General features: G+C 39.1%; 3 protein-coding genes, 2 non-coding genes and 2 pseudogenes across 5 annotated transcripts in view; 3 read left to right on the top strand and 4 right to left on the bottom strand.

Moving 5' to 3' along the window:
- LOC142445636 (olfactory receptor 5A1-like) overlaps positions 1 to 9 on the bottom strand; it is a 954-nt gene extending 945 nt beyond the window's left edge. The window contains exon 1 of the mRNA XM_075547585.1: positions 1 to 9. This exon is cut by the window's left edge and continues 945 nt beyond it. Coding sequence (XP_075403700.1) covers positions 1 to 9 — 9 coding nt within the window.
- Positions 10 to 11537: 11528 nt separating this feature from the next.
- On the bottom strand, positions 11538 to 11682 carry LOC142447610 (small nucleolar RNA SNORA67). The gene has a single exon (XR_012784280.1). It is a non-coding gene; the product is annotated as a small nucleolar RNA SNORA67 (small nucleolar RNA).
- Positions 11683 to 13714: 2032 nt separating this feature from the next.
- On the top strand, positions 13715 to 13951 carry LOC142445635 (small integral membrane protein 10-like protein 1; annotated as a pseudogene).
- Positions 13952 to 27635: 13684 nt separating this feature from the next.
- Positions 27636 to 28598, bottom strand: LOC142445634 (olfactory receptor 5A1-like). The gene has a single exon (XM_075547584.1). It carries the CDS (start codon positions 28596 to 28598, stop codon positions 27636 to 27638), a length of 963 nt encoding a protein of 320 aa, XP_075403699.1.
- Positions 28599 to 41580: 12982 nt separating this feature from the next.
- Positions 41581 to 41711, top strand: LOC142447725 (small nucleolar RNA SNORA38). Its single transcript, XR_012784383.1, has one exon. It is a non-coding gene; the product is annotated as a small nucleolar RNA SNORA38 (small nucleolar RNA).
- Positions 41712 to 46119: 4408 nt separating this feature from the next.
- Positions 46120 to 49115, top strand: LOC142445633 (histone deacetylase 1 pseudogene; annotated as a pseudogene).
- A 2260-nt stretch (positions 49116 to 51375) lies between these two features.
- On the bottom strand, positions 51376 to 52344 carry LOC142446288 (olfactory receptor 5A1-like). Its single transcript, XM_075548055.1, has one exon. The coding sequence runs from the start codon at positions 52342 to 52344 to the stop codon at positions 51376 to 51378; it is 969 nt and encodes a 322-aa protein (XP_075404170.1).
- Between the last annotated feature and the right edge of the window lie 19745 nt (positions 52345 to 72089).

Raw genomic sequence — 72089 nt, 5'->3', positions numbered from 1 at the left:
TTTTAGCATCTGCTGAAGAAAGGTGGACAAAAAGAAATAGCTTTATTCCCAAAAATGATACAAAAGAATTCATCTTTTATTATAGTCATGAATCTGACTACTTTTTCAACATTAAATTATCAAAATTGAGTTAATATGATCATATTTCAGATGGTCATCAACCTTTACTAAAAATTTTATTTATTTATTTTGATATCTTTATGTACATTGCTCTTGATTCAATCCCACAACTTGTCTAGTTTTTTATATTACGGTTTAGAGTGTCAAATATTTTCTTAAGATAGTGTCTAAATTCTGTAAAGATATACTCAGGAATATACTTTGTCTTTCACGACTTTTGAATTTTTTTCAGCTTCCTTACATAGTGGCAATTGATGACCTGTTCCACATTCGGTCCTTGGTTTCGTTTTGACTGAAGATACTGAGCCTCCCGACCTTTTCCAAAAATATTATCTGCTTGATTCTTGTGTATTACGGTTGGTAGGATCCATTTGGATAGTTGCTATTTATGTTGTTGAAAAGGAGTAATTGCAATGACTAATTCATTGATTGACCTTACAAATTCACTCATGGGACCCTCAGCATTATTTCTATCACCTAGACCATATTTATCAGCTTCTAATCCTTCTGTTCCAAACTTTCACATTCCAGTTTTCAGTAATTCACAGCAGTAATATGGTTTCTCTCCTCAGTTTGTCACACTGTGATAGCTTGAACATTGCTATGTTACTGGAAGTTTATCACCAATATTTCAAATGTAAGCTGGGTCAATGGAGGGAAACAGGGATCCGCAGAACTTCCAAACTAAGAACATAATAGGGAAAAAAAGGAATCAGCTTCGCATTTCTGAGGGATTAGCTGCTGAAAACTATTTAAATAGTAGTGGAACATTGTCAGATATAGTGCCAGAAGATGAGCCCTTCAAGTTGGAAGGCACTCAAAATACAGCTGGGGAGGACCTTCCTTAACAGAATAGAGGTAACCATAAAGATATAGGTAGAATTAAACTTTGGGGAACTTCATTTGCTGATGGCCATAACTCAAAATGAGTAGAAATAGCTTCTAACATATGAATAATGGGAACATGGAATTTATGATGCATGAATCTTAAATTTGTCCAAAATAAAATGGAACTCATAAAGATGAATATCATAGTCAATGATGATCTGAAATGAGTTGGTACAAGACATTTTTGTGAAACAATCATATCATTTACTATACTGAGAATGGTAATTTCAAGAACTATGGTGTCACATTCATTGTCATTTTTTCCCAAGGTTTATCTTGAAATGCAATGCTACAATATGATAATATCTATACATATACATGGAAGTCTAGCTAATGCAGCTCTTAGAAAAATCTACCCAGCAACAACTAAGCTAGTAATGAAGAATTATAGAATTCTACCAACACCTTCAGACTTAAGTTAATAAAATATAAAATGAATATGCATTGATAATTATTGTCCATCAGAATGTGATAGTTGGAAACAAAGAAAAAACAATGGTTGGAAAATATAGCATTAGTGAGACCAACAAAGTTGGATATTGCAAGACAAAATTTTGTAAGACCAATGATTTCATTGAAAATACCTTTTTTATCTCACCGGATGAAATACACAGAAATCAAACTGACTACATCTTTGGCAAGAGACAATAGAGATGCTCCGTATCTTTCACCAAAGCAAAACAAGGGGTGGCTGTGGGACACACCATCAGTTGTTCAATGGAAAAGAAAGGTTGAAGTTGAAGAAAATTAAAACAGGTCCACGAGAGACAAATTATGACCTTAAAATATATACCAAATGAATTTTTCAAACACCTGAAGACTTGATTTGCCTCATTGAACTCTATCAACAGAAAACCTGTTGAGCTAAGGGACTGACTGTGTCAAGAACGTCAAGAAAATAAGAAAGTGAAAGACAATTTACAAATAAGAAAGAAAGAAGAGTCTAAAGTGGATGTCAGAAAAGGTTCTGAAATGTGCTTTGAAATGTGAAAGTAGCCAAAGCAAATGGAAGAAGTGACGAAGTGAGAGAGCTGACAAGAAAAGTTCAAAGCACATCTCAGGAAGACCATATACAGTATTCCAATGAAATGTGCAAAGACCTGAAGTAAGAAAATGTCAAAAGGAAGAACACAGGTCGCTATCTCAAGTTGAAAAAACTGATGAAAAATGCAAGTCTTGAGTTGAAATATTGAAAAAAAAATCTGTGGGTAAAATATTGAATGATATAGAATCAAAGGAGAACGGAAGACATACATTATTCTATGGAAAAATAACTGGTCACCAAGCCATTTTAAAAGGTAGCATAAGGTCAAAAACAGATGGTCCTGAAGGAAGAAGCTCAACTTACACTGAAGACATTCATGAAAAACAAAGCACCGGGAACTCACGGAATATAAATTTGAATATTTCAAAAAGCTGATGAAACACTGGACTCTCTCACCACTTATGCCAACAAACTTAGAAGACCTCAACTTGGCCAATAAACTGGGAGAAATCCACACTTGTACCCATTCCAAAGAAAAGTGACCCAACACTATTGAACAACATCACTAACATCACATGCAAGCAACATTTGATGAGGACAATTCAACAATGGTTTCAGCAGGATGGGGATAGGATTCTGTTGGAAATCCTAGCTGGATTCACAAGAGGACAGGGCATGTTACTGACACCAGTAGCAAATACCAGAAAGATGTTTGTTTCCTTATGTTTAATTTATTCTGCACAGGTACGCCCCTGTGTGAACAATAACACACCATTGGCATTAAGAAAAAAATGTGAATTCCATAAAAATTTAATTGTGCCGTTTCAAAATCTGAACATGAATCAAGAGGCAGCCATTCAAATAAAACAAAGGAATACCACGTGGTTTAAAATCAGGATGGACTTGCTTTAGGGTTATATCTTTTGACTAGACTTGTTTAATCTGTATACTGGACAAATAGTCAGAGAAACTGAATCATGCGAAGAACAAGCATCAGGATTGGAAGAAGGCTTATTATCATCGTGCAATATACAGGTGACACACCTTGATTGCTGAAAGTGAGGAGGACTTGAAGTACTGGTTGATGCAAATGAAGGGCTGTTGTCGTCAGTATGAATTAGAACTCAGTGTAAAGCAAACAAAACCCCTCATACCTGCACCAATAGGAAACATAATGAAAAATATAGAAAAGATTGAAATTTTCAAAGATGTAATCTTGTTTGAATCCACAACTGACACCCACGGAAGGAGCAATCAAGAAATAAGGTGACATATTACATTGGGTAATTTGGCTGCAAAAGACCTTTTAAAAGTGTTAAAGAGCCAGGATGCCACTTGAGGACTGAGGTGCACTTTATTCAAGCGACGGTGCTGGTGAAGAAAGTGCCAGGGACTTCCAGAAGCACACGAGTCTGTCTCAGAAGAAACACAGACTGAATGCACTTGAGAAAGGACGAGGGCGAGACTTAGTCTCATATACTTTGCACAGAGTGTGTTTGAAAATTGCCTTGAGCATATTAATCAGTCCACCTCACCTGCACTAAATATAAATAGAAAAGAAATGGTTTTTGCTCCTTGTGGATATGTGTTAATATGTGAACGGTCAAAATATCCCTACACAGTTACATCATACCCAAAGGTGACCATGATGTTTAAGCATGGCTGTTCCATGTCCTTTGGGACATTCCAGTGTTTTCTAGAAGATGCATTTCTATAATAAGAGTAAGCAGTGGAGGAATAAATTGAGCATTCTTTTCAAAAAGAGATACAGGTCATGTGAAATGGGTTAAATATATGAAATAGGAAAAGCCCCTGACTTAGAAATCAGAGTGTTAGACAAGCACCTTACTCAGCCCCTAATTAATATATAGAACCAAGGATGGCCATATTATCAGGAGACACCAGTCCCTAGAAAAGGATGTCATTCTTAGTAAAGCAGAGAACCAGGGAATAGGAGGAAGACCCTCCTATTAAGAAGGGTTATTCTCCAAGCTTGGAGAATGGTGTCATTGTCATTGGCTTGAAAAGTCTACCTACAATTTCTCTGCCACTAAGACTCAATTTGTTGATGACATTGCATTTGACGTGGCAGCTCAACAAAAATCTTTAGATCTCTTGCTAGGGTTGCATTAAATATTAGAATGAGTCTTGATTTCAGTTTAGCTCAACATGAGTGAGTCATTCCCATTGAAAATACCGCTTGCTGCTTCTGCGTAAATATCTCAGGAGAAATAGAAGACGATACCAAGATGATAAACCAAAAGTATGCCTTATATCCAATATTGGGTGTTTGGATATGTTTAGTTATTTGCCCAATCGTATTGGCTCTTAGCTAAATTCTATATTACAAACTAGCTTAATATCTCTAGTTTCCTTATTGATTCTTTCATACTTCGCCACCCCCAAAAAACAGACAAAGAAACAAACAAAACTCTCATCAAGTCGATTCTAACTGATAGCAACCATCCCAGACAAAGTAACTGAACCTTTGGGATTCCATGACCGTCAAGCTTTACTGTACCACAAAGCCTCATCTGTCCCCCACAAATGGCCTCAAACTTTCAAATGTGCAGCTAGCAGTCCAGTGTGTAACCCAGTACACTACCAAGAATCCTAACTTTCAGGATGTTGTTGTTGTTGTTGTTCCCACTCATACTGAGTCCTTCCCACTCATACTAACCCTATGTAAAAAGGAAGCATTGCCCATCCTGCACTATCCTCCAATTATTGAGCCCATTGTTGCAGCCACTCTGTCAGTCTATCAGGTTCAGGGTCTTCCTCCTATTCGCTGGTTCTCTGCTTTACTGAGAATGGCATCCTTTTCCAGGGACTGGTCTCTCCTGATAATATGGCCATCCTTGGGTCTAAGGAGCAATCTGGTGGTACTTTTTCCTGGAAAGATTTGTTAGTTCATCTGGCAGTTCAAAATACTTGCACATTCTTTGCCAAAACAAGAATTCAAATGCACAAATTCTTCTTCAGTCTTCCTCTTTAATTGTCTATTTTAACATGCATATTATGCATATGACATGACTGAAAATGCCATGGCATGGGTTAGGAGTACCTTATCCCTCAAAGCAAATCCCTTGCTCTTCAATACTTAGAGATCTGGTAGGGGAGCAGCCTTACCCAGTGAAATAAGCCACCTGAATTCTTAACTACTTCTATACTAATTATTTCAAAAAAAATCCCTGCAATCAAGTTCATTCCAATCACAGTAACCCTTTAGAACAGAGGAGAACTGCCTCATTGGAGTTTACCAGGTTGTAATTCTTTACATGGCAGAAAGTCTCGTGTTACCTTCCTCTGCCCCCTCCAGCGCAGCTGGTTTCAGGATGTTGACTTTGAAGTTAGCAACCTGACACATAACATGCTCCACAACAGGAGCTTCTTACAATAAACATGGGACTAATTAGGGGCTGAGTAAGGTGCTTGTCTAACACTTGCAACCAAACTGAAACGCTTTTAGTTAGGCATAGAATCGTGTATTTTAAGGAAACTGAATGAGTGCGCTCTGCGAATGCTCAGCAAACTAAAAAGAACCCATCCTTGTTTGCTTGAATATTTCGCAATGATATTGTTATTCAAGCACATTCTGAAATGTTCCTCCAATTTCATTTTGTATGCTGTAATAAAACCCGCAAGGATATATTCGCCCCGAAGATGAGACTCAAACATGGGAAGGTGAAGGAACTTGAAATTAAGCCTTTATACCACAACCACCCAATCAAACCGAATCACAAACAGATAGATGCACACCAATGTGCACAGCAGCACAATTCACAGTAGCAAGAAGACAGAAACCACCCCCAACGTCCATCAGTTGAAGAATTGCAAGTAAACTTTGACATGTACACATAAAGGAATAATTGAATAATAACTACACAGAGGATAATGTATAATGATGAAACTGTGAAACACCTCATTGCATTGGACAGATTTGGAAAACACCAGGCTGAGTGAAGCTCATCACCAAGGAACAAATATTGTATGAGACCACTATTGCTTCCAAAGAAAAAAATCAAAACAAAATTTTTCATTCCAGAAGAACTCGACTTTTATAGTCATGGGGTAGATGCAGGGGGTGATGGGAAGCAATAGGCTGGCACATGGGAAGACAAATGTTACCTGGGATGAAGAGACAAAATAGCACTTTATAAGAGGGAGAAGACTTTAACAAGGTGGGGCGAGCAACCTACTGGTATGTTTGATAAGTCATTTAAGTTGCTGAATAATGCAATGATGATCTGAGATCCAAAACCCCCACCTCATTCACAATAAAAATTCATTTGTTTTTAATAAGCAAGAGATGAAAAAAAGGACCAGGTAATGTTTTAAAGAGTACCAGTAGAATCTTTAAAAGTGAAAAAAATGTAGTTAAAAACTCACTCAAGAATTCAGTATTATATTAGACAAAACTGAAGAGAATGTGTGAAGTAGACTGAAGCACAGAGTAAAGGGCGGGGGGAATTAGGTAGACTAAGAGACTGTAATATCTATGTGTAATTAAAGGCCTAATAAACAGTAAATATTCAATTATTGGTGCTGAAAATTTAATAAAATTGAATAAAGACATAATCCAACTATAGTAAGCACACCCTAATGAAGGCCAAACATGGTAGTGCTTTGGAAGGAAAGTAAAAGGGAATAGAGGAAAGAACTGGGAGGCACAGGACACTTGTAGAGGTCTATTCATGTAAATACGTTTCTATACAATGACAGGGGATAGAGCTAGGTAGGTAGGTATATATATATATATATATGTGTGTGTGTGTGTGTTATATGTGTGTGTGTGTGTGTGTGTATAAGGTATCATGGTAGCAAATGGACTTTGGGCCTCCACTCAAGTAATCCTTCAATTCGAGAACAGATTGTTCTACTAACATGGCACTCTGTGATGTTCACCTTCCCTGATAAGATTGCTGAAGAAAAAAATGGGTGCATAAGAAAATGCAGTGAAGAAAGCTGATGGTGCCCGGCTATCAAAAGATATAACATCTGGGGTCTTAAATGCTTGAATATAAACAAGCGGCCAGCTAGCTCAGAAGCAACAAAATCCACACGGATGAAACACAACAGCCTGTGTGATCATGAAGTGTCAATGGGATCAGGTATCATGCGTCAAAGACTCAAAACAAAAGAAACAAAAAGCTTATCAATGGGAATGAGGGAGAGGGCAGAGTGAAGAACCAAAGCCCATCGGTAGTCAATTGGACACCCCTTTATCAGAACAGCCACAAGGAAGAGAAAAACCAGTCATGGTGCAGTAAAAAACTGATGAAACACACAACCTTCCTCTAGTTCTTTAATACTTCCTCCCCTCCACTACCATGAGCCCAATTCTATCTTACCAATGGTACAGATAAGAGCTCAAAACAGGGAATCCAGAACAAATAAACCCCTCAGGACCAATAAGGGGAGCAGCAATACTAGGAGAGTAAGGGGGTGGGGGTTAATGGAGGGGAACTGATCACAATGATCAATGTGTGGCCCCCATCCCTGGGGGATGGACAGCAGAAGGGTGGGTAAAATGGGACAGCAGTCAGTGTAAAACATGAAAGAAAAAAAAGAGGAGGAATGTATAGATTGTTAGGGAGGGGGACAAAAGAGGAGCTGATGCCAGGGGTTCAAGTAGAAAGAAAATGTTTTGGAAAGATGATGACAACAAATGTAAAGAAGTGTTTGACAAAATGGGTATATGTATGGATTGTGATAAGAACTATAAGAGGCCCCAATAAAATAAAATAAAATATTTTTAAACAGATTAGGCATGGAAGTAACAAGCACAAATTGAAAAAGATTGATGCTACATGGCTATCAACAAATAATCAAGAATATTTTCCCCCATAGGCATAAAGAAACCCATTCGAGCTCATGCAGTGAAATTAGATTTTTAATCTCCTAAACTGTGAAGAAATAGACTTCTGTTTTTTAAAAAAACAAATAATAATTCAGAATTACTATTATGGGCTTGGGTTTTTCCCTTTGTTTAAAACACTAATGAAAGAAGTCAGAGGTTGTCCAGGCCCCAATTCATACTGATGAGTATTGATACAACCTACATTTTGTATTATATTGCTTCTTGCTTTTTAAGCCAAAAGATTCATCATGGCCTCTTGTGGAGTTTAGATTCAAAACAACAACGATACTGAGTTATTTGTACATCTGTGAATTGTGCCTGTATACTAAGTCCTTATCATTTCTTAAAGAAGACTCCCTACATGACTTACCTAAGAGTTCCACCAAAGGGTTCCAACTCCTTCTACTTTCTGATGTGCCCAGGTATTCAGAATGCCGAAGGGAATTTTCAGCTTACAACTTCTGAGAACTTCCTAGGTCATAAATAAAGTCAGATGAGCACGAAGCCTATAGGTAGCAATGTTTGATCTAGCGTCCTTCAGAAATGAACCAGTTATGGGGGAAAGGGGAGACTTTAAATGCTCACAAACCTTTCTGGTGTATTATAGAAAGTATACTGTGTGAAATGTGCAATCAATAAGAACAAATAAGACCAAGCAAACTGCATATCCTATTCTCATGGGTGACAGGGGCGAGGGAAATCATTTTAATTGGTGCCCTGCTTAGTCTGCAAGGGTATTAATCCTGTGAGATATTTTTATAATGAGGAAGGCATAATCCTGAAGGAAATTCTAGAGAGAATTTCCAGCCCTATTATTTATGAAGCAAAATATTTCCCACAGCAAATGAACACTCTCTGGGGTACTCTGGGAAAGGCTCACTGACTGCCATCGGGTTGATGCCAGCTCATAGCAACCCTACAGGACAGAGCAGAACTTCTCCTGTTTGTTTCAAGACTGCAGCTCTTTCCAGGAGTAGAAGCCCCACCTTTCTCTTGGAGAACTGTTGGTGATTTCAAACCATGGACCTTGACGTTGGCATGCTGGTGTGTCACCACTACACCATCAGGGCTCTTTCAGGGAAGATGCCAGGAAAAGCAAATACACAGAAATTGTGAATCAGGTACTCCTCAGACTTTCTACTTTCATTTTAGAACAAGTTGATATTTTGATGTTATTTTGATGAAGTAGTTCACTTTCAGAAGAACTTACTAAAATAGAAATATAAAGATGTTGTTTTGTTGTATATTGTTGTTTGGTTTTGTTCTGTCTTGTTTTTGTGCATGCTATTATCTCCGCAGGTCTGTCTAAATAAGATAGGCTGGATGAACTATCTGGAGGAAAAACAACGGGACTGACAGTTCCAGGGTGACATGGGATAGGGGGAGGTGGGGGGAAAGGGAATGGTGTTAACAAGCCCAGGGACAAGGGAACAACAAGTGATCCAAATTGGTGGTGAAGTGGGTGTGGCAGGCATGGTAGAGCTTGATCAAGGGTAATGTAACTAAGAGGTATAGCTGAATCCCAGGGGGAGATGGAGCATGATAGTGGGACAGGAGAAAAGTCAAGGGAAATAGAGGAAAGAGCTGGGGGGCAAAGAGCATTTATAGAGGTATAGACAAAGGCATGTACATATGCAAATGTATATATGAGTTTGGGTAAATAGTTCTATGTGCCCATATTTATAGGTTTAGTATTAAGGTGGCAGAAGAACATTGTCACTCCACTCAAGTACTCCCTCAAAGCAAGAATACTTTCTTCTATTAAATTGGCATTCTATGATGCTCACCGTCCCAACACAAGCACTGAAGACAAAGCAGGTGAACAAGCAAATGTAGTGAATAAAACTGATGGTGCCCGGCTATCAAAAGATATAGAATCAGGGGTCTTAAAAGCTTGAAGATAAACAAGTGGCCATCTAGCTCAGAAGCAACAAAGCCCACATTGAAGAACACACCAGCCTGTATGATCACGTGGTTCTGAAGGAATCAGTTATCAGGCATCAAAGAACAAAAAAATCATATCATTGGGTACACACCTCCAGGATACGATCACTAAAGACAAATATGTGCATTAGCAAATGTGGCGAAGAAAGCTGATGGTGCCCAGCTATCAAAAGAGATAGCATCTGGGGTCTTATAGGTTTGAAGGTAAACAAGCGGCCATCTAGCTCAGAAGCAGCAAAGCCCATATGGAAGAAGCACACCAGCCTGTGTGATCACAAGGTGTCGAAGGGATCCGGTATCAGGCATCATCAGACCAAAAATAAATCTTACCAGAGTGAATGAAGGGGGTAGTGCAGAGTGGAGACCCAAAGCCCATTTGTCAGCCACTGGAGATCCCCTTGCAGAGGGGTCTAGGGGAGGAGTTGAGTCAGTCAGGGTGCAATGTAACACCGATGGAACTTTCCTCCAGTTCCTAAATGCTTCCTCCCCCCACCCCTATCATAATCCGAATTCTACCTCGCAAGTCTGGATAGAGCAGAGGATGTACACTGGTGCAGATAGGAGCTGGAGGCACAGGGAATCCAGGGTGGATGATACCTTCAGGACCAGGGGTGTGAGTGGAGATACTGGCAGGGTAGAGGGAGAGGGGGTTGGAAAGAGGGAACCAATTACAAGGATCTATGAGTGACCACCTGCCTGGGTGACAGACAACAGAAAAGGGGGTGAAGGGAGACATCAGACAGGGCAAGATATGACAATATAATGATTTATAAATTATCAAGGGCTCATGAGGGAAGGAGGAATGGGGATGGGGGTTGGGGGGAAGAGAACCTGATGCAAAGGGCTTAAGTGGAGAGCAAAGGTTTTGAAAATGATGAGGGCAAAGAATGTACAGATGTGCTTTACACAATTGATGTATGTATGTATTGTGATAAGAGTTGTATGAGCCCCTAATAAAATGTTTTTTAAAAAATTGTTTTTAAATATAAAGATGTAACATATGGCTCCTCTTTTTTGTCTCTCAAGTACCTGTGTCCTTACGGTTAATTTTTTTTTTAAGATAGGGCAGAGAGAATGTAACAATTTTAAAAAGCAAGGAGATGAAAGGAAAATTGGGTATATAACGTCTAAAGAATAAAAACATGCAATCATGCCAAAGCACGATGTGAAATTACACTGCCACCCTCTACATCCCACATCACCACCTAAGAGCATTCTTCTTTTCTGCCTTGGATTTCCTAAAGGTTATAAGTACTTGTCATTTTTTCTTTGAAATATATATATATTTTTATTTCAGAAAATTCTGTGCTGCAAAAGTAGAGCTTTTAGGGTGGTTAAAAGACACCTGGCTGTGGAGAAAACAGTTTCTTGATGTTAAGTGTCATTGAGTCAGTACTGACCCATAGAGACATTATGCACAGTCTGTGCCAACTTCACAATTCCTATGATTGAGCCCATTGTTGCAACCACTGTGTCAATCCTTATCTGTGGAAGTCTTCTTTTGCCCTCCCGCTCCACTTTACCAAACATGACATCATCTCCAGGCACTAGTTTCTGTTTACAACATGTCCAGAGCATGTAAGACTAAGTCTTTGTATCCTTGCTTCTAAGGAGCACTCTAGCTGTATTTCTTCCAAGATGGATTGATTTACGTTCTTAGTGATCCATGGTACTATCAGCATTTTTCTCCAACATTCCAATCCACACATCAATTCTTATATATATATTTATTTCTTTAATATATGCAGCCTGCCAAAGGAGGTCAAAAGGAGAAGAGCATTCCTTTCACCAAAGGCCATCATGGGCAAGCCATATTCTATGCCAAGCTGCTACTTTCCTGAGAGGGGCACTAGTGGGTCCTTTGGAAGAGGAAATCATCATTGACACATCAATTCTTCTTCTGCAGTCTTCCTTATTCAATTTCCAAACATATGAGGCAAATGAAATATGAATTCAGTCAGAAGCACCTTAGTCGTCAGTAATTTCCTTGCTTTTCATTCTCTAAAGAGGTCTTGTGCAGCAGATTTACCTAATGAAACCCATCTTTTGATTTCTTGTTTGCTGTTCTATGAGAAATGATTGGACATCCAAGCAAGACAAATCCTTGACAACTTCAACCCTTTCTCCATTTATCATGATGGTATCTATTGCTTCAGCTGTGAGGATCTTGGTGTTCTTTGCATTGAGGTGTAATCCATACTGAAGGCTGCAATCCTTGATCTGCATCAGCAAGTCCTTCATGTCTGCTTTTCAGAAAGCAAAATTGTTTCATCGGCAAGTTGAATGCCTTATCATAGGAAATGAACCACAAGTAAATATCTTCCTGATATTCTCACCTTTAAATTAAGATATACCATCAGCAATGACATCCCTCATTCCACATCCTCTTCTCAAGCTGGCCGGCACCCCTGTGAAAGCTCACTGCTAATGTACTGCTGTAACCATTGGTTGATGATCTTCAACATTTACTTGCATGGGATAGCTTTGATATTGTTCTATAATTTGAGCATTCTGGTGGGTCACCTTTCTTTACAATTGATACAAATATGGATCTGTTCTAGTCAGTTGGCCAAATAGCTATATTCCAAATTTCCTGGCATAGTCGAGTAAATGCTTCCAGTACTTTATCAGCTTATTGAGACATTTTATTTGGTATTCCACCAATTCCTGGAGCATTAGTTTTGGCTATTGCTTGCAATGCAGCTTGAACCTCTACAACTGTGTGACTCAAAGCAAACTATGATGACCTAAAGAGGATGGGAAGTCCAGAAGACTTCATTGTGCTCCATGGGAGCTTGTACATAAATCAAGAGGCAGTGTGTGAAAGGAACAAAGGGATACTGCATGGCTTACAACCATGAAACGTGTACATCAGGGCTGTATCCTCTCCTCACGCATATTCAATCTGTATGTTCAGCAAGTAATCAGAGAAGTTGGATTATATGAAGAAGAATGTGTTATCAGGGTTGGAGGAAGGCTTGTTTACAACCTGTGATATGCAAATAACACCATCTTGCTTGCTGAAAGTGAGGAGGACTTGAAGCACTTGCTGATAAAGATCAAGGTAGGATTGTAGCCTTCAGGATGGATTACAGCTCAATGTGCTAAAGACCAAAATCCTCATCACTGAACCAATAGATAACATCTAGATAAAATAGAGAAAAGGTTGAAGTTGTTGCTCCTATCCATAATCAGTGACCATGGAAGCAGTAGCCAAGAGGTCAATAGATACATTGCATTGGGTAAGTCTGCTGCAAAGGACCTTTTAGCGTGTTCAAAAAGCAAGGATGTTACTTTGGGAATTAAGATGTTCTTGACCCAAGCCATAATATTTTCAACTGCTTCATATGCATGAGAAAGTTGGACATTGACTAAGGAAGATGTTAAATGCCTTTCGTGTAGGTTGCACTTCTTCCCTCAGTGAGATCAGTTCTTGATCATGTTTCCTTCTGAAATGATTGAGTGTTGACCAGTTCTGTTCACTACAGTGATTCTGTATATTCCTTCCATCTTCTTTTGATGCTGGCCTTCACTATTCAATATTTTACCCACTCAGGCTTGAGCACTTTGGGACTAACAGTTTTTTGATCCATAATTCAAAAAATCCTTTGGGTGGCAAAGGGTAGAAAGAAGTGTTTGGAATTTTTATCTTAGAAATCACTGGGATCCAAAAAATCATAATTTTTATTCAATTCTCAAATATTGACTTTTAATAAGCATCATACTTTATAGGCATTGTTTTGCTCAATATTTCTGTTATTACCACTAAAAGATGGAGAAGAGCTGGTAGCAGCTCAAAGGGATATCATTAAGAAATGTTCTAGGCAGCTCTGAGTCCAGCTGCTGCAGTGTCCTGACATCTCGTCATTCCAGATTTGGGCGTGGGGTCTGCCAGGGCCTTCAGCAATGCCAGGTCCATGGCTATAGAGGCCGCTTCTTCCACATTAGCAGTCAGGGCCTTGGAGCTGGCCATCGCTGCCTCATACTAGGTCTTCTGCAAGGGGTTCTTTAGCACCCTGCTTACCTTTTTCCATCTGGATCTGGCCTGGCAACTACGCATGAATTTTCCATACTTCTATATGGCAGGCTCCATAATACTCAACATCCACTTGCAGGTACACACATGGAGCTACAATTGCAGGGCAGGCGTTTGAGCCAGGCCTGTAGGCAGACTCCATGGGGACCAGAAGGGAAAGCAGAGCTAACTGCGGTCAGGTTTGCTCAAGATCCCACATGATGAGAAACCAAAAAGGCGCAACACAGGATATATGTGGTTCTGAAAACAGAGGAACACTTAAATTAAGACCCACAGAAATATTTAAAGAAGACATCCATCCTTAAATAAAAATAGTACAAACTCAAGAATGTGAACAAGGGTGTAATTTTAAAGGCTACTAAAATTTTTTCAGGAAAATAAACGATGGTAAACTGATGGTAAAAATTATAATAGGAGATCGGTGAACTTCAGGAAATTGGATTAGATTGTATATAATACATTGACTGATTAAGAAGCTGAAGATCATAAAAATGTATCATGGAACGGACACAGTTCCTCCCACAAAAGAAAACAGTAACAATCAGAGACTGAAGAAAGCATTTTAAATCTACTGAAAAGGCATTCTCCAAATAATAAGCATAAATGTTGCAGGATTGTGACGGGACTGGGAATGTAAACAAATGGATTCTATTTCAGTCTCCCTTTGAGTCGTAGTAATTGGATCAAGACCTTGAAGCCAAAGATGAAAATCCAATCAAAGACAAAGCTTAGTATTCATTTAACATTTAAATACTGGAAATTATGAGATTTCATTTTTTAGCAGGACACATTGAATGTGTTCAAAAATAAAATGAAAGGGGGAAATACCGTGAACCGATAGGTCTCACCCGTCCAGAGCTGTTGCCAGGCCAGAAAATTGAGAGGTAAGCTGAAGGAAATGGGGAGGTAGAGTCCTGAAATTAGAACTAGGGTACCAGGGTCTCTCCTCAACCCCCTTTTTGCGTGTGATTTCCACTCACAAAACAAACCAAGAACACTTTAAAGCACTCTAGGTTTGGCAAGTCCGGGGGCAATAGCTGTGCCCTTGCCAGGAGCAGCGATTTCTGCAGGCTGATGCCCTAAAGGGGACAGAATCCCAGACAGGAGGGGAACACCACGCTGGAGCGAATCCCAGACAGGAGGGGAACACCACGCTGGAGCTCTCCACTCTGTTGGCTGCCTTGAGCTCACAGCGTGAGGAGTGGCCGTGGCAGTGGCAGGTAGCCACCATAATTTAGAGTAGAAGAAAAAGCAGATTTTTACCTCAGGTAAATCGCGGTGTGGGAGAAAATAGACAGAGTTGAGAATCCAGGGAATGAATTTAGTTCTAATTGGTCGAGAAGGAAACAAGCCCCCTAATAAGCTGGATCTTCCGATCTGGGGGTCAGCCTGACAGCCCCCAAATCAGAGCCCATCACAAGCATAATTTTTAAAAGGGTTAAATATATATTATTGGTTTAAAACTCAAACCTCTGTCTGGTTGGTCAGCTCCAAGAAGCACATAGGCAGGGCAGGAGAGGGGGGCTCCTTTAACATAAATTAGCATAAGAATACCAGCTGTAGCAAGTGTCAGCTTCAAACAGCAGGGAGCTACATCCCAGAGAGTGTGGGAGAAAATTTAATTTGATTTTATTCTATCTGGCCAGGGGGATAAGAAAAATAAAAAATAACATCCTCTAATCTAGTAGGCACCAGCAGACTAGACAAGACACTAAGGCCGGATTCACTTTCAGTGATTCTACACATAGCTGGGTAGGCCCTGCCTGTCCTGGGGCCCTAGACTTCCCACCGCAATCAGTCTCAACAAGCTCAGGTTTGTGTTGGGTTTTTCTTTTCTCTTTCTTCTTTTTCCCTTTTTTTTTTCTTTTTGCCCCTTTCTCCTCTTCTCTCCCACTCTTTCCTATCATATGCCTCTACTGGCTTCCAGGTCACTAGCCTCCACTTAGGGCAAATCAACCCAAATAGCAGGAGGAATGCCAGCCTGCCCTCTGTGGGAATGCTGTACACCACACAAGGTAGCTAGTACAAGCATCTACACCACGCTGTGCTGCTGAGGAAACCTCCGTCAGACCTCTAAGGCAATCTTGTCAACTAGGGCAACTCTGCCCAGCACCACTGGGTCCCTGCATTAAAAGGGCACACCAACCTTCCATTGTGGGGCAGGGTCTAAACACCTCTGGCCCCACATTCAAGCAATCAGGGATCCGCTATATCTTTATTTTTATGTTTTCTGTCTCTCTCTCCTCCCTCTTTGCCATCACAGCCAATATTAGTGAACACAGTTGGGTTTTTTTCCCCTTCTTTCTCTTTATTCTCTTTTTCTTTCTTTCTTCTTTCTGTCTTTGTTCTCTTTGCTTCTCTCTCTGCTTGTATGATTCTCTCTTCTCCCTCTCATTCCTTTCACATGCCATTGCTGGTTCCCAGAATCCTATTCTCTGCCTAGGGCAAACCTGTCCACCCAGTGAGCAGCCTGACCCCTAACACAGTGCTGTACACAGGACGAATCAGTACTACACACAGCACAGCAGGGGGTCAGCTATTTCTTTACCTATTTTTAAAATTTTCTCTCCTTCTCATTCCTTTTCTCCTTTTTCTCTTTCTTTGTGTTCTTCTTTCACATTTTCTTCTTTTCTCCTCTTCTTCTAGCTCTTCTCTATTTTATACCACAGCCTCAGCAGATTCAGTTCACCTTTTTTGGTTGTTTTCTTTTCTTGCTTTCTTTATTTTTACTGTTTTCACTTTTGCTTGTGGATTTTAGTTGTGTGGGTGTCAGTTTGTGTGTCATTGTTACTCCAGTCTGTATCTTCCTCTTTATCTCTTTTTCATCTCACTTTACTCTCTTTCCTGTCACATTGCACTAGCAGCCTCCAGGCCATTCCACTCTGCCTAGGGCAACTCTGAAGGACCAACTGGGGGAGCTCCTACCCACATTTATTGGCTTATCAACAGTTGGAGAATTCACGCCAGTCCTCTTCCACACATCAAGCAACAGGGGGTTCTCCCCTACAAAAAGTGGAGGCATCCTCAGCCTAAATCCTGAGAGCCTACAAGTGACTGGGGGAAACACCTGACCACCACTGGTAGGTCTCCATGCTACTGCAGGAACATCCACACAACCTCCAAGGTGAGTTCTCTGTCTACGGTAATTACCCTGCCAGCTACAAAACTCTACACCAAGAAGGGTATTCCCAAACACCCTCCTCAGCACTACAGTTGCAGAGGAAAACAACACAGGCAAGCCAAGGTGCTCCAAGAACCATGAAGCCTACTTAGAGATAGGCCAGGGAAACAACGCCCACGTGGGGCCACAACAAACCAACCAGTGTCACTTTAGAGGAAAATCCAACACACATTCAAAGTAATGGAATACTGGACGGCTATGATAAGAGTGAAATCACAGGAAGATATAGCGATAGCCTGATCCCTCAGTATAGCTATCTGCAAGTAGTGCATAGACATATTCATATGAATCCCCCAAGAGAGACCCCAGGACTCTTCAACTCAGGAAGATGACGCCAGACTCCTCTAAAACAACATGTAAACAGAAACCAGTTCTAACAGCTTCAATGAAAAAATCAGGATAGGTAGAAGACAGTGCTGGAAGAAGTCATGAACTTAACAATGGGCATAGAAGAAGCAGATATTGAACTGCCACAAAAAGAAATTTTCAAAATGCTGCTTGAAGTCATAAAGGATATGAGGGAAGCATGAAGAAAAAAGATGAAATGATAGAGGAGAGAAAGGCAATGCACAAAAGGGAAATACAAGAGTTTAGTGATGAAATAACAAAATTCAGTGACAAATTGACAGACCTTGCCAATAGGCTTGAGCAGGCAGAGAATCACACCAGTGAACTAGAGTATAACCACGCAGATCCCAGCAAACGGGAAAAGCAGTCAAATACGACAATCAAAGAAGCTGAAGAAAACTTGAGAGCCATGTCTGATGCTATGAATAGAAACAGTAATAGAATAATTGGACTACAGGAACAAGACACAACAAAGAAGTCAACAGTGAAAATAGCAAGGGAATTCTTAGAGGACCCAGCTTATTAAATGAAAATCAGGCAACCATTAAAGAGGCTGAAAGAAAACCAGGCAAACTGAATCCCAAGAAGTCACCAAGAAAAATAATTATCAACTTATCCATCTATGAGGAAAAGGAGATCATAAAAGCAGCTAGGGGAAAGCAAACAGTCGCGTATAAAGGTACCCAATAAGAGTATGTTCAGATCTATCAGCAGAAACAATGAAGAAGAGGAAGGAATGGAGTAACATATTCCAAAAATTGAAGGAAAACAACGCAAACAAAAGAATACTTTACTCACCCAAATTATCTATTAAAATAGATGGAGAAACATGGCACATATTCGAAAATAGACGACATGCTGGGACTCGAGTCGAACTTGAGTAAATTCAAGCACATAGAGGTTATACAGACCTCTCTCTCTGATCATTGCACCATAATACTAGAAATTAACAGAAACAGTGAAGAAAACAAGGGCAAACAATTGGAGGGTGAACAATTTCCTATTGAAAATGGAGGGGTATTGACCCTGATCAGAGATGAAATCAGGAAGTTCCTAGAAACCAATGAGAATGAAAATTATGATGTACCAAAACCTGTAGAATACAGCAAAGGCATTTGTCGGAGGAAGGCTGATAGCAATAAATGTACACATTAAAAAAGAAGAGAGACTCGTGGATGATAAGCTGACACAAAACTTCCACCAATTAGAGCAGAGTCAACAGAGCAACCCTACTAATAGCAAGAGGAAAGATATAATAAAAATCAGAGTGGAGATACCAGAGAGAGAAAACTATAGGAAAAATGAATGCTGCTAAAAGTTGGTTCTTTGAAATATTTAAGAGAATTGATAGACCTCTGGCAAATCTAACCAAGAAAGGAAGAAGCAAATGACATTTGCCAGGATGAGGGATGAAACAGGGTACATTGCAACAGACCCTGATTAAATCAAAAGGATACTTACACAATACTATGAAGATCTATATACTAATGAATTCAACAATTTGGAAGACATGGACAACTATTTTGAAACACAATCCCTCCCTAGACTATCCCAGAAGGATGTCAACAACCTCAACAGACCCATCACAAAGGAAGATAGACAAGGTAATCAAAGGATTACCAACAAAAATCTCCCGGGCCAGATGGCTTCACAGGAGAATTCTACCAAGCATTCAGGGAAGAATTGACACCAATCCTATACAAAATCTTCCAGAACATATAACTTTGATACCTAAAGTGGGAAAAGATGCCACAAGAATTGAGACCTGTAGTCCAATATCCCTAATGAACATTGATGCAAAAATCCTTAACAAAATACTTGCCAATATAATACAAAAGCATATTAAAAAATAATTCACCATAGCCAAGTGGGATTCATACCAGGGATGCAGGGATGGTTCAACATATGAAAGACTATCTGCATTATTTGCCACATTGGCAGAAATAATGATAGGAACTACATGATAATATTAATAGATGTGGGGAAAGCATTAAAAAACGTCCAACACATATTCCTGTTTAAGACACTCAAGAAGATCAGAACAGAAGGAAAATTCCTCACCATTATACAAGCCATATATGAAAAACCAACAGCTAATGTAGTTAACGGAGAAAAGACAAAAACAATACCACTGAAAAAGGGGACAAGACAAGGATGCCCCTTATCCCCACTCCTATTTAACATCGTACTGGAGGTCCTAGCTAACAACATAAGAGAAAAGAAAAGATATTAAAGGTATTCAACTGGGAAAGAAGAGGCAAAATTATCATTATTCACAAACGATATGATTCCATATATCGAAGATCCCTTAAACACTACAAGGGGAGTGTTGGAAGCAATAGAGGAATATGGCAGAGTGGTAGGATACAAAATCAACAAACAGAAGTCTATTGGACTGCTCTACACATCAGACAAGATCACAGAAGAGATGATTAAAAAGGTAGCACCCTTTACAATAGCCAACACAAATTAAAATACCTAGGGATATACCTGACTAAAAAATTGAAAGATTTGTATGAGGAAAATTATAAAACACTACTTCAAGAAATCAAGAGTGACCTCAACAAATGGAAGAATATCCATTTGGCAGACTGAATATAGTAAAGATGTCAGTTCTGCCCAAGGAAGTATAAGTTCAATTCTATCCCAATATGGATACAACCATCCTTCCTCAAAGAATTGGAAAACCAGATTACCAACTTCATATGGAGGAGGAAGAAGCCCAGAATTAGCAGAGAATGCCTCAAGAAGAAGAACGTGCTCTACCTGATTTTGGCACGTACTATATGGCCACAGTAGTCAAAACAGTGTGGTACTGGCATAATGACAGATATTCAGACCAATGGGAAAGAGCTGAAGACCCAGAAATAAAAACATCAGCATACAGGCAACTGATCTTTGATAAGGGCCCAGACAATATTAAATGGGAAGCAGAAGTCATCTTCAATAAATGGTGCTGGAAAAATGGATATCTACCTTTAGAAAAATGAAGCAAGACCCTTACCTCACTCCATGCACAAGAATAAACTCAAGGTAGATCACAGACCTTGAGATAAAACCTCAAACAATTTGGGCCATTAATGAGGGAATTGGGACAAACCTGAGAACCTTGGCACAGGGAATACATAGGCTATCAGAAATAGATAAAGATACAAATACAGAGGAGTTACAAATAGACAAGTGGGATACACTGAATATAAGACACCTACGTACATCTAAAGAATCCACTAAGAGAGTAATAAGAGAGTCCACTGACTGGGAAAACATCTTTAGCAATGCCACATCAGACAAAGGCCTTATTACTAAATTCTACAATACTTTGCATGCTTACAATAAGAATAAAACTAATTGCTCACTGAGGAGGTGGGCAAAGGACCTGAACAAAAGTTTCACGGAGTCTGAAATCCAAATGGCCCATAAACATATGAGAAAATGTTCCCAGTCATTAGCCATAAGAGAAATGCAAATCAAATCAACTATGAGATACCACCTAACACCCTCAAAGATAGCCCAAGGCAAAAAATCAGAAAGCAACAAGTGTTGGAGGGACTGTGGTGAGATAGGAACTCTCATCCACTGCTGGTGGGCCTGTAGGTATGTACAGCCACTATGGAAATCGATTTGGCGATCTGTCAAACAGATGGAAATTGAGTTACCATACGACCCAGCAATCCCCCTACTGGGTATATACCCAGAAGAGGCAAGAAACAAACCACGGACAGACATCTGTGCACCAGTGTTCATTGCGACACAGTTCACAATTGCAAGGAGTTGGAAACAACTCAAATTTCCATCAACAGACGAATAGATTGAAAAACTGTGGTGCATACATGCAATGGAGTATTACTGCTGAAAAGCAGTGATGAGCGCATAAGCATATTGCCACATGGAAAGAACTGGAGGAAATTATGCTAAGTGAAGTAAGCCAAGCACAAATAGACAAGTACAACATGAGTCCACTCAGGTAAGTTTATATATATGTAAAAAAGAGAGAGAGAACAGAAAGGTAAGTGCAAAAGGAGCACAGGGAAAAAGCTACTGTATACAAACACTCCAGGGGTGGGGTCCAGGTAGTATGGCAGGGGCCAGACCAAATCCAGGGGTACATATGGTAACCAACTAAAAAGGGGATGGAGGGAGGAAAGGGTAAAGAAAAAAAAGATGTTTGATGGGGGAATAGGTCACTGACCCACCCAAGGGGATGGTATTGTGTGTGCCTCCACAAGGAAAGAGGGACCAGATATAAAGTCAGTGCCAGATGAATGCAGTGTGCCGGCAAGGAGTGGGGAGCCAGTGGAGGGGCCTAAGGGCTGGGCCCCCATACCAGCTACATGGACAACTGTCCCTCCCCCCAGAAGAATTTACTTGAGACGATGGCACTGAAGCTGCAGCTAGGGGAGAGGGGCATTTTTGATCAGAGCAAATGGGAGCAAGTGAGGGGGGAGAAAGAGAGAGTGGAAGAAATCTTGGCCCATCATGCCTGGAGAATGAGATATCCCCACTCTGAACAGTCAATGGACAGAGTGGAAAATATGGCTGATCCCACTATGAGACACGCTGTCCCTTGATGGCCCAGGACCCTAAAGGGGACAACACTGGAGACTCAGTTTCGGGACTGGTCCACCTTCCTGATACAATCACTGAAGACAAATGTGTGCATAAGCAAATGTGGTGAAGAAAGCTAATGGTGCCCATCTATCAAAAGATATAGCATCTGGGGCCTTAAAGGCTTGAAGATAAATAAATGGCCATCTAGCTGAGAAGCATCAAAGCTCACCTGGAAGAAGCACACCAACCTATCTGACCATGAGATGTAGAAGGGACCAGTTATCACACATCAAAGAACTAAAAATCATATCAGTGGTGTCCACCTTCCTGATACAATCAATGAAGACAAACGTGTGCGTAAGTAAATGTGAAGAAAGCTGATGGTGCCCAACTATCAAAAGATATAGTGTGTGGGGTCTTATAGGCTTGAAGATAAACAAGTGGCCATCTAGTTCAGAAGAAACAACACCCACATGGAAGAAACACCAGCCTGTGTGACCACGAGCTGTCAAAGGGATAAGGAAAAAAAAAATCATATCATTGTAAATGTGGGTGAGTGTAGAGTGGAGACTCAAAACCCATTGGTAGCCAACCGGACTTCCCCTTACTGAAGGGTTGTGGGAGGAGATGAGCCAGTCAAGGTGCAGGGTAGCAACGATGAAACATATAACTTTCCTCTAGTTTGTAAATGCTTCCTCCACTCTCCCCCCCACCCTCACCCCACTATCATGATTGAAATTTTACCTTACAAATCTGGCTAGACCAGAGGATGTACATTGATACAGATAGCAACTGGAAACACAGGAAATCCAGGACAGATAACTTCTTCAGGACCAGTGGTGAGAGTGGCTATGCCTCGAGGGTGGAGGGAATGTGGAGTAGAAAGGGGGAACCGATTACAAGAATCTACGTATAGCCTCCTTCCTAGGGGATGGACAGCAGAGAAGAGGCGGGCGGGAGACATACGACAGTGTAATGTATGACAAAATAATAATAATTTATGAATTATGAAGGGTTCATGAGGTAGGGGGCAGTGGGGAGTGAGAAGGAATATGAGCGGCCGATATTAAGGGCTCAAGTAGAAGGCAAATGTTTTGAGAATGATGATGGCAACAAATGTACATGTGTTCTTGACACAATGGATATATGTATGGATTGTGATAAGAATTGTACGAGCCCCCAATAAAATGATAAAAGAAATAGAATGAAAATGTTGTTGGCATTTGATCATGCAATTGTATGGAAGAAAATTGCCCATGTTCTGTTTTTGGAGGGGGTGTAATTGTGTCCTTATAAAGTAATCATTGAAGTGACCCTGCATGTTGAGAAGAAAGAGGCATGTTGCTGTTTAAAGGAGTCAAAGTAAAATGCCGATGTAACTATTGAGGAAGAAGGGGAGACTGGCCTGAAGTCCGCCAGAAATGCCTGGAGAAGGAACGCTGAAGGGGGCGAACTGAAATAGAATGCCCGAGATATTTGAGTTGGAAGAGATTTTTAGTTGTTCAAAGAGTGTAGATGAATTAGTGATCGGTCCATTTAAAAACTGAGGCCATTAGGGTCCCTAAGAAAAATCAAATGTTATAAAAAAAAAGTGTACTCCATGCCTGAACTGTGAAAACTACTAGTCATATTGCTATATGCCAGTAAATCAGTTCTAACTCAGCCACACAGTGTACAGCAGAAGAAACATCGCCAGCTCTTGCTCCCTCCTCAAAAGCCTGGCTGTTTGAGCCCGTTGTTGTACCGTGTCGATCCTCATTTCGAAGGAAGTCAACAAGGAGCCCTGGTGGGGCAGTGGTTAAGTGTGAGGTTGACTGGTCTTTGGTTTGAACTGACTGTCCCCTTGGTGTAGAAGAAAGAAGTGGCAGGTGACTTCCGTAAAGATACAGCTAGGGAGACACTCTGGGGCCGTTGACTCTGTCCTGCAGAGTCACTATGCATGGGAATATGCTCAACCACACCTGGTTTATTTCTTTAACCACTGAGGGACGTGTAATGGAGAGGCAAATAAGATATACTACAGAAAAGTCAATAAAGCAATGTCAACAAGTTATTCATGAGAACAGAGGGAACTGATAAGCGGGTAAGAATTCAAAAATGGTTGTCTGGAGAAAAGAAATCAGAAATAGGGTAGAGAAGAGGCAGGTGACTGCTGCTGTTTTTTGTTTTTCAAAAATTTTGTATGTATATTTATTCACTTAAAGATTAAATACGTCTCCTGGTTAGATTCCCTCTAGATAGTTTAAATGTAGAACACTAGTTATGAGCCCCACGAGTAGAATGGTATTGAGTGTTTAAATCAAACAGACCTCTGTAGTTTTTTAGCTTTATGTAAGCTTCTGAATTTACCTAAACAATTTCCTCAACTGTTAGATATCAGTGTGAAAATTATAAGTACCCCAGCCTTAGTGCGTGTGTTACTACAGAATATTATGTTTAACTATGAATAAAATTAAGAATCAGAAAAATTTAAAAAAGAAAGTGTAGAGCCAGAATTCAAGCACACATCCCTACCTGAGTAATACACAAAATTGTATATTCAAGTCTGTCTATTCTTTTCACTAAAGGTTAGAATGCTAACAAAGAGTCTTAAACGATCTGAGTAATGTAAAGAGAACATGAAGAAAAGCCCTTCAAGTAAAGGGGTCAAATTATGGTCAAGACAGAGTGGAAGAAGAAGACCTATTAAAGTCCATAAACTTTTCCCCAGCGAGATTCCACTGGAAGAATTCCATGGTACATGGATATTGAAAAGAATGAAGAATCCACTGATCTCTCTGGCCCCTGCCATCTAACCTAGGTCTCCTTGTTCTCTCTCTCTCTCTTAACCTGTACTACCCTCACTCCCTTCTCCCTCTCTCTTATCTCTAGTCTCCTCTCCCTCTCTCTTGTGTCCCATACTTATTCCTCTATCTCTCTTTGCCATTGAGTTGACTCTGTCTAAAAATGACCCTATAGGACAAAGTAGACCTACTCATGTGAGTTTTCGAGACTATAGAGGAAAAGAAAGCTTCAATTTTATCCCACTGAATGGCTAAAGAATTTGAACTACTGACCTTGCAGTTAAAAGCCCATCACATAACCAGGGTTCCTTGTGACCTGTTCTTAGATCCCACAAGAACAGAGTTATTGTTGAAGGTCAAAATGTTTATGATTGTTGGAAATAGATTTTTGAAATGGGCACAATTGCACCCAATATCTCTGTTGGTCCATGAAGCTGGTTGTCCACTTTTACACAGGAAGAGAGATGTCCACACTGGGTATCCTTGGCAATATGTTAGTAAAATGAAAGGAGATGAGTCAGAGGGAAAACATTCTCCAGGAAATACTCTATGCCATAGGTGGGGAACCCTTTTTCCTTCCAAGGGCCATTGGGAAATTTATAACATCATTCAGGGGCCACATAAAATGATCAACTTAAAGATTAGTCTGCTATACTTGGTCAAATGTTTCATTAACTCACCCCTAATGGGGTGGTTGATGGTTTGTTGAGCTATGAGTTGGGCTGTTAACTGCAAGCTCAGTAATTCACAACCACCAGACACTCCTAGGGAGAGAACAAGACATTCTACTCCCGTCCTACCATGAGGATTCCGTCTCCAAAACAACCAGGGATGGTTCTACTCGGTCATACTGGGCCGCCATGAGTCAGAGTTGACTCAAGGCAGGGGGTTGAGTTTGGAATGAGTGTGATGGCTAGAGCTGCCTCTTGTTGGAGAAGCACGTGATGTGTGTTAGTCTGGGTACTTTAGAGAAACAAATCCATAGAAACTCATGTATAAGAGAGAGTTTTATATAAAGGTTAAGTCAACATCAAGAAAACATCCCAACCCAGTGCTGCCCAACCCCACAAGTCCAACATTAACCCATTAACCCATATGTCCAACAACAATCCACAAAGTCCGCCACAATCTCACAAAACACACACTGTGATGCCAACTGCAGAAGGAAAGCCGAGTCAGTGAATGTGTAAGCATCTCAGTGCTAGCAGGGGTCTCCACACCAGTGCTCCAGCACCCACGGCTGCATCGTGGTAAGTCCATGTGACTTTTCCTCAGGGATGTCTTGCAGGAAGTGAGCCTTGCCAGCTAAAGTAGGGAACTGGCTAAGGCAGCTGCACCCTGGTTCAACCGTCAAAAAGCAAGAGACTCAAGAACAAGAAAGACAAGGCTCACCAAGCCATTTATCCCTCTGCCCTTCAATTAACCCGTCATGTGCTTATCGGCCAGTTTGACAAAATAAAACCTCATGATGTTGCCTGGTATTGATGATGTTGCGGGCCTTATACAGCCCCCCCCCCCCCCAACGATCCCTAGTGTTGTAGGGGTTACAAGTCTGGCTGCTAACCGCAAGCTCAACAGTTTGAAGCCATCAGCTTCTACGTGAGGGAGAAAGACAAGGCTTTCTACTCCCATAAAGAGTCAACAGTCTCAGAAACCCAGACGGCAGGCACTTCAACCTGTCCTACATATATATGGTCTCTATGATATGAATCAACTTGAGGGCAGTGAGTTTGTAGTTTTGAGATCCAGCCTATAGGACAGACGTTCCCTGCCTCTGCTCAATGTGATAGCCCTCACGGTGCGTTTCTTCATTCTGATTTTCTGTCCCGTTGTGCCCTGTTGCTGATTTCTTTCCACTTCCTTTGCCCTGTCACATCTCATTATTTTAAGGTTTTATTAATAATTTATGGGATATTTGAACTGGAAAAGACCATTGAAAGTTAAAATTTTGCAATGAAATTATAAAAAGTGTGATTTTTTATTGATGATAACACAATATATATATATAAAGCTGGCACTGTGAATTCCTGTCTGAAAAAAAATATGTCCTTCTGTAAAATTTCTTTAAATCCTTCCCATGGGATTCTTCCCAGGGTCTCTGTGACATCCCGGATTTAGCTGACTCTGTTGTTTCCTTGGCAAACCTAAGACTGTAGAGGGCTCAAGGGGAGTCCCAGATTCCTGAGCGTCTCAGCCTGCCTCAAGAAAGCCATCATTTGAAATGATTGTGCACAGCTTCCAGGGTGCTACCATAGAGAATATTCCAGGCCCATCTCTGCCCAGATATTACCGACCTTGACCTTCTTTTTAGAATCCAAGGATCTTCCTAACTCTTGATTTGGAAACTGCACCAGCCTTTCTACTCTTTCTGTCTCTCGTATCATTTTCACAATTGACTGTCCTTCATTTGTTTGAGAGGCAAAATGGAAGTAACAAGGCTCCAAGGTAATAAAACTATCTGAATCTCAATCTCACCTTTTTCCTCTTTCTCTCTTGATTTCAAACCAAAGTTATAAAATGTTACTATTGCAATTATTTTTTTAATTTTTAACGTGTTCGCTATTACTTATTATTTAATATCATTTTTGGAACATAAATAATAACTGAAAAATAATACATAAAAGAAATGAAAATCTATGAATGAGGGAAATGCTATTTACTGTCCTGGAATGCTGCCATGTCTATACTTAAAATATCTATCAGCACCATTCTAAAAACACAATCACTATTGAGACTTTTATCTACCTCTGTTCTAAGTAGGGAAACTGACATTTTTTAAAACTATAGTCAAAATCAATGCATGAGATTACTGAGTGATGGAAGCTAAGCATGATAACACCAAAAAACAACGAAGCTAAGTTTTTACTTCTCACCATCTACATTTCTTACACATTTCCACTTCTTGTTTTGAATGGGATAAAAATAACTATCCAAGTGTTAGTCTAACCGAGGCACATCTGTGGTTCCTTTCTAAGCCTCTTGAGAGCTGCTTTGATCTCCTTGTTCCTCAGACTATAGATCAGAGGATTCAACAGGGGAATGAGGATGGAATAGAACACTGATAGCACCTTATTCTGCTTCATGGATTGATCAGACTTGGGAAACAAATACACAGACAAGGCTGTACCATAAGAGAGCATTACGGCTGCCAGGTGGGAACCACAGGTATTAAAAGCCTTGGCACTACCTTTCCCTGAGGATATTTTCAAGATAGAAGCCACAATGAAACCATAAGAAAGGAGGATAATAAGGAAAGAACCAACCCCAACAAATGTAGCTACCAAAAGGAGAGTCATTCGGCTGATGAAGGGATTGGAGCAAGACAAGGAAATTATCTGAGGCACGTCACAGAAGAAATGCTGAATGATATTTGGTCCACAGTAGGAAAGATGAAAACAAGGGAATGTTTGAGTGAAACTACTAATCAAACCACTCACATAGGCCCCAGCTACCATCTTCCAACAGAGGCCAGGGGCCATGATGGTTGAGTACTGCAGAGGATGACCAATAGCTACATATCGGTCATAGGCCATGGCGGCCAACAGACAGCACTCAGTCAGAGCCATCCAGGCCCCAACAAAATACTGAGTGGCACAGGCAATGAAGGAAATTGTTTTTTCCTTTTTCAGGAAGTCTGAAAGCATTCTTGGGCTGATGGAAGTAGCAAAGCAGATGTCAATAAATGAGAGAAAGCTGAGGAAAAAGTACATGGGGGTGTGCAGGTGGGTGTCCATCCTGATTAGGAGAATGAGGCTCAGGTTCCAGATAAGGGTCACAAGGTAGGTTGCTAGGAAGACTGGAAAGAGAAGGAGCTGTAGCTGCTTTTCATCTGAGAGACCCAGGAGAATAAATGTGGTCACCGAAGAGTAGTTTCCATACCAGTCCATGGACTTGCTTACAGCCATCTGCAGAAGGAAAGATGAGAGAAGGAAATGGGTTTATTCCCTCCAAGAGGAAAAAGGATTTTATTTATTCACTTATCTTTTGTAGTTAGGCGTCTGGCTAATTTCTTATTATTGAATTAATAATGATCACATTCCATAGACAATCACCAACATGCATTGAAAAATTCTCTGCAATATATAAGAATTTTTTTTTCTTTCTTGGAGGGCAAATATATCCAAAGGGCATTTTAAATCCATTTTCCCCCAAACTGTCTTTATGTCACATTTTCACCCAATGGCAGAATTTTCAAATATCTGAGACTTTGGAGAGAGGTTACAGTAATAGTGCCATTTCTTTTTGTGGCGAAACATAAAAATTCTAATTGAACATTGCTCTGCTATTAACTCCATGATTAGAGAATCTACTGAATATGCACAGTAAGGAGCTGAACCAGTTGACCTATAAATACAAATTTAATAAATCTATAATGAATAAATCTGCACAATTCTGCAAATCCCTTTCTCTTTTTTTATTTTGATACCTGGAACAAAGTCGCAGGGTGGTGGGAATCGTCGCTCAGAGCAGCAGCGGTTTAAAAATGAATGTGACAAGCCGAATACTGACTTTCAGAAGCCTCTTGAAAAATGAAGAAACACAAAATGAGAGCACCATGGAGCTTTCCCTCTTGCTGGTGCAGAGTTTCCTTTCCTCAAATATAAAACCATAAGAGCTTGATTGTCTAGGATGGTACTTATTGATCTTCGTTGTGTCCAGTAGAAAACATGTGGAAATTTAGGTACCTAATAGCCAGCAAAATACAAGTACTTACCATCTTTATGTAGAGTGTTTTAGGAAGTTCAGTCACCTTGAAATCTATTTGTGGAGCTTAGGTTATTGACTTCTCCTACAGGGGATGGGCTGGAGATTTGTGTAAGATTCATTCTTAGGCAATAGGCACAGTGCTTGGGAAATTTAGGCAGAATGTTGCCCTTTCCCTTCCTCCACGTAGGAATCAGCCTAGAAAAGTTAAGGAATAACACCTCAAATTCATGGTAACTTACCAAAAAATAATTTTTAAAAAAGATTTGTATCACAACCCATATATTCTTTTCAATCTTTATAGCTATCATTTTATTTTTATCACCTGGATCATATTTTCCAGCTTCTAATCCTTCCGTTCCCAACTTTCACATTCCAGTTTTCAGTAATTCACAGCAGTAATATGGTTTCTCTCCTCAGTTTGTCACACTGTGATAGCTTGAACATTGCTGTGATACTGGAAGTTTATCACCAATATTTCAAATGTAAGCTGGGTCAATGGAGGGAAACAGGGTTCTGCAGAACTTCCAAACTAAGAATATAATAGGGAAAAAAAGGAATCTGAGGAATTAGCTGCTGGAAACTATTTAAATAGTAGTGGAACATTGTCAGACATGGTGCCAGAAGATGAGCCCTTCAAGTTGGAAGGCACTCAAAATACAGCTGGGAAGGACCTTCCTTAACAAAATAGAGTTAACCATAAAGAGATAGGTAGAATTAAACTTTGGGGAACTTCATTTGCTGATGGCCATAACTCAGTCAGTAGAAATATCTTCTAACATATTAATAATGGCAACAAGGAATTTACAAGTTAAGAATCTTAAATTTGTCCAAAATAAAATGGAACTCATAAACATGAATATCGTAGGCATTGATGAGCTGAAATGGGCTGGAACTGCACATTTTGATCAAACAATTATGTAGGTTACTATACTGAAAATGGTAATGTCAAGAAATATGGTGTTACATTCACTGCATTTTCCCCCAAGATTTATCGTGAAATACAATGCTATGATACAATGACATATATACATATACATGAAAATCTAGTTAATGCAGCTATTATAGAAATTTACCCAGCAACAACTATGGTAGTAATGAAGAAATTATAGAATTCTACCAACATCTTAAGACTTAAATTGATAAAATATAGAATGAATATGCAGTGATATTTATTGTCAATCAGAATGTGATAGTTAGACACAAAGAAGGAACAATGGTTGGAAAACATAGCATAAGTGAGACAAACAAAGTTGGATATTGCAAGATAAAATTTTGTAAGGCCAATAACTTCACCGAAAATACCTTTTTTATCTCACCAGGTGAAATACACAGGAATCAAACTGACTACATCTTTGGCAAGAGACAATAGAGAAGCTCCGTATCTTTCACCAAAGCAAAAAAGGGTGGCTGCGGGACACACCATCAGTTGTTCAATGGAAAAGAAAGGTTGAAGTTGAAGAAAATTAAAACAGTTCCATAAGAGGCAAATTATGACCTTGAAATATGTTCTACCTGAATTTTTTGAACACCTAAATGTCAGGGGAAGCCAGTCCCTAACACATCATTACGGGTCTGGTAGGTGCAATTGTACAGTGATAATAAGTAAAGATCATAGTAAAGTTATAGAGAGCATGAGCGATAGAAGAGAAATATTGAAGTAAATGGAGTCAGACACAATTCATGGTAGCATGCTCACCTTAGGTCCGCTTGGTGGTCCACGTGGAGGGAGATAGTCTATAATGCTAGCCCAGGCTTTTATAGTCTCTGGGGACATGCAAGCCCCCCAATTACAGGTGAAGACATATGTCACAGGAAGGGGTTGTGCAATATGTTATAGAGCAATGAGAGGTAGTGGTCTGGGGAAATACACGCAATAGGAAGAGGAGGGATTGGGAGTATACTTATGACAAGTTGGGCAGATCCTGGATTTAGGATGGCAGCTTAACTTTGACCAGTTCGCTGGGTCTCCATAGTAACCATTATCAGTAGGGTGTAACACCCACCTACAGGAACCAAGTTAATGGTTGCAAGCTTCAGGGGGGATCCATTGTCATCAGCAGCAGGGAGCAGGCCCATTCCTGTGGTGAAGCTAGACAGCAGTCTGGCAGCTGACTTGCCTTCAGAGAGGATGTCTAAGCATCTGACCTCCCCCCAAACCTAAAGAATTGATTTACCTCCTTGAACACTAATGACAGAAAACCCGATGAGTTATGGGATTGCATAAAGAACACCAAGAAATCAAGAAATTAAAAGGCCATTTATAACTAAGAAAGAAAGCAAAGTCTAAAGTGGATGTCACAAGAGACTCTGAAATGTTCTTTTCTTTTATTTTTTAAAATCATTTTACTGGGGCTCATACAATTCTTATCACAATCCATACATACAACATCCATTGTGTCAAGCACACATGTACATTTGTTGCCATCATCATTCTCAAAATATTTGCCTTCTACTTGAGTCCTTAGTATCCCCCTCCCTCCCAAAGATCAGAAGCCTCATCATTCAGCAGTGGAGCAGTTGGTGGCTTTGAACGAAATGTGCTTTGAAATGTGGGGTAGCCAAAGCAAATGGAGGAAGTGATGAAGTGAGAGAGCTGACAAGAAAAGTTCAAAGCACATCTCAGGAAGACCAAATACAGTATTCCAATGAAATGTGCAAAGACCTGAAGTAAAAAAGCGTAAACAGGAAGAACAGGCATGGCTTATCTCAAGCTGAAAGAACTGATGAAAAATTCAAGTCTTGAGTTGAAATATTGAGAAATTCTATGGGTAAAATATTGAATGATAAAGAATCAAAAGAAAATGGAAGGCATAAATTATTCTATGGAAAAATAACTGGTCACCAAACCATTTTAAAAGGTAGCATAGATCAAGAACAGATGGTCAGGAAGGAAGAAGTTCAAATTGCACTGAAGACATTAGTGAAAAACAAAGCACCGGGAACTCACGGAATGCAAATTTGAATATTTCAAAAAGCTGATGAAACACTGGAATCTCTCACTGCTTATGCCAAGAAACTTAGAAGACCTCAACTTGGCCAATCAACTGGGAGAAATCCACACTTGTACCCATTCCAAAGAAAAGTGACCCAACAAAATGGGGAACTATTGGACAACATCACTAATACCACATGCAAGCAATATTTGATGAGGATAATACAGCAATGGTTTCAGCAGGATGTGGACAGGATGCTGTTGGAAATCCTAGCTGGATTCACAAGAGGACAGGGCATGTTACTGACACCAGACGGATCTTGGCTAAAAATAGAATACCAGAAAGATGTTTGTTTCCTTATGTTTCATTTATTCTGCACAGGCATGCCCCTGTGTGAATCATAACACAGTGTGTGAATCATAACATACTGTTAGCATTAAGAAAAATGGGAATTCCATTAAAACTTAATTGTGCCTTTTCAAAATCTGAACATGAATCAAGAGTCAGCCATTCAAATAAAACAAAGGAATACCACGTGATTTAAAATCAGAATAGATGTGCTTTAGGGTTATAGCCTTTGACTAGACTTGTTTAATCTGTATACTGGACAAATAGTCAGAGAAACTGAATCATGCGAAGAACAAGCATCAGGATTGGAAGAAGGCTTATTATCATCGTGCAATACACAGATGACACACCTTGATTGCTGAAAGTGAGGAGGACTTGAAGTACTGCCTGATGCAAATGAAGGGCTGTTGTCTTCAGTATGAATTAGAACTCAGTGTAAAGCAAACAAAACCCCTCATACCTGCACCAATAGGAAACATAATGAAAAATATAGAAAAGATTGAAATTTTCAAGGATGTAATCTTGTTTGGATCCACAACTGACACCCACGGAAGCAGCAATCAAGAAATAAAGTGACATATTACATTGGGTAATTTGGCTGCATAAGACCTTTTAAAAGTGTTAAAGAGCCAGGATATCACTTGAGGACTGAGGTGTACTTTATTCAAGTGACGGATGCTGGTGAAGAAAGTGCCACGGACTTCCAGAAGCACACAAGAGTCTGTCTCAGAAGAAACACAGACCGAATGCGCTTGAGAAAGGATGAGGGTGAGACTTGGTCTCATGTACATTGGACAGAGTGTGTTTGCAAATTGCCTTGAGCATATTAATCAATCTTTCTCACCTCCAAAAAAGAGATGGTTTTTGCTCCTTGTGGATATGTGTTAATATGTGAACGGTCAAAATATCCCTACACAGATAATATCAAACCCAAAGGTGACCATGACATTTAAGCATTGCCCTGTCTGAACGTATGAAGCATGGCTGTTCCATGTCCTTTGGGGCATTCCTGTGTTTCCTAGAAGATTCATTCCTATAAGATAAGAGTGTGCAATGGAGTAATGAATTGAGCATTCTTACTCAAAAAGAGACACAGGTAATGTGAAATGGGTTAAACATACGAAATAGGAAAAAACCCTGACTTAGATATCAGATTAAGGTGTCATCAGCTTGAAAAGTCGACCTACAATTTGTCTGCCACTAGGACTCAATTGGTGATGACATTGCATTTGACATGGCAGCTCAACAAAAATCTTTAGATCCCTTGCCAAGGTTACATTAAATATTAGAGTGATTCTTGATTTCATTTTATCTCAACATGAGGGAGTCCTTGCCATTGCAGATACCTCTTGCTGCATCTGGACAAATATCTCAGGAGAAATAGAACAAGATAGTAAGATGATAAACCAAAAGTACCCCTTATATCCAATATTACCTTCTTGGATATTTTTAGTTAGTTGCCCAATCGTATTGGCTCTTAGCTAAATTCTATACTACAAACTAGTTTAATTTCTCTAATTTCCTTATTGATTCTTTCATACTTATTCACCCACCAACCTCACACCACCACCCCCCAAGAACAGACAAAGAAACAAACAAAATTCTCATCAAGTCAATTCTTACTGAGAGCAACCATCCCAGACAAAGTCGCTGCACTTTTGGGACTCCATGACTGTCAATCTTTACTGTAGCCAAAGCCTCATCTTTCCCCCACAGGTGGCCTCAAACTTTCAAACTTGCACCTAGCAGCCTAATGTGTAACCGACTACACCATCTAGACTCCTTCCTACTCAGGATGCGGTTGTTGTTAGGTGCCACTGAGTCCTTCCCACTCATCCTGACCCTACATACAAAGGAAGCATTGCCCATCCTGCACTATCCTCCAGTTCCTGAGCCCATTGTTACAGCCACTCTGTCAGTCTATCAGATTGAAGGTCTTCCTCCTATTCGCTGGTTCTCTGCTTTACCGAGAATGACATCCTTTTCCAGGGACTGGTCTCTCCTGATAATGTGGCCATCCTTGGGTCTAAGGAACAATCTGGTGGTATTTTTCCCTGGAAAGATTTGTTTGTTCATCAGGCAGTTCAAAGTACTTTCATAATCTTTGCCAGAACAAGAATTCAAATGCACAAATTCTCCTTCAGTCTTCTTTTTTGATTGCCAATTTTCACATGCCCATCGTGCATATGATGCGATTGAAAATGCCATGGCATGGGTTAGGAGTACCTTATCCCTCAAAGCGACTCCCTTGCTCTTCAACACTTAGAGGTGTGGTAGGGGAGCAACCTTACGCAGCGAAATAAGTCACCTGAATTCTTAACTACTAATATACTGATCATAATTTCAAAACAAATCAGTGCAATCAAGGTCATGACAATCAAAGTAACCCCATACAACAGAGGAGAACTGTCGCTTTTGGATGTACAAGGTTGCAATTCATTACATGGGCAGAAAGCTTCATGTTTGCCTTCCCCTGCCACCTCCAGAAGAGCTGGTTTTGAAATAGTGGTTTTGAAGTCAGGTCAGCAACCTGACTTTATAATCTGCTCCCCCACAAGAGCTTCTTATAATAATCATAGGATTAATTAGCTACTTATAAGTTGCTTTTCTAACCCTTGCAACCAAACTGAAACACCTTTAGTTAGGCATAGAATCGTGTATGTTAAGGAAATTAAATTAGTGTTCTCTCAGAATTCTAAAAAAAAAATCCTCGTTTGGTTGATTATTTTGTAATGATACTGTTGTCCGAGCACATTCTGAAATGTTCCTCCAATTTCATCTTGTACGCTGACATAAACCCTGCAAAGATATATTAACCCTGAAGATGAGACTCTTAAGCTTGAGAAGGTGAAGGAACTTAAAATTAAACCTTTATACCACAACTATCCAATCAAGCCGTATCACAAACAGATAGATGCATACCAATATGCACAGTGACACAATTCACAACAGCAAGAAGATGGAAACCATCCCAATGTCCATCAGTAGAAGAATTGCCAAGTAAGCTTTGGTATGCACACACCAATTGAATAATGACTACATAGAAGATAATGTATAATGATTAAACTGTGAAACACCTCATTAGCATGGACATATTTGGAAAACACTAGGCTGAGTGAAGTTCATCACCAAGGAACAAATATTGTATGAGACCACTGTTTCTGCAAAAGAAAAAAACAAAAATTATTCATACCAGAAGAATTTGACTTTTATGGTCATGGGGTAGATGCAGGGGGCGATGAGAAGTAATAGGCTGGCAGACAGGAAGACAAATGTGAACTTGGATGAAGGGACAAAATCGTGCTCTATAATAGGGCGAAGACTTTCACAAGGTGGGGCAGTGCAACCTATTTGTATGTTTGATAAGTCATTTAAATTGCTGAATAATACAATGATGATCTGAGATATAAAACCCCCACCTCATTCAAAATAAAAAGTCATTTGTTTGTTTGCTTTGAATAAGCAAGAGACTAACTAAAATGACTAGGTATGTTTTAAAGAGGACCAGTGCAATCTTTAAAAGGGAAAAAATGTAGTTAAAAACTCACTTGATGAATTCAGTATTATATTAGGCAAAACTGAAGAGAATTTGTGAAGTATATTAAAGCACAGATAAAAAAGAAAAATGGGTAGACTAAGAGACTGTAATATCTATGTGTAATTAAAAGCCTAATAAACAGTAAATATTCAATTTATTGGTGCTGAAAATTTAATAAAATTGAATAAAGACATAATCCAAGTATAGTAAGCACACCCTAATGAAGGCCAAACATGGTAGTGGGATGGAAAGAAAGTAAAAGGGAATAGAGGAAAGAACTGGGAGACACAAGACAGTTGTGGAGGTCTATGCACAGGCATGTATATATGTGAATACATTTATATACAATGACAGGGGACAGAGTAAGTACATAATTTATTCATAAAGTATCATGGTAGCAGATGGACATTGAGCCTCCACTCAAGTAATCCCTCAATTCAAAAACAAGTTGTTCTACTAACACGGCACTCTGTGATGTTCACCTTCCCTGATAAGATCGCTGAAGAAAACTGGGTGCATAAGAAAATGCGGGGAAGAAAGCTGATGGTTCTTGGCTGTCAAAATACATAACGTCTGGGGTCTTAAAGGCTTGAAGATAAACAAGCGGTCATTTAGCTCAGAAGCAAAAGTCCACATGGAACAAGCACACCATGTGATCATGATGTGTCAATGGGATCAGGTATCAGGTATCGAAGACCCAAAACAAAACAAACAAAAAGCATATCAATGGGAATGAGAGGTAGGGCAGAGAAGAAAACCAAAGCCCATCAGTAGTCATTTGGATACCCCTTTGTCAGAACAGCCACAAGGAAGAGAAGAGCAAGTCAGGGTACAATATAGCACTGATGAAACACACAACCTTCCTCTATTTCTTTGATACTTCCTCCCGTCCACTACCATGGCCCAATGTACAGATAAGAGCTTACCAATGTACAGATAAGAGCTCGAAACACAGGGAATCCAGAACAAATAAACCCCTCAGGACCAATAAGGGGAGCAGCAATACTAGGAGGGTAAGGGGGTGGGGAAGGAATGGAGGAGAATTGATCACAATGATCGACATGTGGCCCCCATCCCTGCGGGACAGACAGCAGAAGGGTGGGTGAAATGGCACAGCAGCCAGTGTAAAATTTGTAAGAAAAAAATAGAAGAATTTATAGATTGTTACGGGGGCATTGTAAGGGAGGGGGACAAAGGAGGAGCTGATGCCAGAGACTCGAGTAGAAAGAAAATGTTTTGAAAAAGATGATGACAACAAATAAAAGGAGTGTTTGAGAAAATGAACATATGTGTGGATTGTGATAAGAGCTGTAAGAGCTCCCAATAAAATAATTTTAAAAGCAGATTAGGCATGGAAGTAAGCAAGCACAAATTGAAAAAGATTGATGCTACATGGTTATCAACATATAATCAAGAATAATTTTCCCCATAGGCCTAAAAAAACCCTTCCATTAGAGTTCATGCAGGGAATTTAAATTTCTAATCTTCTGAACTGTGAAGAAATAGACTTCCGTTTGTTAAAAAAATAACAATAATTCAGAATTACTATTATGGGTTTGTGTTTTTCCATTTGCTTAAAACACCAATGAAAGAAGTCAGAGGTTGTCCAGGCCCCAATTCACACTGACGAGTATTGATATAGCCTACATTTTGTATTATTTTTCTTCTTGCTTTTTAAGCCCAAAGATTCATCGTGGCTTCTTGTGGAGTTTAGATTCAAAACAACCACGAGACTGTTATTTGTACATCTGTGAATTGTGCCTGTATACTAAGTCCTTATCATTTCTTAAAGAAGACTCCCTGCAAGACTTACCTAAGAGTTCCACCAAAGGGTTCCAACTCCTTCTACTTTCTGATGTGCCCAGGTATTCAGAATGTTGAAGGGAATTTTCAGCTTACAACTTCTGAGAACTTCCTAGGTCATAAATAAAGTTAGATGAGAATGGAGCCTGCAGGTAGCAATGTTTTACTTAGTCTCCTTCAGAAATGAACCAGTTATGGGGGAAAGGGGAGACTTTAAATGCTCACAGACCTTTCTGGTGCATTACAGAAAGTATACTGTGCGAAATGTGCAATCAATAAGAACAAATAAGACCAAGCAAACTGCACACACTATTCTCATGGGTGACAGAGGCGAGGGAAATCATTTTAATTGGTTCCCTGCTTAGGTTGCAAGGGTATTAATCCTGGGAGACATTTTTATACCAAGGAAGGCAGAATCCTGAAGGAAATTCTAGAGATAATTCCCAGCCCTATTATTTATGAAGCAAAATATTTCCCACAGCAAATGAACACTCTCTGGGGTACTCTGGGAAAGGCTCACTGACTGCCATCGGGTTGATGCCAGCTCATAGCAACCCTACAGGACAGAGTAGAGCTGCTCCTGTTTGTTTCGAGACTACAGCTCTTTCCAGTAGTAGAAGCCCCAGCTTTCTCTTGGAGAACTGTTGGTGATTTCTAACCGTGGACCTTGACATTGGCATGCTGGTGTGTCACCACTACACCATCAGGGCTGTTTCAGGGAAGTTACCAGGAAAAGCAAATACCCAGAAATTGTGAATCAGTCTCTCTTCAGAAAAGAGAGTCCCAACTCTCTACCTTCTTGTTTTAGAACAAGTTGATATTTTGATGAAGTAGATCACTTTCAGAAGACTTTGCTAAAATGGGAATATAAAGATGGTACATATATGACTTCCCCTTTTTGTCTCTCAAGTACCCAGGACCTTGGGAATTAACATTTTTTTAAAGATAGGGCAGAGAAAATGAAAATAAAAAAGGTAAGGAGATGAAAGGGAAAAGGAAAAATGGGTAGACGACTTCTAAAGGATAAAATCATGCAATGATGCCAAAGCATGATGTGAAACTATTGCCACCCTCTACAGCCTATGTCACCACCGAAGAACATTTTTCTTTCCTGCCTTGGAATTCCTAAAGGTTCTAAGCTCTTGTCATTTTTTTTCTTTGAAATATATACATTTTTATTTCAGAAAATTCTGTGCTGCAGAAGTAGAGCTTAGAGTGGTTAAAAGACACCTAGCTGTGAAGAAAATAGTTTCTTGGTGTTACTAAGTGTCACTGAATCAGTTCTGACCCGTAGAGACGTCATGCACAGTTCTGTGCCATCTTCACAACCATTCCTATTCTTGAGCCCCCTGTTGCAGCCACTGTGTCAATCCTTATCTCTGAAAATCTTCTTTTTCCCTCCCGCTCCACTTTACCAAGCACGATGTCCTTCTCCGGGCCCTAGTCTCTCTTTACAACATGTCCAGAGCATGTGAGACTAAGTCTTTGTATCCTTGCTTCTAAGGAGCACTCTGGCTGTATTTCTTCCAAGATGGATTGATTTACATTCTTAGTGATCGATCCATGGTCCTCTCAGCATTTTTCTCCAACATTCCAATTCATGCATCAATCCTTCTTCTGCAGTCTTCCTTATTCAATTTCCACGCATATGAGGCAAATGGAATATAATGACTTCAGTCAGAAGTACTTCAGTCGTCAGTAACGTCCTTGCTTTTCAGTTCTCCAAAGAGGTCTTGTGCAGCAGATTTATCGAATGAAACCCATCTTTTGATTTCTTGTTTGCTCTTCTGTGAGAAATGATTGTAGACCAAAGCAAGACAAAATCCTTGACAACTTCAACCTTTTCTCCACTTATCATGATGTTTTTTAATTGGTTCTGCTGTGAGGATTTTGGTCTTCTTTACGTTGAGTTGTAATCCATATTTGTGGGATTATAAAGAGACTTTTCCCCAGCTTTGTCTCACCCCCAAAGACATGCCAAACATTAGGGGCTTTTTGCCAGCATATGGTAGGAGGTCAGATGCTTAGAAACATCTTTGCTGAAGGCATTCAATTGTCAGACAGGTAGGCCCCACTCTCTGCTGTTAAAGACAATGGGCTCCTTCCTAAAGGCTTGAGACCATTAGACTGGTTCCTGTAGGTGGGGTTCACACCCTACTGATAATAATTTCTATGGAGATCCAGAGAACAGATCAAACCAGCTCAGTGACATCCAAAGTTAGGCTGCCATCCTGAATCTAGGATCCGCCCATCCTGTCACATGTGTGCCCAAAATCCCTCCTCTTCCTATTGCGTGTATATCCCTAGATTGTCCCCTCTCATTGCTGTATAACCTATAGTGCAACCCCTTCCTGTGAAGTATGTCTTTACCTGTAATTAGTGGACTTGCACTCCCTGCCAAAGATATATAAGCCTGGGTTAGCAATAAAGAAGTCACTCTCTTGGCTCCTCCTGGGCCTCTCTCAGGCTGCCTCCTCTCCTGTCCTGGCTCCCCTTTCCCTCTTCCCTTGTTCTTCTTCCCTTTCCGCTCTCTCCACGTGGACCACCAAGCATAAGGTGACCAGGTTTTAACATTGGTAAAGCAGGACACCGTTGACAGGCGGGGGGATCTTGATTCGAAATTTGGTCTATATGGAGCAACAAAAATTGTCATAGAATGCAAAAATAGTATTGAAATATATTTTTTTAATTTCAACAAATATAATACATTAAAATTATGAATTTATTATTTTATTCTTTGGCATATTTGTCATTTGAGTGAATTTTTTTAGTAGATTGCTGTCGTTGTTTAAAGGGTCATGAAATTTTCGCAAGAATTTGTTAACTTATATTTCATGCATAATATGGCTTTCCAAGTCTCAACACTTAATTGTGATTTTTCTAATGTCCACACTTTATTTACCGTAGAAAAAATGCGTTCAGTAGCAGCATTAGTTCCTAGTAAAGATAGCGCATATTCCACAATTTTAAGTGCATTATTGTATGGAACATGGTTTGTTTCAAAATGATGAAATATTTCTAACCATTTGTTCTCTATTGTGATTTTTGCTGATGCCCAAGATTTAACCTTTTCCTTATCAATATATTTTTAAATAATACCTCATTAAAAAGATAATTTTCAAAAATATTACTATATGGGAAATTTTGAGTAATATGAGCGAATGATTTTTGCACATCATTCCAATTAAGTTCTTGTTTTAATGTAACCCAATGAAAATGTTCAATATCATTGTAATGTACCATCCACTCTTCTAAATAATCTATGAAGTTACTATAGAAATTTTTAATGTCATTCATGAGGTCTGCACGATTTATTGCACCTTGTTCTTCTAGCTGGCTTATACTATTATGGATAGTTACTGAAGAAAATTATTTTCTAACAGCTCTTGACACTGAAATTTTAAATTATTAACTTCATTTGCTACTTTGATTACTGAAGTTTTGCCACCTTCAATAAGTTTTATAGCATTTTGAAAAAGAGCTGCGTGATTGTGTACAAACTCTAGCCAAATTTTTGAAGATTCCTTTCCAAAAAACTCTTCTAAAATTCTAGGACAGTCCTCCTACAAAGGCGTGTCTGTGTTTCCCTGTCCTTGGACACGTAAAAATTGGAGGCAAAGAAATGTGGATTTGGAGAACTTTGGGGCCAACTCGCTCCTGGCAGGCTCTAGCGCCCCCATCCCACACTTGAAAAAAAAAATTCTAGGACATTTATCCTGTGATAGAAAGTAGGATTTCAAAGGATCGTATATTTTCAAAATTCTTTCAACAGCTGGCAAAAGAGCTAACCAGCGCATTTTACTGTATCTAAGTATTTTCTAATATTCAGCTTCCCCAGTTTCACAAAATTCTTTAAGCATTTCAATGCATACAGTGTATATAGAAATAAGAAAATATTTTAATAACAATATTTTCCACATCTACGGGCAACAGCTGTTTGAATGGCATTATGTTATATGTGCACTGCACAACAAACATCAATAATGCTTTGATTAAGGTTTTTAGTTAATTTATTAAAAATATTATTTGTACCTCTTCTTGCTTTTCCTCCAAAATTTGCATTCATGTTGTCTGCACAATATGCAATCATTTTATGTTTTAAATTGTTTTTTCCAAAATATTAATAATGGAACTGAAAATTATTTCAGAAGTTTCACCAGGCACAGAAACAAAATCTAAAATTCTAATTTTTATTACAGTTTCTGAATCAAAAAATCTAATAATGGTTGGAATCTATGGATATAAAATTATTTTTTCTAGAGTTTTGTTTAATTCTGAAAATGCATATGGGAAAAGTACATTATACAAAATTACCTCAGATTTTGTTCTAGCTCAGGCAAATTTTTGTTGATTAACTTTTTGACAACTTGTGATGTACAGTCCATAGATCTGAAGGAATGATTGTGATTAATAGCATGAAAAGACATACCGTATATACTCATGTATAAGCCAAGTTCTTCAGCACAAAAAATGTGCTGAACAACTGGGGTTCATCTTATACACAGGTCAGTGGTACCCCAGCAAGGTGTGACATCTTGCTCCCCTCCCCCCACTCCCCAGGTAACAGGAAGAGCACTTGTTATCTCGTGAGGTGATTGCCGTTTCTCCACTGTTCATTCAAAGCTCCGATGACACTACAGGGCATTGAATGTTTGTTTACTCACATCTAACCAATCAGAGCCGTCCTATGACGTGTATCTTTGTTTGAATAAGCCTTTTAAAGACCATGTGCGAAGGATGTGGCATGGATGGATATCATCTGGTCAAGCCCGACTAACAAAAGGAGGAAATCTCATGAAGCCTGACATAGAATTTATAGCAAAGTGGGTTCAAGATGCATGGGAAAACATTCCAGAAGACATGGTGCAATGTGCCTTCCAGAAATGTAGTATTAGTAATGCTATGGATGGCAGTGGAGACTGTGCTTTATATGAAAATGGCAGCAGTGATGGTGATGACGGCGATCTCAGTGAGGACAGCGTCTATGATGACCTCATACCAGCTGAAGCTCTGCATTGGGAGAGGGATGATGATGAGAAATCCAGTTTAGAAGGATTTTAACTCTTTAAATTTTAGCTTGGTTGCTGATTGAGCTCAGGGAATAGTACTCTTAACGTATCATTGCTGATACCTTATTGTTTTTGTTGAACCTATTTTCCACTTACTGTGCTGGTTTACTAATGTTAAATGATTTGTGCTTTCATTTATGTTTTTAATTTAAAATAAATATTTAAATATATTACCCCACTGATGTCTCAATTTTTAGTAATTTTATTTTCATTTGTTTTGATGATTGAAACTGATCAATAGCTTCTGCATTTTCCACCCTAGGCTTATACTCAAGTCCATCAGTTTTTCTGGTTTCCGAGGTAATAATTAGGTACCACGGCTTATACTCGGGTCAGCTTATATTCGAGTATATATGGTAAGTCCTTCTGCTAATGTTAATTTCTTTTCTTTGTCTCCATAAGTTGTTTTCCAAAAAAAAATTCCTGTATTTTGGAGGAAATGCAGCAGTATTTAAATATCTTTTACATTTTAAATATCTTTTACATTTTTCACATTTTACCATGTAATCACTTTTGTTTTTTTATTAATAAAAGGAAATTCACTTATTAAATCAGCATTGAATTGCATCCTCTTTCCTTACTCATTATGTTAAAACTCTAAAAAAATGATTTAAATTATTTATAAATTATTATATACATATTGCTGAAAAACACAGCAAGTAGGTACATAATTACATGAATATATTTTATTGTTAGTCTATATATTAAATTAATTTGATTGTTATAAAATAGCTATATATTTTAAATTATTTTCATTTTAATCCTATATTTCTTTCTAAATAATAATACTAACTTGTACTATTTTTTCTCTGAATTTGTTGTAACGTAAGTCATAAGTGTCACTTTCAAGGCTGGCGCTAGACTTTTTGTTGCCACTATAAAATATAAATAATACAAGTACTGTCTGCTAAATTCAAGAAAATTTATGTATTTATGAAATAAATAAATAAATTACCTAAATTATCTGAATAGCTGATTTGTTGGCATCACTTGTTTAACTAGCACTACCACACAATACAATGTGTATCATCTGAGAGACAGTTACACATTGTTTTCACCATTGCCGATGCCAAAAAAATGCCATCGTTCATTAAGTCAAAACAATGGTGGTCAAATTCTAACAACTGATCAACAATGCAAACTCTGATAAGTAGTTCTTGATAATCAGTTCTCAACAATTATTTATTATTAAAGTTATTTCTATCTTCTTACTCTCATGCTCTAGATCACACACACACACACACACACACATATTGTACAATTGTGCCTATCGAACCTGTGTTTAGTTTTGGGGGGCTGGCACCTCTTCCAACCACACATACTGAAAGCTGAAATCCTTGATATGCATCAGCAAGTCCTTCACATCTTTGCTTTTCAGAAAGCAAGATTGTTTCATTTGCAAGTTGAATGCCTTATCATAGGAAATAAAACACAACTTAATATCTTCCTGATATTCTCAACTTTAAGTTAAGATCCATCAGCAATGATATTCCTCATTCCACATCCTCTTCCCAATCTGGCCTGCACCTGTGAAAGCTCGCTGTCAATGTACTGCTATAACCATTGGTTGATGATCTTCAACAAACATTTACTTGCATGGGATATCTCTGATATTGTTCTATAATTTGAGCATTCTGGTGGGTCACCTTTCATAGCAATTGATACAAATATGGATCTCTTCTGGTCAGCTGGCCAAGTAGCTGTATTTCAAATTTTCTGGCATAGTCGAATAAATGGTTCCAGTATTTTACCAGCTTATTGAGATATTTCAATTGGTATTCCACCAATTCCTGATGTCTTAGTTTTGGCTATTACTGCCAATGCAACTTGACCCTCTAAAACGGTGTGGCTCAAAGCAAACTATGATGACCTAAAGAGGATGGGAAGTCCAGAAGACTTCATTGTGCTCCATGGGAGCTTGTACATAAATCAAGAGGCAGTTGTGTGAAAGGAACAAAGGGATACTGCATGGCTCACAACCATGAAGCGTGTACATCAGGGCTGTATCCTCTCCTCACGCATATTCAATCTGTATGTTCAGCAAGTAATCAGAGAAGTTGGATTATATGAAGAAGAATGTGTTATCAGGGTTGGAGGAAGGCTTGTTTACAACCTGTGATATGCAAATAGCACCATCTTGCTTGCTGAAAGTGAGGAGGACTTGAAGCACTTGCTGATAAAGATCAAGGTAGGATTGTAGCCTTCAGGATGGATTACAGCTCAATGTGCTAAAGACCAAAATCCTCACCACTGAACCAATAGATAACATCTAGATAAAATAGAGAAAAGGTTGAAGTTGTTGCTCCTATCCATAATCAGTGACCATGGAAGCAGTAGTCAAGAGGTCAATAGATACATTGCATTGGGTAGGTCTGCTGCAAAGGATCTTTCAGCGTGTTCAAAAAGCAAGGATGTTACTTTGGGAATTAAGATGCTCTTGACCCACCATAATATTTTCAACTGCTTCATATGCTTGTGAAAGTTGGGCATTGACTAAGGAAGATGTTAAAAGCCTTTCATGTAGGTTGCACTTCTTCCTTCAGTGAGATCAGTTCTTGATCATATGTTTCCTTCTGAAATGATTGAGTGTTGACCAGTTCTGTTCACTACAGTGATTCTGTATATTCCTTCCATCTTCTTTTGATGCTTGCCTTCACTATTCAATATTTTACCCACTCAGGCTTGAGCACTTTGGGCTTAACATTTTTTGATCCATAATTCAAAAAATCCTTTGGGTGGCAAAGGGTAGAAAGAAGTATTTAGAATTTTTATCTTTGAAATCACGGATTCACAAAATCATAATTTTTATTCAATTCTCAAATATTGACTTTTAATAAACATCATACTTTATAGGCATTGTTTTGCTCAATATTTCTGTTATTACCACTAAAAGGTGGAGAAGAGCTGGTAGCAGCTCAAAGGGATATCACTAAGAAATTGTTGAGGCAACTGTGAGCCCAGCTGTTGCAGTGTCCGGACATCTCGTCATTCCAGAGTTAGGTGAGGGGTCTTCAGCAATGTCAGGTCCATGGCTATAGAGGCTGCTTCTTCCGCATTGGCATTCAGGGTCTTTGGGGCCAGCCATCACTGCTTCATACTAGGTCTTCTGCAAGGGACTCTTGCGCACCTGCTCACCTTCTTCCATCTGGCCTGGCAGCTGCGCGTGAATTTTCCATACATCTACATGGCAGGCTCCATAATACCCAACATCCGCTTGCAGGTACACACATGGAGCTACGATTGCAGGGCAGGTGTTTGAGCCAGGCCTGTAGGCAGACTCCGTGAGGACCAGAAGGGAAAGCAGAGCTAACGGCAATCAGCTTTGCTCAAGATCCCACATGATGAGAAACCAAAAAGGTGCAACACAGGATCTATGCGGTTCTGAGAACAGAGGAACACTTAAATTAAGACCCACAGAAATATTTAAAGGAGTCACTCATCCTTAAATAAAAATAAAATGAACTCAAGAATGTGAAAAGGGCATAATTTAAAAGGCTACTAAATTTTTCAGGAAAATAATCGATGGTAAACTGATGGTAAAAATTAAAATAGAAGATCAATGAACTTCAAGATATTGGATTGATTATATATTTGAATGATTAAGAAGTTGAAGATCACAGAAATGTAATATGGTAAGGACAAAATTTCACCCACAAAAGAAAACAATAACTATAAGAGATTGAACATATCATTTAAAATCTACTGAAAAGGCATTCTCCAAATAGTAAACATAAAATGTTCCAGGATTGTGAACGGATGGGGAATGTAAACAAATGGATTCTATTTCCGTCTCCCTTTGAGTCGTAGTAATTGGATCAAGACCTTGAAGCCAAAGGTGAAAATCCAATTAAAGAAGAAGCTTATTATTTATTTAATGTTTAAGTACTGGAAATTATGATTTTTCATTTTTAACAAAATGAAAATAGAAGGCAAATGTTGTTGGCATTTGATCATGCAATTGTATGGAAGAAAATTGGCCATGTTTTTTTGGGGGGGGGTGTAATTGTGTCCTTATAAGGCAATAATTGAAGTGATCCTATGTGTTGAGAAGAAAGATGTATTTTACTGTTTAAATGGGTCAAAGTAAAATGTCAATGTAACTATTGAGGAAGAAGGGGAGACTGGCCTGAAGTCCACTGGAAATGCCTAGAGAAGGATAGATGAAGGGGGATGTGTTAGTCTGGGTACTTTAAAGAATCAAATCCACAAAAACTCATGTATAAGTGAAAGTTTTATATAAAGATTAAGTGTGCATCAAGAAAAAAATCCCAACCCAGTGCTGCTCAAGCCCATAAGTCTAACATTAACCCATATGTCCGACACCATTCCACAAAGTCTTCCTCCATCTCACAAAACAGACGCAATGATGCCGACTGCAGGAGGAAAGCCGAGTCAGTGAATGTGTAAGCATCTCAGTGCTAGCAGGGGTTTCCACACCAGTGCTCCAGCACCCAGGGCTGCATTGGTGTAGGTCCATGTGGCTTCTCCTCGGGGATGTCTTGCAGGAAGTGAGCCTTGCCAGATAAAGCAGGGAACTGGCTAAGGCAGCTGCACCCTGGTCCGACTGTCAGAAAGAAAGAGACTCAAGAATCAGAAAGGCGACATTTATCCCTCTGACCCGAACTCATTTAGAACAGCTATCATGAGTATGCGGATGTTTGAAACTACTATTACGGACAAGGTCATCCAATGAAGCCCCATCGAATTCACATGACTCACAATTTGCTGCACAACTATGGTCTCTACCGAAAGATGGAAATCTACCGCCTTCATAAAGCCAATGCGGAGGAGATGGCTAAGTACCACAGTAACGCCTACATCAATTCTTGCACTCCATATACCCAGATAACATGTCGGAGTACAGCAAGCAGATGCAGAGATTCAACGTCGGTGAGGACTGCCCGGTGTTAGAGTTCTGTCAGCTGTCCACTGGCGGCTCTGTGGCAAGTGCTGTGAAACTGAATAAGCAGCAGATGAACATCTCTGTGAACTGGGCCGGGGGCCCACACCACACCAAGAAGTCCAAGGCATCTGGCTTCTGTAACATCAATGACATCATCTTGGCCATCCTGGAGCTGCTAAAGTGTCACCTGGAGGGTGCTCTACATTGACATCGACATTCACCAAGGAGATGGCCTGGAAGAGGTCTTCTACACCACAGACTGGGTCATGACAGTGTCCTTCCCAAGTATAGAGAGTACTTCCCAGGGACCGGGACTAGCGGGATATTGGCGCTGGCAAAGGCGAGTATTATGCTGTCAAATACCCGCTCCGAGATGGGATTGACGATGAGTCCTACGAAGTCATTTTCAGGACAGTCAGATATCTCCAAGGTCATGGAGATGTTCCAGCCGAGTGTGGTCATCCTCCAGTTTGGCTCCAACTCCCTGTCGGGGGATCAGGTAGGTGTTTTCAACCTGATCATCAAAGGGCACTCCAAGTGTGTAGAATTTGTGAGGAATTTCAACCTGCCAATGCTGATGCTGGGAGGAGGTGGTTACACCATTCCCAATGTCGCACGGTGCTGGACGTATGAGACAGCTGTGGCCTTGAGCACAGAGATCCCCAATGAGCTTCCAGACAATGACTACTTTGAATACTTCAGACCAGATTTCAAGCTTCACATCAGCCCTGCCAACTTGACCAACCAGAGCACTAATGAGTACCTGGAGAAGATCTAGCAGAGACTCTGAGAACCTGAGGATGTTGCCCCATGCCCCTGGGGTCCAGATGCAAGCAATCCCTGAGGACACTGTCCCAGAGGAAAGTAGTATGAGGACGAAGAGGACCCCGAGAAGCACATCTCAATCTTCTCCTCTGACAAGAGAATTGCTTGTGAAGAAGAGTTCTCCGACTCTGATGAAGAGCAAAAACTCTTCCAACTTCAAAAAAGGCAAGAGAGTCAAAATAGAGGTTGACAAAGAGAAAGAACCAGAGGAGAAGAAAGAAGTCGCAGAAGAGGAGAAAGCCAAGGAGGAGAAGCTTGAAGCCAAAGGGGTCAAGGAGGAGGTCAAATTGGCCTGAGCAGACCTCCAGCTCCAGACTCTTGCAAAGTTCCAGACATTTCTTCCGTAACCCCTCAGAGTTTATATTTTCTATTCTCCGTGTATTTATATAAAATATATTAAATATAAATATCTCCAGGGACTATACAGGAACCAGAGCGCTGAGCTGGCCACAGGCAGCTTGGCTAGGTAAACCTCCAGCAGCTGCCTCCCCAGCTCGGCTGTTCTTTTTCATTGGAAAAGGTAGTTTTAGGTAGTCCCAGGACAAAATCCTGCTATGAGAGGACCTCCTTTGGAAAGACATCCATTACTGAACATTCTAGGGGTGGCTGGGCCTTTCAGGGACCCTTGTACTTTTTCCATCAAAGCTCCTTAAGATTTGGGATGGGGTCTTTTCGCATTTACAACTCCACCCATGCCCCACTGTTGCAGCCTTGCCCCAAGTGAGTCAACCCACTCTCAGTGCCTACAGCTGGAGGGCACCGGTCTGGTTTTCTCTTTTCAGATACTAGTTTCATGTTTGTGAAAACCTTTGTAATAAAACATGGTGCGGTTCTTTAAAAAAGAAAAAAAAACGTTTCATTAACTCAATCCTAATGGCATGGTTGTTGGCTTGTTGAGCTATGAATTGGGCCGTTTAACCACAAGCTCCATAATTCACAACCACCAGACACTCCACAGGAAACAAAGACAAGGCATTCTGCTCCCGTCCTACCATGAAGATTCCGTCTCCAAAACCCACAGGCGTGGTTCTACTTTTTCATTTAGGGATGCCGTGAGTCAGAGTTGACGCAAGGCAGGGAGTTGGGTTTGGAGTTTGGAATGAGTGTGATGGCTAGAACTGCCTTTCGTTGGGAAGGCACGTGATGTTAACTGATATTGATGATATTGCAGGCCTTACACAGCCCCCAAGGATCCCTAGTGTTCAAGGGGTTACAAGTCTGGCTGCTAATTGCAAGCAGTTTGAAGCCAATAGCTTCTACGTGAGGGAGAAAGACAAGACTTTCTACTCCCGTAAAGAGTCAACAGTCTCAGAAACCCAGATGGCAGTTCAGCCTTGTCCTACATATATATGGTCTCTTTGAGTTTAAATCAACTTGATGGCAGTGATTTGGTGTTCCCTGACTCAGCTTGATGTTGTGATAGCCCTCACGATGCGTTTCTTCATTCTGATTTTGTGTCCAGTTTTGTCCTGTTGCTGATTTCTTCCCACTTCCTCTGCCCTATCGTAACTCATTATTTTAAGATTTTATTAATGACTTTGGGGGTATTTGAGCTGGAAAAGACCATTGAAAATAAACCTTTGCAATGAAATGATAAAAAGTGTGACATTTTATATTGAAAATAATACAATATATGTAAAAGTTGCTCTATGAATTCCTGTCTGAAAAAAAATATGTCCTTCAGTAAAATTTCTTTAAATCCTTCCCATTGGATTCTTCCCAGGATGTCTCTATTACATCCGGGAGCTGGCTGACCCCATTGTTCCATTGGTAAACTTAAGGCCCTAGAATCAAGGGGAGCCCCAGATTCCTGAGCGTCTCAGCCTGCCTGAAGAAAGCCATCATTCGGAATGATTGTGCACAGCTTCCAGGGTGCTACCATGGAGAACATTCCAGGCCCAACTCTGCCCAGAAATTACCAACCTTGACCTTTTTAGAATCAAGGATCTTCCTACTGACCTTGAAAATGCACCAACCTTTCTACTCTCTCTATCTCTCATATCTCTTTCACAATTCACTTTCCTACATTTGTTTTTAGAGTCAAAATGGAAGGAACAAGATTCCTAGGTAGTAAAACTAACCAAATCTCAATCTCTATCCACCTTTTTTCTGTTTCTCTCTTGATTTCAAACCAAAGTTACAAAATGTTACTATTGCAATTATTTTTATTTTTAATGTGTTCAATGTCACATATTACTTAATATCATTTTGGAACATAAATAACAACTGAAAATAATAAGTAAAAGAAATGAAAATCTATGAATGAGGGAAATGCTATTTAGTATCCTGGAATGCTGCCATATCTGTATATATAATATCTACCAACACCATTCTCAAAACACAATCACTATTGAGACTTTTATCTACCTCTGTTCTAAGTAGGGAAACTGACATTTTTTAACTATATTCAAAGTCACTGCATGAGATTACTTAGTGATGGAAGCTAAGCATGGAAACACCCAAAAATAACAAAGCTACGTTTTTACTTCTCACCGTCTACATTCCTTACACATTTCCACTTCTTTTTTGAATGGGATAAAAATAACTATACAAGGGTTAGTCAAACTGAGACATGTCTGTTGTTCTCTTTCTAAGCCTCTTGAGAGCTGCTTTGATCTCCTTGTTCCTCAGACTATAGATCAGAGGATTCAACAGGGGAATGAGGATGGAATAGAACACTGATAGCACCTTATTCTGCTTCATGGATTGATCAGATTTGGGAAACAAATACACAGACAAGGCTGTACCATAATAGAGTGTTACAGCTGCCAGGTGGGAGCCACAGGTACTAAAGGCCTTGGCACTACTTTTCCCTGAGGATATTTTCAAGGTGGAAGCCACAATGAAACCATAAGATAAGAGGATAAAAATGAAAGAACCAAGCCCAACAAAAGTAGCTACCAAAAGGACAGTCATTCGGCTGATGAAGGGATTGGAGCAAGACAAGGAAATTATCTGAGGCACGTCACAGAAGAAATGCTGAATGATATTTGGTCCACAGTAGGAAAGATGAAAACAAGGGAATGTTTGAGTGAAACTACTAATCAAGCCACACATATAGGCCCCAGCTACCATCTTCCAACAGAGGCCAGGGGCCATGATTGCTGAGTACTGCAGAGGATGACCAATAGCTACATATCGGTCATAGGCCATGGCGGCCAACAGACAGCACTCAGTCAGAGCCATCCAGGCCACGACAAAATACTGAGTGGCACAGGCAATGAAGGAAATTGTTTTTTCCTTTTTCAGGAAGTCTGAAAGCATTCTTGGGCTGATGGAAGTAGCAAAGCAGATGTCAATAAATGAGAGAAAGCTGAGGAAAAAGTACATGGGGGTGTGCAGGTGGGTGTCCATCCTGATTAGGAGAATGAGGCTCAGGTTCCAGATAAGGGTCACAAGGTAGGTTGCTAGAAAGACTGGAAAGAGAAGGAGCTGTAGCTCCTTTTCATCTGAGAGACCCAGGAGAATAAATGTGGTCACTGAAGAGTAGTTTCCATACCAGTCCATGGACTTGCTTGCAGCCATCTGCAAAAGGAAAGATGAGAGAAAGAAATGGGTTTATTCCCTCCAAGAGGAAAAAGGATTTTATTTATTCACTTACCTTTTGTAGTTAGGCGTCTGGCTAATTTCTTATTATTGAATTAATAATGATCACATTTCGTAGACAATCACCAACATGCATTGAAAAATTCTCTGCAATATATGAGAATATATTTTCTTTCTTTCTTGGAGGACAAATATATCCAAAGGGCATTTTAAATCCATTTTCCCCCAAACTGTCTTTATGTCACATTTTCACCCAATGGCAGAATTTTCAAATATCTGAGACTTTGGAGAGAGGTTACAGTAATAGTGCCATTTCTTTTTGTGGCAAAACATAAAAATTCTAAGTGAACATTGCTCTGCTATTAACTCCATGATTAGAGAATCTAGCTGAATATGCACAGTGAGGAGCTGAACCAGTTGACCTATAAATACAAATTTAATAAATCTATAATGAATAAATCTGCACAATTCTGCAAATCCCTTTCTCTTTTTTTATTTTGATACCTGGAACAAAGTCGCAGGGTGGTGGGATTCGTCGCTCAGAGCAGCAGCGGTTTAAAAATGAATGTGACAAGCCGAATACTGACTTTCAGAAGCCTCTTGAGAAATGAAGAAACACAAAATGAGAGCACCATGGAGCTTTCCCTCTTGCTGGTGCAGAGTTTCCTTTCCTCAAATATAAAACCATAAGAGCTTGATTGTCTAGAACAGTATTTGTTGATCTTCGTTGTGTCCCATAGAAAACATGGTCCCTAAGAACTAGTAAAATACAACTACTCACCATCTTTACGTAGAGTGTTTTAGGAATTACAGTCACCTTGAAATCTACTTGTGGAGCTTAGGTTATTGACTTCTACAGGGGAGAAGCTGGAGATTTATGTAAGATTCATTCTTAGGCAATAGGCACAGTGCTTGGGAAACTTAGGCAGAATGTTGGCCTTTCCCCTTCCTCCACGTAGAAATCAGCCTAGAAATGTGAAGGAAGAACTCCTCAAATGCATGGTAACTTACCAAAAATATTTTTTGATTTGTATCAAAATGCATATATTCTTTTCCAGACTTATGGCTATCGTCTTATCTACTGTGTCATTAACCCCTCTACAGGAAAGGGCAGTTTTATTCAGATGAACCCAGAATAAAAGGAATATTTTGAAATGAAGGAAACTGTGGTCAAACGTCCCATGGGAGGTGTATATAGGGTCTCGAGATCAGGCAAGGATTTGGTATTAATGGGATAAAGTACTGTAGTTCTATGAAGCACATTGGTCAAGCAGGGGGACATTCAAAACAAAGAAGGTCCTCAAGGAGCTGGATTGACACAGTGGCTGGGACAACAGTGTGGAATGGAAGAGCCATTGAGAGGGTGGTACCAGAGGGGGCAATGGATTCCTCTGTTGCACATGTGATCATGGTTATTGAAAACTGACTTGATGACCTCTAACACCAGCAACAACATTAGCCGCTCAAAACATTTCTTCTCCACCTTTATTTTCCAGTCACCTGGTTTCTAAAATGAAGAAAAAGAGAAAGTCTCATGGGCCTATAAGATCATGCTCAGGAAAATAAAGTCAAGGAGTTCGTTTCCACAAGTCAAATCAATTGTTGCTTTCAGGTGCCCTGTTTCTAGAAAGATTATGAAAGAATGAGGGAATTAATTAGAAAAGTAATCAAGATATCTGATGGTATTCCAGGTAACGGGAGAATGGTAGTAGATTACCAATGTATTCACCATCCATCCTTAGGAGTTGTCCCTTCATAAAATGAATGGAGGTAAAAGCCTTGAAATAAAACAGAAGTTTATATTAATTTTTGTCAACATCCTTCACCTTTTCCTTATATATTTAACTCTGATATGTCAACTGGGTTTGTATTAAATATTCTTAATATATTCTCCACATCTCTGAATGATTGATATTTTTGTAATACTACATTATGTACTGTTGACGGTTTATAGGTTTCAGGTTGATATATCTTCTAGCTCATTCATTCTATATAATTGCTATTGCTCTTAGGTGTTATCAGGTTATGTCTGACTCATAGAGACCCTGTGTATAACAAAACAAAGCACTGGTCAGTCCTGTACCATTCTCACAGTCGTTCCTACGTTCGAGTGTAAACTCGAAGCCACTGGGTCAATTCTTCTACTTGAGGAGCTTCCTCTTGTTCACAGATCCTCTACTTTACCACACTCAGGTCCTCCTTCAGAGAGTAGCCCTACTGGTCACATATCCAAAATACATAAGGCAGCATCTTATAATTCTTAATTCTATGGACCAGTTTTTTTGGGGGGGCTATGTTTTCTCTCACACATATTTGCATATTATTCCCACAGTCCGTGGTCAATTTAGTGTTAGTCACCAGTACCATAATCCAAAGGCACCCACTCCTGTTGCTGCTGTTGTTGGGTGCCATTGACCCATAGCGACCTGATGCACAACAGAATGAAACACTGCTCCTATGCTTTCTTCGTGTCTGATGTCCTCCCACAATAAGTCTGGTGTTCAGTCATTACTGTTCCGTGTGCTGCACCTGTTCAAAAGATGGTCTCTGTGAAGCAGATTACACTGACACTGCAGGGCTTTGAATGTTTGTTTACTCACATCTAACCAATCAGAGCCGACCTATGACGTGGATGGCTCCAATTCACAGAAGCACCCGTAGTGATTCACTTACGCCAACAGCTGAACTGGAAAGAATGTGTCTGTGGCTGCCCTCCGTCTCTCCCCTCTGGTCTCTGTGTTAATTCATATCCTGCATTTCCCACCCTAGGCTTATACTCAAGTCAGTCAGCTTTTCTGGTTTTCCATGTAATAATTAGATACCTTGGCTTATACTTGGGTCAACTTATATTCGAGTATATACGGTAATTTGATTCTTGTTGGGCTATTTTTTTATTTGATTGCTATTTCAATTAGCAGTGTCTCTGAGAGTTTCTTTCATGTATTTGGTGTCTGAAGTAAGTTAACAAAAGTACTCTTTGGAGCCACCTTTATGGATCCACAATAAAAGCAAGGACTTTTGGGTTCCTGAACATTCCAGTTCCTGTCTGCTTAACCTTACCAATGATAATTTGTAATATAAGTGATCATTTCAGGTTGTGTCGGTCTTTCTAAATTCTTCTATTTTTTTCTGTACATAAAATTGGAAAATAAATCTCTATTAGATACCATTTTAACTGGTTTCTAGGTGCTTTTAAAAATACCACAACAGTAAATTTGATACACTGTGGGATACAGTAGCTAAATTGAATAAGTAGTGTGTGTGGGGGGGAGGGGGATATAAACTACACCATCAAGCTTCATCTCCGAATGTGCTGTATTATGCTTCCCTGCCTTCTTGCTTTCCTGATATCACTCAGTCAGAACAAGCTTTTCACACACACACACACACACACACACACACACACACCTGTCAGGGTAGATTTAAATACCTACAGGTATTTAAATGCCAAAGATCATCCTCTTATTTTCTCTCTCCAAATGCCCTAGGCATTTCTAAGATTTTTAATGCTATTTTTATAACTGAATTTAAGTTTGAAATTTTAAACTTCTTAAACAGGCACAGTTCAGAGAGGAAAACAGCTTTCATTATTGAATTGACTAAGTTGACTTACAATCATTTCCAGGCCCTTGAAGCCTGAAAGGCCTCGATGACTAATGGCCCTTCAACTCCAACAATTGTGATCTCCTCATGAAGAGAAAATTCCAAACCTTTCCATGGCCCCAGTTGTTATTTGTCAGTAGTGTAAAAATTTTTTTAAAAACTTGACAATTGAAAGAATTGATGCTATAAATTAAATAATACTTGAAAGATTTCTCCACCAGATGTGCATCGACATGATTTAGAGTGAAGGGAATCTGGGATTTTTAACACAGGGTTTCCCCCTTGTGGACCTCAATTTTCAATAGGAACACCACTGTATACGTTCATGGATGAACTTGTTAATATTTTTGTTGATATTGGGCCATTTAAATTGTTATTGGAGTCATCTTGTCTTCTACTAATCCCATTTGTTTACAAAAGTTACCACCCTGAAACAAAAAAAATACAACAACAACAAAATAAACAACCCTCAAAAACAGTAGTAGCTCTTTAATCAAGAGAAAATGTGTAATCATTCCCAAACTGTTCTAATAAATCTTGGACCTAATGAATATTTACACCCCCTTGTGTTCAATACCCCCACAGCTGTTTATCTATTGGTAATAATTATTTTATCTAAATATAATTGTCCTTTGAAATTCAATGAAAGCATAGAAATATTGTTAAGCTCTTTTGTACCTAAAAGACAGTAAAAGCAGGATCTGAAAAGGAGAACTTTCCAAAAAGGCCACTTGTTGCATGCAGTTACATAAGATGCCTCTCTAAACTTTGACTCTGCTTTGTAGCATCAAGAAAAATTTGCAGCACCTAAGGAATTCCTTTTTCCAGTGTAGCAATCTGAGAACAGTGCCATAGTTTCTCCGTTTGTCAAACACTGCATTATTCTTATCGTCCTCTACTTCCTGGAAGGGTTGAAATCACTAATAGAATCATAAAAGTCTGATTAGCAAGACTTTGTGACACCTTAAACATGTCTTGGACCAAGATCCTTGCACTTACGCTTTTAAATCTAAGGAACACATAATTTGCATTTCATAAACAATGCTCCTATTACACAGATGCAGAAAGGCCAATGAGATTTCTTATACTGTTCATAATAATTCTAGTAAGATTCCACCAGAATTCTTCAAAAATAAATATTTAATTCATCACTCTAAGGAATGTTTTTCACGGGTTTAAAGAGGGCTTTATTGACATCCTGGTGTCATTGTGAATTGTGAGTTGTGCTGCCAACTTTAAGGTTAGCGGTTCTAACCCACCAGAAGCTCCTAAGGGGAACGATGAAGATTTCTTCTCCCATAAAAATGTACTGCTCTGGAAACACAAGAGGCTATTCTACTCAGCACATAAGCAAAAGTGAAACTTGTAGTCTAATTAGGAAGGCAATAATGTTGGAGTTAATTCTTTGAATATAATTGATTTGAGCAAATTAATTAGACCATGCATTTCTATTGAATATAAAAGGTACATTTTCTATTCTGCATGTACATTTATTTATATGTGTTCACTCAAAATATCACTACATAGATACAGCAAACTCAATTGATGACCCTCGAGTTGGCCTTTGTCCTTTCTGAATGAGAGGAGGATAACTAATTGATGTGCTTTAGGACATTTAGCTGTTTCCTTGGAGATCCATCCCGATAATGAGAGTATGCGCTGGATTAAATAGTTGAGCATTCTTACTGAACAAAAAGAGGTGCCAATCTTTTACATGAGTCAAATGAAATATCGGAAACCTGTGACTCAAAAAATCAGATCATGATAAGTAATTCTCCAAGCTTTTCTACCCTAGTATAATCTCAGCTTCAAAGTCTATTTGCAATTTTTCTACCACTATGACTCAATTTGCTGATAACAATGAATTTAACATGGTAGCTCAACAGAAAACTTTCGACTCCCTTGCTAGGATTATATTAAACATTAGAATAATTCTTGATTTCCGTTAGGTCAACGTGGGGGAGTTTATGCCATCGCTAGTACCTCCTGCTGCATCTGGGTAAATGCTTTAGCGTAAACAAAGGTGGATATTGAGATTACCTACAAAAAGTACTCCTTAATGCCCAATGTTGCCAGCTTGTCTATTTTTAATTGGTTGCCCAATAGCATTGGCTCTTCACTACAGTCTATATTAAAAACTGGCTTAGTACTTCCAATTATCAAAATAATTGTTATAAACCTGCCTCTCCCTAAGGCAGAGCACTGTCATCAAGTCAATTTTAAGCCTTCATGACCCTATAAGAGAGAGGAGAATTGCACATTTGGTTTTCCACGGCTGTGATTCTTTACAGGAGCCAAAAGCTTCATCTTTCTCTCTTCAAGCAGCTCATGACTTTGTAGTTAACAGCCCAACACAAAACCCACTACCCTATCTAGACTCCTTATATAGAGAATTAGTTAATTCTCCCTATTACAGTTAAAAGCCATAGAAAATGGTCTTCTAACACTTGTAACTACAACAAAATGTCTTTACTCAGGCACAGAATCATTCATGTAAACTGAGTCTGTATGCTATCAGAATGTTTGGGATAATGAAAATATTGATGTTTCTTATCTTGAATGTTTTGCACTGATACTTATTGTTTGAGCTCACTCGAAGTTGCTCCTCCTATTTGATCTCGTTTGCTAGCCTACAACCCGGAAAACTGTGCTCCCCTGAAAGGAAGCTCTCAAGCTGGGAAAGGTGAAGTAACTTATCCTTAAATCTCTGTCAAAGGATCGCCAAAGTCCTTACAGAAGAACAGCTACTCGACTGTAGACGATGTGATCCATGTGCTTTTTTCAGTGTGTAGATAAAAGCTGAGCTTTGTTCTCAGAAAGACAGTCTGGGCTTTCACTCTGTGCTCCTTAGCTCAAACTGTTCCATCCACTAAATCTCTTCCTCCTTAACTCCTAACAGAGTGCAAGAGATTATCCTTTGATACATGGAAGCCTGGGTTTCATATATTTTCATTCAAAATGGTTTATATTACATATGTCTTCTGTCTTCATAGTAATATTGGCTCAGAACCCTACTCAACAAAATGTTAGATTTGATGTTTTGAGGCTAAAATAGTGGTTAGGTATAGGTTTCATATCATGAATACAAATTTGGAGCTAAGACTTTTCAATGGAATTTTTTTCATAAAAGGTCTCTGAAGCATCGATGGCTCTTTCAGAGGCTTTATTGTACAAATACACAGACAAAAGCAATATGCTTGAGAAGTCAATCATGACACAATCCTCATGTCTCTTCACTTATATTGCTACAGTAAAAGAAGTAGAAATGCATTAGTACTCACTGCGTGCCAACCAAAAGAAACAAACATGAGAATAATTTACTTTCTCTCGAGAGGAAGAAATGAAAATGTATTGACATGTTTGTAGCATGTAAATTTGTAAGGGACAAAGAAATATTCATCTTTAGATAGTAACTATAGTAGAGTCTGTGTCCACAACAGCTAGAGATAAAACCACGACAGCAAATCTTACCACAGTAGTGAAGGCAGAGAAATCACTGCTCGTCTCAGAGATATCTTTTAATGTATTTTTCCTTGTTTTTCTCTACCACCCACATTTCTAATTAAAATCTATATTTGTGGTGTCTTATTATCAAACTCCTTAACTTTCCTCTTGTGTTTGGATAGCATTTTCTTGGGTCTGTTACTTCAACTGTTTTTTGCATTATTTTGGTATAAGACATTTCCTTCCCCATATTTAATTAACCTCATTAAACCATTCTTTCCAAGTTAAAAAGTAAATAGAAAGTCAGCATTAAAAAATAACCCCTCTGGCTTAAGTGGAGAGCAAATATTTTGAGAATGATGAGGGAAATGAATGTACAAATGTGCTTTACACAATTGATGTATGTATGGATTGTGATAAGAGTTGTATGAGTTCCCAATAAAATGATTTAAAATAAAAATTAAAAACAATATTTTATCAGAAAAAAATAACCCCTTTAACATATTCCTTTTCTTTAAGATATTTCATCAGCAATGCTTACTAGTATTTTCTTTAGCTCCTGTATGTGGCTATTATTCATGGCGATCAGTTGGTTTCTTATAAGTTCAATATGTAGGTATAACAGGAAGCAAAATCTAAAGATCATTCTCCTGGAACAATAAGGAATGCTTTCTGTCAGGTCCATTATGATATTTATTCTTGACTAATGGTTTCATTCTTCCTCTATAATTTGACATGTTAATCAATAATTGTTGAATCAACTCAACCCCAAATCCATCCCCCAATACAATAACCTGTGGATGGCTTAAGTATAACTTTTTAGAGATAGCAAATCAGATTGTAGAGAGCGCTCAAAAATAATCTGAGTTGTTTTTCTCCAGCTGTGCTTGCCCATTAGTTTGAAATGCTGATAAATGAAGTCAGAGGCCTTTAAGCTCACACATCATGAAAAAAGTATGTAGGTATGGCCTATATTTTATACTCTTTTTATATGTTTGCTTTTCAGGAAATAAGAATCACCAAGGGCTCTTATGATATTTAGATTGACAACAACAATGATATTGAGTGATTTATACCTCCGTGAACTGTGCCTGTATACTCAGTACTTGAAATTTCCCAGAGAATGGTCATCAAGTTAGTCACCTAAGAATTCCAAGAATTATTCCAATTCCTTTTATGTTATGATGTACCCAGGTACTCAGAAATGGTGAACAGAAATTTCAACTTACAGCTTCTAAGAGCTTCCCATTCCATCAGTACTCTGAGAAGTGCACAAAGCCGGTTAGTAGCAATGTTTGACTCAGTCTCTCTCAGAAATGATCCAGCTACTAAAGAAGATGGCCCTAAATGCTTATAAACTCTAACCCTTGCATTTAAGAAGTGATTTCAGAGCACAGTAGACATTTTAAAAAAAAGGAAAACAAAATCACACATACTGTACATAACTCTTCTCTTGGGTAATACAGGGAAGAGAATTCTTGTTAATTGGTCTCTTGCTTAGCTACCAAGATCTCCCGACAGGGTTCTAATCCTTTGGGATATTTTTCTATTAAAGAATTCTCCATTCAGATTGCCTCTTTATTTCAAGAAAGAATCATCTGTCTGGATTATACATCACTTCCAACCCTGTTAGCATGAAGCAAAATTTTTCACCACAGCAGAGAACCAACTACTACGAGTACTCCGGGAAAGGTAACAGGAAGCAGCAAGCACCCATCGATTGTGAATCAGACTCTGCAGAAGAGGAAATCGCCACCCTCAATCTCCTACTTTGGAACAACCCGCTATATAGGTGGAACTCTATAAAGTGGTTCATATTCAGGAAAATTTTACTACAACTTGGAATACGAAGGGGTAACACATCTGGCTTCTCTTTTTTTCTCTCAAGGTTATATCATGGAGAAATTAAAGCTGTAAAAAATAGGGAAAGAAAATGGGAGGAAAAGATGAAAATATGGCAAAGGGAAAGGACAATAGGGGAAAGGGAAGAGGGCAGAAAACCCACTTCAGAAAGGAAAAAGTGGGCAAAGGATAAATGAAATTTAATCATTCAAAAACAATTTGAAGTTACTCTTCCATTTCTACATCCAACACCACTACCTAAAAGGACTTTTCTTTTCTAGCCCTGAAACACTTCTAATAAGTATTTTCTATTTGGTCTTCAAACTGTGGTTTCTCTTTCAGAAAAAATCCTGGACTGCAGAGAAAGAAGACTTAGAGTGGATAAAAGACCTCTGGCTATAGTGAAGGCAAAGCCTCTAGTGGCAAGATATTCATATAGTATATAAAGTCTAGTTGTCATACTAATACATCTTTAAGCTCCTGTTTTATACCTTTTCAGCCTCATTTTAAAATGCCCACTAACTGCATGAGGCAGGATAGTATTTTTTTAAGTAGTATCTCTCTTTTTAGCTAACATTTTCTTCCACACATTACTTTTTATATATTTTTTAATATTATTTTAAGATAGTTTTATTGGAACATACATCACACATCATACAATTTTAACATATTAAGATTTGGGCAATTGTCACCACGATCAATTTCAGAACATTTTCTTCTCATACTGTTTGGTGTTAGTTCCACATTTCCCCCCACCTAAGAAATTATTAATCCAGTTACTATCTCTATAGATCTACCTATCTTGGATATCATATACAGAAAATCATACGAAACACACAAGAAGAAAACAACAATAATGACTAGGAATATAGGTAGAAAACTCTCACTCAAAAAGAAATTAGAAAATATTAGAAACTGGAATAGCGTTAGAATGGGTGAAGTGATGAAGTATGACATTTTAACTATGCAGTGCTCTCTGTCTGAAAGCAAGTCTATTCACATCCCTGAACTTTGTTCAGAGGGCATTCACTGGATGTTTAATTCTTTTTTTTTTCACATTTTATTAGGGACTCATACAACTCTTATCACAATCCATACAAATACATACATCAATTGTATAAAGCACATCCATACATTCCCTGCCCCAATCATTCTCAAAGCATTTGCTCTCCACTTAAGTCCTTTGCATCAGGTCTTCTTTTTTTCCCCTCCCTCCCCGCTCCCCCCTCCCTCATGTGCCCTTGGTAATTTATACATCGTTATTTTGTCATATCTTGCCCTATCCGGAGTCTCCCTTCCCCCCTTCTCTGCCGTCCCTCTCCCAGGAAGGAGGTCACATGTGGGTCCTTGTAATCAGTTCCCCCTGGATGTTTAATTCTTATGAGGATACTGCAAAATAGATTGTGGGCTTCCATTGTCATTCCTGCTTTATAAAAACCAGGTGTTGGATTAATAATTACCTAAGGTTCAGAAGAGGAGGTTGGGGGGAGATGGGCATTGCCAACAATGACTACGATGAATATGAAATTTTTCAAAGAGAAAACATTCTGAAATTCTGGTGATAAATGCACAAATCTTAATGTAACTAAATGGTTAAATTATATGATATGTGAAATATATGTCAATAAAACTGTTTCAAAGACTTTCAGGAATAAATGGAATATCAACTGAAAAGCTCCATCAAACCAATGAAACATTGGTATCACTCACTTGTCTATGCCAAGAAATTTGAGAGACAGCTATTTGGCCAACTGCCTAGAAGAGATCTGTATTTGTACTCATTCCAAAGAAAGGTAACTCAACAGAATACTCAAATTATAGATTAATATTATTGTCACAGGTATATAAAATGTTGTAAAGAATACTCAAATTATAGAATATTATTAATGTCACGGGTATATAAAATGTTGTAAAGAATTCTCAAATTATAGAATAATATTATTAATGTCACAGGTATATAAAATGCTGTAGATAAAGACATGTACATATGCAAATATATTTATATATGAGGATGGGGAAATAGATCTATGTGCCTATATTTATAGGTTTAGTATTAAGGTAGCAGAAGGACATTGGGCCTCCATTCAAGTACTCCCTCAATTCAAGAATACTTTCTTCTATTAAATTGGCATTCTGTGATGCTCACCTTCCCGACACAACCGCTGAAGACAAAGCGGGTGAATAAGCAAATGTGGTGAAGAAAGTTGATGGTGCCTTGCTATCAAAAGATATAGCGTCTGGGTTTTAAAGGATTGAAGATAAACAAGTGGCCATCTAGCTCAGAAGCAACAAAGCCCACATGGAAGAACATACCAGCCTGTGTGATCACGAGGTGCCTAAGGGATCATTTATCAGGCACAAAAGAACAAAAAATCATATCATTGGGTGCACACCTCCATGATACAATCGCTGAGGACAAATAGGTGCATAAGCAAATGTGGCGAAGAAAGCTGATGGTGCCCGGCTATCAAAAGGTATAGCGTCTGTGGTCTTGCAGGCTTGAAGGCAAACAAGCGACCATCTAGCTAAGAAGCAACAAAGCCCACATGGAAGAAGCACACCAGCCTGTGCGATCACGAGGTGTTGAAGAGATCAGGTATAAGGCATCATCAGAACAAAAAGCATCTTACCATAGTGAATGAGGGGGGCAGTACATAGTGGAGACCCAAAGCCCATTTGTCTGTCACTGGAGATCCACTTCCACAGGGGTCTAGGGGAGAAGACGAACCAGTCAAGGTGCATGTAGCATCGATGAAAAATACAACTTTCCTCTAGTTCCTAAATGCTTCCTCCCCCCGCCCCCCACTATCATGATCTGAATTCTACCTTGCAAATCTGGCTAGACCAGAGGATATATACTGGTACAGATAGGAAATGGAAACACAGGGAATCCAGGGCAGATGATCCCTTCGGGACCAGTGGTGTGAGTGGCGATACTGGGAAGGTAGAGGGAGAGTGGGTTGGAAAGAGAACTGATTACAAGGATTTACATGTGACCTCCTCCCTGGGGGACTGACAACAGAAAAGGGGGTGAAGGGAGACATCGGACAGGGCAAGATATGACAAAATAATAATTTATAAATTATCAAGGGCCCATGAAGGAGGGGGTTGTGGGGAGGGAGGGGATATATGAGGACCTGATGCCAGGGGCTTCAGTGGAGAGCAAATGTTTTGAGAATGATGAGGGCAATGAATGTACAGGTGTGCATTACACAATTGATATATGTATGGATTGTAAAGAGTTGTATGAACCCCTAATAAAATGATTAAAACAAAATAAAAAGGTTTTTTTAAAAACCTCTTTAAAGTGTTGAAAAGCAAGGATGTTACTTTGAGGACTATGGTGCACCTGATTCAAACCATCATATATGCAATTGCCTCATATGCATGAGAAAGTTGAACACTGAGTAAGAAATATGAAAGAAAAATTGATGTGTTTGAATTATAGCATTAGCAAAGAATATTGGAAATACTGTGGGCTTCCAAAAGAACAAATGAATCTGTCTTGAGCGTATACATTACTTCCAAGCTAGACTGTTACTTAGAAGAAAAGATGGGAAGACTTTGTTACACGTACTTTGGATATATTATCAGGGGAGACCATATGATGGAGAAGGGCAGGGTGTTTGATAAAGCAGAGGGGTAGCAAAATCAACCTCTGAGAAAATGGATTGACACAGCAGCTGCAACAATGGGCTCAAGAATAGGAACAATAGGGAGGATGGTTCAAGACTATAGGAACAATTGTGAAGATGGTGCCGGACCAGCCAGTATTGTATTCTGTTGTACATAAGGCGGATATAAATCAGGACCAACCTTATAGCACTGAATCACAGCAGCATTGTACAAGTATAGAGACAGACACAAGATACTGGGGAACTTTATTGTTAGCCAAACTATTATGTTTCATTAGAGAAAATCCTTTCAGTAAATAATTAGAAGAGTTATGACTCTCACTGTTGCAAGAAAATCAGAAAATCAGGAGAATAATGTACTCTTTCAGGAAGAAGACATGAAAATGAATTGATGTTTGCAATATGTAAATTACTGAGGGGCAGAGAAAGCTTGGCCTTTAGACAATTACTTGATCTAAAGTCTTGTCCACAAATATCTAAGACTCATATTACCACAAAAAAATCTTATTTTTTAAAAATCGTTTTATTGGTAGTTCTTGTAGATATTATAACAATCCACAACTCAGTTACATCAAGCATAATTGTACAGTTGCTGTCACCATAATTTGCAAAACAACTTCTTCTTGAACTCTGATATCAGCTCCCCTTTATCCCCTCCCTCCCCCATCCTGCCTCCCAGAACAAACACACACACACAGTATCTATTTTTTTGTTTTTGCTGTATCTTACCCATCCAATATAGTCCTTCACTTACAATTCTGTTATTTGTTCCCCTCGAGTAGGATGATACAATAATCATTACTATTGGTTTTCCCTTCCCCTTTCTCTCCCTTCACCCACTTCCCATACTTTCAGGGAATCATTACTCTCATTATTATTTCTGAAGGGTTTAGCTACCTTGGATTTCATGCATCAAATGGTCTTAATTATACAAACGAACATACACCGGTCTAACAAGATTAATGAAGTAAAACTAAGACCATAATAGTAAGGGGAGGAAATATTTTTAAAAACCTAGAAGATAATTATGTGTTTCTTCAATGCTATTCTGCACAATGGATATATCATCCCTTCTGTGTGGCCCCTCTGTGAAGAACTGTCCAATTATCTTCCAGGTGGGTTTTGGATTTCCACTTTGTCTATACTCCTTCATATCAATTTACTTGTTTATGAACTTCTGATACCTTTTCCAGTCAACACAGCATGATCACACAGCTGGGTGTGCTTCTTCCATGATGGCTTTGTTGTTTCCTATTATGTGGCTGTTTGTTTAACTTCAAGCCTTTAAGATCTCAGAGACTGCATCTTCTAATAGCTGGCACCATCACCTTTCTTCACCACATTTACTTATGCACCCATTTTGTCTTCAGCTATTGTGTCAGAAAGGTGAGTATCAGACATTGCCACGTGAATTGAACAGCCATTCTTATACTGATATAAGATTTAAGTCGAGGACCAGAGTCCATCTGCTTCCTTGTTATATACCTATCTTTATATATTTACATACATTCATATTTATATTATATTTATATATATAATTTTTACTTACTTGTACTTTTCTTTTATTCTTTCTTCTTTCCTCCTGCCCCACCATCATGTTTGCCAACCATTCTCCTCTCAGTAATTCCCCTTAAATACATTTTACTTTATCAAACAGGACCGGAATGCTACACCCTCCTCACTCTCAATTTTAGATCCCTTGCTATTCTCCGACTCCTGTAGATATTGGCTCATCACTCCAGTCCAACCCCATCCTGTTCCATACCCCACCCCAAAACCATAAGTCCCATTGCTGGCTCCTTGGGATTGCTTTTCCTGCCTGTCTTGTATAGATAGACACCAAAAATGGGAGAGAAAAAAAGAGAGAGAGACTAACAATTAGTTCCAAATCTGACTCTTGTCCTGACTCAGAGTAGATGAGTAGCGAGCAGGCCCTGTTATAATCCATAGATCCAATCCTCTTTTCCTTCAGGGATCCATATCCTGTGACCAGTTTACCTAACAGCACTCAACCCCTTTTAGTCCTCAGCATTCATGTCCAAGGGGCCAATCCTTCTACAAGACACCATTGCTCTTCCTGCTGTCAAGGATGGAGCCATCTAGTGCCACAACCCCAACCCTATTATACCTTTAGACTTTCAGTGTGGCCGCTCCTGAATATGCCCCAACAAGTTCAAATGAAGTGCCACTTGCTGGCCCCTGAGTCAGAAGTTTATAATAAAGATTCCTCAGAGACTTTGTGACTTTGCCCCCATTGCTGATCTGTTGAACTCCCCTCTTGATTTGAACTCATGTAGACAGGTCAGACCACCACACTCCCCCAACTGTGTCTTCAGCACTATCATCTATGGAAGAGACGTCATGTCTCCGGTCCAGCCCTGCAGTCCTCTCTGGGAAGGAGCTGTCCGAGCAGGAACATCAGTCTCAAAGCTTGCCACTACAGAATGAGATCTACTCTCTCTCTCCCTTTCCTGTGAAGACATAAACAATACCCTTCCTGTGGGTGGGTTAATGCCCTGTTCCTCCATTGCCATTTCTTCCCCCACCCCTCTGTGGGCCATAAAAGCATAGTAAGGGGCAGAAGGGGTATGCGGAAGATATCTTTTCCCACAGATGCTATCTGCATGTTTTTATTTTTCTTATTTTGATGATGTATGCATCATTCTGTTGCAAGAATATCAGGCCCTCAGCTAGAAACCTGTGGCATGTATATTTTCCCCTACACCCACTCTGTTTTTTGAACTCATTGGACTCATGCTGTCCTTGTCCTTTTGTGCTTGGCTATGGTTGATCAGCATAATATCTTCCAACTCCATGAGATGAGGTGCTTCAGCATTTCATCACTGTTTTTAGGGATGCATAGTACTCCATTCTGTATATATACCAGAGTTTTTTAATCTATTAATCTTTTGGCAAATTCAGACTGTTTCCAATTTTTTGCAACTGTGAACTTCTTGAGGGGTTCTTTGCCAGTTCTTGGTTTCTTCCCTTTCCATATGAAGTTGGTAGCCAGTTTTTCCATTTCTTTGAAAAAAAATGATGCTGGTATTTTGTATCTGTATAGCACTGAACCTATATAGTGCCTAAGGTAGAATTGACAGCTTTACATTGATTTTACAGTGATTTTTTTCAGTTGATAGTTCCTTGATAACTTTATCTATTTCTTCTTTTGCTATGGGTATGTTCAAGTTCTTGACATCTACATGAGAGAATCTGAGGAGGGTTTGTTTTTCTAGGTATTTGTCCATGTTTTCCAAGTTGTAATCACTGGAGTACAGTCCTTCAAAGCCATGCGTAATTAGTCTTTTAATTTCATTGGGGCCTGTTGTAATTTTCCCTGTTCCATCCCTCAACGTGATATTGATGTCTCTACTTTCCTATCTTTTGTTAGGTTTGCAATGGTTTGTTGATTATGTTAATCCTTTCAAAGAACCAACTTTTCTGTTTTTTTCTTTCCGAAGAACCAACATTTAATTCAGTTGTTTTTCTCCATAGTTTTTTGTTTCCCACTCATTCATATCCACCCTTATTTTTATAATTTCTTGTCTTTTGCTCTTAGAGTGGTTATTCTGTTGACTCGGTTCCAACTGCTGAACCTATTATTATAGGGCATCCACCATAAGTCTCTCTTCCTTCTTCTTATGTGCATTAATCTAATCACTATGGAGCATCCTCTGATGACTGCCTTTGATGCATCCCATAGATTTTGGTATGTTGTGCTCTCATTCTCATTGGTTTCTAGAAACTTCCTAATTCTGTCTCTAATTTGGGTCAATACCCACTCCTATTGAAGAAGTAGATTATTCATCCTCCAAGTATTTGCCCTTGGTTTATTGATCTTTCTTTTGGTGATTGCCAGCTTTATGGTATAGTGGTCAGAGAAGGAAGTCTGAGTGACCTCAATATGTTTGAATTTGCACAAATTTGACTTGTGTCCCAGCATGTGGTTTATTTTTTAATACATACCGTGTAATGTTAAAAATAATGTGAATTTTTTGCAGTCTGGTGCAGAGTTCTTAGTATGTCTATCAAGTCCAGTTGTCTACTTGTAGAGTTTAGTTCTATTCCCTCCTGTTGAGCTTCAATCCTGCTGATGTATCCTTCTCAGAGTGGTGTATTGAAGGCTCCTACTCTGATTACAGTACTCGTGATTTCTTTTTGCATCTTTTAAAGGATTTGATTCACATATTTCACAGGTTGGGCACATATATGTTTATTATGTTCACTGGCTCTTGTTCTACTGAACCCTTAATCATTATGTAATTCCCATATTTATCTATTGTTATGTCCTGTACCTTGAAATCAATTTTTTCAGAGATTGGTATTGCAGATCCTGCTTTTTTTTAGATTGCCATTTTCTTGATATGCCTTCTGCCAACATGTGATCCTCAACATGTTTTTGTCTGTGAACTTGAGATGCATTACTCGCAGACAACAGTTTGCTGGGATCCAGTCTTCTAATCTTAGTCTTTTTATGGAACAATCATACCATTGGTGCTCAGGTTTATTGCATCTATTGTGAATTCTTTGCTGTCATATAAACCTTTTGCCATAGACATTTTCCTCCCTCCCTACTTATCACTGTGTTTTGTATGTTTGAGGGGATTCATTCTTGTCTTTTTTCATCATTAGGTCAAAGACATCTTGGTCATTAATTACAATGTTCTGATTTCTGGATAGTGGTGGTCTCATGTTTGTGCTTTGTGGATGTTAGTCCTCTGGCCAATGTGTGGTGGAAAATAATTTTTATAGTGCTGGTTTTCTTTTCTTCATTTCTTTATTTTTAATCATTTTATTGGGGATGTTTTCTTTCCTCTGTCTTTTCTTTTTCTTTTCTTTTTTTTTTTTTTGACGTATTCTCTAAATTTTTCCTGATCTGGGAAAACCCTTATCTTTGCATCTATTTTGAGGGACAGTTTGATGGATAGAGGATTCCTGGGTTACCATTTTGCTCCTTCAACTTTTTCCATTCTCTTCTCTTATTCATGGTTTCTGCTGATTGCCCTTATATATGACTGTTTTGTTTTTGGTTGGTAGCTGCTCGTATGATTTTTCTGCTTTTCCTCAAAGTTGGAAAATTTTGACTAATACTTGCCTTGGTGTATTCTTCTTAAGGTTCAGTCTAATTGTTGTCCTCTATATTTCCTGAATGATTATCTGATTCTCCTTAAATAAGTTAAAGTTTTCTACTAGGAATGACCTTACTACCTTTGCTGTTGATTTTTCATTATGTTTTGCTCTGGTAACCCAATCATTCCAATATTGTTTCTCTTCATAGAATCTCTCATTTTTCTCAGGTTTTCTTCAGCTCCTTTCATTATCTTGTTTCCTTGTCTTTCAGATTTGTTGAGTTCTACTTGACCTTCTGCAAGGTCACTGATATGATTCTTCACTTCTTTCAGTCTATTGGTAAAGTCTTTTACCATTTGCTTTGCTTCTGTTGCATTTTCCCTTAACTCTTGTATTTCCCTTTGGTATATGGCCTAGATCTTCTCAATTATTTTTTTCCTTTATCTGTATTGATTCCCTCATATCCTATATGACTCCAAGCAGTATTTTGAATATTACTTTCTGTGGCTGTTCAATATCTGCTTCATATATATATATATTTAGGTCCAGGTCTTCCTCAGACATTGGATTCTGTTTATCTTGCTTTCTTGTAGAGGTTGTAGAAACTAGAGTTAAGAATTTGACAGGCTAATCAATAACTCTGTTATATCTACTCACTCCAGAATCCTTCCCACAACATAATGATCTGTATATGGCTGAAGTAACTCACTTACATGTTCTAAGAAAGGGTTCTAACTCCTTTTCCTTCATTATGTGCTCATGTACTCAGAAACGGTTGACATAAATTTCAACTTACGGTTTCTGAGAGCTTCCTATTGTATCAGTACTTTGAGGTGCACATTAAGTCTGCTGATAGCATGTTTGACTTGATCTCATTCAGAAATTATTCAGCTATTAAGAAGAGAACCTCAAATGTTTATGAAATTGCTGCACCGATATTTAAGAAAATATTTGAGGGCACAGTGAAAACTAAAGATGAAACCACTAAGACCATGCAGGCAGGACATACCTGTCCTCTTGAGTGATAGTGGGGAGAAGATTTCTGTTAGTTGATCTCTTCCTTAGGCTCCAAGATCTTCTTTCAGGACCCTAATCTTCTGAGGCATTTTGATGTCAAGGAACTCTTTTTTCAAACTGGGTCCTTGTTCCTAAGGAAAAACTATGGGCTTGATCTAGAGATCATCTCCAAGTCTGGTATCTATGAAGAAAATTTATTCAATAGTGCATAGAAACACTACTCAGACTACTCTGGAAAAGGCACCAGGAAACATAAACACCCAGCAAATAAACATCAGATAATCTGCAGAAGAGAGTGCCCCAGCTCTCTATTTTCTTATTTTTGAAACACGTTGTTTAAAACAAATTGAACTCTATGAAGTGGATCATGTTGAGAAGAAGATTTTACAGAGGCTTGGAATATAAAGATGTAGCATATATGGGTCCCCTTTGGTCTTAAATGAAAAGGAGATAAAGATTGGATTGACTGAGTAAGAGCAAGACAAAGGGAAAGAACAAGAGTGGGAAGAAAGAAGAAGAGCAGTAGATAGGAAACTTTGGAAGCAAAAATAACATGCCAAAATACAATGTAAAAGTTTACTTTCACTTTTCCATCCCAACTTACTAATGAAGAGAATTTTTTTCTTTCCCAGCCCTGATACACTAAAGGTTATAATCTTTATAAGCATGTGTCATTTCATCTTCAACTATGGCTTTGTTTCAGGAAAACTTAGAACTACAAGGGAAGATCATTCAAAGGCAAATGAATCCAAAATTGGCAGGTCAGATGATTGATCACTGATGACTTCCAGGATGGGCAGAAATACATCAGGTGATGTTGAAAAGTCCAAAACACTAGATGCTATTGAGCCAGATGCAGGATCCATACACAGAGCGAGTCAAGAAAGTTTTCCACAACATCCATTTCTGTAAGAAGCACATCACATCCCCACACTTCCGTGTTTAAAGAAATGTTCTTGCAACTGTTTTAACCAGGGCTATGATCTGAGTAGGGGTATTGTATCTCACACTAATATTAAAATTAATTATCAGCTCATAGCACATCGTGTGCTATAGCAATAACATTATATTAGATAGGTATACCTTTTGAATCAATAAAATGTCTAACAGCCA

The sequence above is a fragment of the Tenrec ecaudatus genome, chromosome 4 (assembly GCF_050624435.1).
Source record: "Tenrec ecaudatus isolate mTenEca1 chromosome 4, mTenEca1.hap1, whole genome shotgun sequence".
Lineage (NCBI taxonomy): Eukaryota > Metazoa > Chordata > Mammalia > Afrosoricida > Tenrecidae > Tenrec > Tenrec ecaudatus.
Note: the sequence above shows the minus strand (reverse complement) of the source record. Positions and strands in the feature narration are given on the sequence as shown.

Coding starts and splice junctions, on each gene's coding strand:
- LOC142446288 (XM_075548055.1), bottom strand. CDS start 52,344: ATGGCTGCAAGCAAGTCCATGGACTGGTATGGAAACTACTCTTCAGTG.
- LOC142445634 (XM_075547584.1), bottom strand. CDS start 28,598: ATGGCTGTAAGCAAGTCCATGGACTGGTATGGAAACTACTCTTCGGTG.